A 72,089-nucleotide genomic window follows, 5' to 3' on the forward strand; every position below is an offset into this window, starting at 1 on the left:
CTAACAAGTGGTAACAGAGCAAGGCCGCTCTTCACCGGAATCATCGCCGGAAGGGTCAAGCATAACAAGAAAAGCTAGAGGGCGAAGAAGTAAGAGCAAATTCATCAAAGTCAAAGAAATCAAAAGGCTCAACTTCAAGATGCAATTCCAAGATGGACTTGGATTTGACACAAGGGTGGCTCCACCATACACTTCCACGAGCTTCGATTCTTGGAAATCAAGAATCGAAAACTTTCTTATGATGGAGATAGAGCAATGGTTTGCTCTAATGGAAGGATTTGAAGCTCCAACAAACTCGAAGGGCAAGCTTCTCAAGAAAAGCAAATGGAGCTCGGAGCAAGTCCAAAGGTGCGATGCAAATGACAAAGTGACCAAGCTTTTGGTCAATTTATTGCCAAGCACCATCCTTTGCAAAATTGGAGAATTTGAAGATGCAAAGGAATTATGGAGCAAATTGGCCAAGCTTCATGAAGAGATCCCCTCCACTGTACAAGAGCAAGAAGTATCCAGAGAGGGTGACTCTTTGGAGCAAGACCAAGAGGAGGACTCCGAGGTTGAGAGATGCTCAACCTCCGAAGAAGAGGAAATCCAAGAAGCTTCATCCTCAAGGGAATGCAACGAAGGGAACAAGGAGGGAGCATACTCCTTGTTTCATATTCAAGATGATGAAGCCTCCACCTCTAGGATTGAGGGGGAGCAATCCTTGGTGACGCCGGATCAAGAAGAAGGAGAAGCTTCTATATCCGGGTCAAGAGACAAAGAGGAGGAAGAAGATTCTACCTCCACAAGTCAAGAAAAATCAAATGGAGGAGAATCAAGGTCCGATCAAGAGGAAGCTTCTACCTCCGGATCCAAAGAAAATGCCACCCCTACAAGCAAAGGTATAAATATTTCAATTAAAAATAAAAATCATATTATATGTTTTGAGTGTAGGGAACATGGGCACTACAAAAACAAGTGCCCTAAATTGGCCAAGAAGAAGGGCAAAGTGGCACCTAAGGGCAAGGTGAAGCCCAAGGAGACCACCCCCGGGACAAAGAAGAGCAAGGAGCACATTGTGTGCTTCTTGTGTCAACAAAAAGGGCATTACCTAAGTCAATGCCCTAAGGGGAAGAAGGTGGTCAAGGCTCATGGAGGAAGCTCAAGTCAAGGGGGAGCCTCCAAGGTAAAGAAGAAGGTAACATTTATTGAGCCTACCCCTTTACATTATGGTAAAAAGCATGTTAGTTCAAAATTTTATCATTTTAATGTAATTTACCATAAGAATAGAAAGCATGAGGGCTTTAAGGAAAAGCATGTGGCCCTACATGCTAAAACTACCCAACCTAAGGTTAGGAAGGTAGATGGACACTTGGGCAAGAACACTACGGATAATAGATACATGCCCAAGAACAAAAATGCTCATGGATCAAATGAAAAATCAAATACTAAGGACTTAGTGAGAGAAAATCAAGTCTTGAGATCAAGACTTGATAAAATGGAAAAGACCCTAAAAAGGATGGAAAATATCCTATTAGGGCAAAATGAGCATAGCCTAGGTTTAGGGGTGCAAAAGTCATTCAATGGCCATAGAGGTTTGGGATACAAACCCAAAACTAAAAAGGATGTGCCAAGTTATCATAGGGTTCCGTATAGCTATGGAACAAACCCTAAGTCTAGAGGTCAAGTCAAAGATACAAGGGAAGATATCCCTAGAAGTATTTTTGCAACCAAAGTGACTAAGACTTCTAAGAAGTCTAAGAAAGTCACTAACAAGGTCACAAGGGAGGCTATCCCTAGAGTTGACCTAGAAAATGTGACCAAGGCTTCTAAGAAGCCCAACAAGGTCACTAGGAATGTATTTAGGGAAGTTATCCCTAGTGAGTACCTAGAGCATCCAAGGAGCACCAATAGGTGTTGGGTTCCTAGGAGCATCTTCTCTATCCCATAGATGGGTTGGAGAGTGTCAACTCCGATTAGAAGGGTAGTTAACCCAACTTTAAGGAAATTGACACTCAAGGAGCATTTTCAAGGTTTTTGTTAACCTTTGAAAATGAAATGGAATTATTATTTACTCCTTGAAAGAGTAAAATGTGCCTAATGGTGGAAGAATTGATTTTAATCTTAAATGGCACATATTGGGAAATTCATAAGAACTACCAAGTTGGGTTTTTGGTATGTTCTTAGGAAATTTAAGGCAATCCGGGCCTTAATTTAAAAGTGCTACTCTTGTGAAAAATGAAATATGCCAACATTTGAGGATATGCTTAATTTCAACTGGCATAAATTAATCAAGGGAATTAGAAATGCCAATTTAGGCTTTGGCATTTTCATGAAGCACTTTAGGGCAATCTAGGTTTAAGTTGTAAGTTTAGCTAAGTTTTTAAGGATACTTAGATAGTTGATCTAGGTATATTTTATTTATGTTAAATCTTGCCATGATTGTTTGCCCATCATATGCCATGACATCATGTTTATTTTTGCATTCATGTTTTATTATGCAAAATCCAAAAATACCATGTCATGACTTTCATACATCATGTAGTTATAGGAATCTTTCTTTTGAAAGTTATTTTATTTTGATGTATGCCATAACATTATCATGCATTAGTTTAATTCCTTGTAATTAAGGACAAATGGCATTTAACAACACTTATTAACAAGTGACATCTTATGTAGATGTCTAATATCTTTAAAATGCCTAGATAGATATGCATGATCCCTAGATTAGGGCAAAACCAAAATCTACATCTCACAAAGACTATAAGGTGACTTGTATGTGCTTTAGTGCACATTAGATACAAGAGAGATGTTAGGATGATGAACAAAGCTCAAGATGTTGATTTAGTGCATTCTTTTGAGTTTTTAAGTTCATCAAAACACATAGTTATGTGTTTTCCCATCATTGGGAAAGCTAATGTACAAGTCATGTGCATTAAGCCCAAGGAACATGATGGGATATTGGTTTTGAAAATGTTTTTAAAATGATTTTGGAAAACCCTGGTGAAGGCTATCTTTTGCTAGTAATCACCATTGAATAGTTAGACACAAACTTGAAGGAAACACTAAAGTTTTTGCAAGTTCTCAAGTTTGTGTCAATCTTTGAAAATATGATGTATTTTCATAGAAAACTATTTTTCCATGATAACTTATACCCTCAATAATGTCTACACAAATTTTTACGATTTTTGGAATTTTGTAGAATTTTCTAGGGGTTTCTGAAATTGGCTGAAATTGAATTTCAGCAATTTCATGCCTCCAATCGATCAGTGGATCGATTAGAGTGCCTCAATCGATCAGCCGATCGATTGAGAAGGCATTTCTCGCGAGCAGAAGCTCGCTGGATCGATCAGTGGATCGATCCAAGAAGATTGAATCGATCAGTGGATCGATTCAGCAAGGTTCAATCGATTGGAACCCAACTCCAATCGATCCAAGTTGCTGATTTTGGCTGGGAAGGCCTGATTTTAGCATCTTTGAACCTCTTTGAGTCTAGGTAACCATTCTAAACCCCTAAAATACATTTGTATACATACAAAGGGTGTTTTCATGTGAAAACAAGGATGGATTGGTTAAGAAAGGCTTCATTGAAGTTTAGGTTGAGGTTTGTTTAAAATTTTGAGTATTTGAACCTCAAAACTTCTAAATTTGAGTTTCCTAAAGGTTTAGGGATTCCAAGTCATTGTTGGTGCAATGACAGAAGTTACCACCATGTCTTTAGGGGGAGGGACTCTTTAAAGACATGAAAAATTTATTTTTCATGAACCTTGGAAGGTGGTTAACCTTCTTTAAAGAAAATGCTCATGTATGAGCTTTTGAACTTCAAATGGGGAGTGGATATCCTCATTATATCATGTGGGAACTCACGTGGTTAGAAAATGCTCAAGGTTGAGTATTTGTCTACATTGAGGGAGAAGTTAAGGATAAATGAAGGGTATGGGACCTTCATTATCGTGTTGGTCACAACAAGTGATGTTGTGAACAACGATGAGCAACTCTTCAAGGGGAGAGTCTTCAACAAATGGAGTTGTTGAAGTGTGCCCAAAATTGGAGCACAGTTTGATGTGTGTCCAAAGATGGGTTGATGTGTTTTATTAGAAGGGGGTTGATGTGTGCCAATAGGGGGAGAATGAAAGGACCTGTGAATGGGTGTAAGTTAGGCTTTCATTACCTAGAGGGAGTGTGCCCTCTTAGAGGGAGAATGAAGAGCCTAATTTATGTGTTCATTGCCTAGTGGCATGAAGATTGAGGCTATAGGATTAGCCTAACTTACATGTGGTATTGTAAGTGTTATTGTGGTATTGTCAAACATCAAAAAGGGGGAGATTGTTGGTGCAACATCCCTCAGGTCAAGGTTGACCTGGTTGACCAAGCTGAGTCTTGGTTTGAGTTTAGATGTTTGACAATAAGAAATTGATTGAAGAAGAGTCAAGTAGGTCAAGGTTGACCGGATACTTGATCGGGAAGTCCTAACTGGGATGTTAGGTAGAATGGAAGTCCTGGTGAGTGAAGCAGGTGAAAACCCTAGTGAGTAAAGCTAGGTGAAAGTCCCGGTGAGTGAAGCGGTGAAAGCCCTAGTGAGTGAAGCTAGGCGGATGGAAAACCCTAGTGAGTGAAACTAGGTGAAAGTCCCGTGAGTGAAGCCGGCAAGGAAAATCCAGATGGATCAAGGATGATCGGACATCCGGTGTTGGGAAGTCCAAGTAGGTCAAAGGGTTGATGGATACTTGGCACGAGGAAATCTGATAGGTCAAAGGATTGACCGGACATCGATGGAAGTCCAAGTAGGTTAAAGGGAGTGACCGATACTTGGCATGAATAGAAAAGTCCTAGTGGGTCAAAGGATTGACACTTGGTGGGAAGTCCTAGCAGTCAAAGGAGTGACCGGATGCTAGGCATGGTGTACCAACAGGTCAAGGTTGACCGGTTGTTGGTTTGGTAGGCTTGGGACTTGGTTTGGGCAAAACCAAGCTCTGGATCGATCGATGGATCGATCCAGCCTTCCTCGATCGAAATGGTCGGATCGATCCGTGGATCGATCCGGATGTCAATCGATCGGTGGATCGAGCGATAATGCTGGATCGATCCGCATTTTCCCGAGCAGGCGCTGCGGATCGATCCGTGGATCGATCCAAAGCCTCCCCGATCGATTGGGAACATTCGAATCGATCGGGATCCGACCGTTGGCGTCGATAAAGGCCGCAGGCGCACGATTCCTTCGGTATCGCTTCTCCGATTCACTCCAGATCTCTTGCCAACTCCTCCACAGCGCTCTCAAAGATCAGATCGCCAGTTCTTGAAGGATCTTGGAAGCTTTCCAAGTCAAGAGGCAGATCAAAGGCAAGAAGAGAAGCTAGGGTTAGGGTTTTCTGTACTCATTATAAGCTTTGCGCTTGTATTTTGTTTCCCTTTCCTTTCTTCTTGTACTGAGAGTCTTGTAGGGCTTCTCCGCCCTCGGTAGTTACCGAAAAGGAGTGTTTTCATAGTGGAGAGTGTGCGTGGTGTGGATCCTTGGATTAGTCACCTCCTTTGGAGGTGGATACCAAGTAAAATCCTAGTGTTAGCGTTGAGTGTTTTGTTTCTGTATTTTCCGCTGCATATTCTTGAAGAAACAAACAACGCCAAGCAACGTCGAGCAACGAGCGAACGCGACAAGCTATTCACCCCCCCCCCCCCCCTCTAGCTACTTTTGGTCCTAACAATGAAGAGGTATATAAATACCCCTTTATAGAACAAGAGACAATAATCTCATTAAGAGAATTAAGGACAACCTAATTGAGATTAGATTTCTCTCCTCTTCTCCTCTCCGACCCTCTCTTGTGTCGTCACCACCCAAGGGGTCGCCACCTTGCTTGCCACCGCCACTTCCCAAAGCCTTACTGTCAGTTACCCCTGCTGTCGGATCTCCAACACCAACCCAGACTCTCACCGGCCTTCCAGCCACTAGACAGTAGCTGAATTGTTGTTGTGCAAGCTGAATAGCAACAAGAGGTTGTTATCCTCTTGGTTGTTGCTGGTTCTCTTTGGTCGTCAGCCATCACATTGCAACGTGGGTCTCCTCTCTCCCTCCCTCGATTTGTGCCTTGAGGTTGCCCTCATCGTCGGACACAAAATCGAGCAGAGATCTCTCTCTTGGATCATGTTGTCTCCTCCCTTAGACTAGTACCAAATCAGAGATGAAAACTTGTGGCTTAACGAAGTCGTCTCGAAGGAATCTCAGTGTGGATACAAATAAAGGCAAACTTGGTAAAGTTTGCTAGTTGATGTTGTTTCCTCTAAACATCATCCGGTATGTATAATTTCTTTATGAAATTTTATTCTACGGCTATGTCTACGCATGTGTGTTCCTATGTATTTGTGTGATGTGCGTTGTAATAATTTAGGAAATTATTATGCTTTCGCTGCATGTTTTTTGAAATCAAAATTTAAACCGCGTATAGAAGCACCCAACTGCTCATCCATATGGAATTGAATGAAAAATGATGTATATTTCTTAATCATTGGAAATAATTTTTATGCCTTAAAAACTGACAATAAGTTAATCCTTAACTCTGATATCATTTGAAAGAAATAATAAATACATAGAAATAATCCATATGATGCATCAATCCAAAGTTCTAGTTATCATCCTCAAGGGATGCCCAGTTGGCTAGAGAGTGACAAACTTGTTACAATGAGGCAAGGGATCAATTACTAGCAAGTGCACGCCCTTTGAAAAAAAACTCCTCCCACCTCCTAGCCAACTTGATTGTCGGCGATCAGCTGACCCCGTGATTTACCTTTCTTCACATAACCTAGGAACGAGTTGTGAGCATAATCACCTATGTTGTAAAAGATCTAGTTATCATCTAGCAATAAGCCAATACAAAATTGAAATTGATACAACTGCTATCAATGGGCTAGCCTGAATCCATCACTATTGTCATTGTATTGTTTACTTATCATCGGAGATCCTGCGAGCACAGCGAAAGTCTCTCACAAGATTGAGTAGGTAATCCAAGGTCCTTCGGAGGAGAAGAATGGAGGAGAAGAGAACACAATTCAACATGTCCTAATTGAACCAAATCTCTTCCTTTATATATTGACTCAACCTGTGGAGACTATCCATCATAAAGTTTATATCTCATTAACAGTCCATCAACATTAATGAACTGGGTTATTGAATCGATACATTTAATTCAAACTCTTTTTATATCCAATTAAATATTAGATCACTTAGTTAAGATTTATTTTCTTAATGATAACTAGTCGTGATATATTAATTAAGTGTAAATCTATACTACAGAGATTTAAGCCCACTGGACTTAATCCTTCACTATCTTCGTCAACTTTCTTCACAATCATAGAGAGCTCTTCGTATTATAGCATAAAAACTTTCATCTCTTATTATTTCCTTAGCAACCAATATAATCATCTTAGGAGCATTTTGTTTTTCTATCTTTTAGAGAGTCTCTTTCTCTTATATATGTCAGAACAATGAATGAAAATGGATGAAATTAATTGTAGGGATAATCCCACATTAGAAATTTTACGACAATAGATTTAATTTAAATTGAATCACAATTTAAAGATGTAAAAATTATTATTTAAGTATCCATGAATGTCCCTCTCAACCGCTGCACGGGAACATCCTGTTAATTTTTGTTGGTCTTGCATGTTGTACCTGCAACGTTGACTTCTTGACTTTGACAATTAAATCCTCCCTTTGGTTCTCTTACCAAGTGAAGAACAAATTCCATTCACATTTTATTGAGTTCTTGTTCTCCAAACTCAGAATGGCTGTTGACTGCTCTCGCTCGCATTTGTTTATGGTTTTCCGACTCACAATACACAAACAAATACATAAAAAAATGTCATTCCTTCCGTTGATCTCTTCTCAAAATTGTTTACGTTATCTTTCCATGGATTTGTTCTCATTGCTGAGGGGAAAACCAAAAAAAAAAAACTTCCCCAGACCGGTTCAGTGAGCAAACGCCTCGAAATTAACCTTCACTTTCTACGAAGTCTTCGGGTCATCCTTCTTCTCCCTTGTTTCATCTTTGAGAACGCGCTTTGACCGAGACTTCTTCCTACGTTTACTCGCCAATTTAAACCGCCACACTTCTCACTCTTCCTCCTCTTCGTTCTTCGAGCAAGAAGGGGAGGAATTAATTAACCATTCTTAATCGCTCTGCTTTCGCCATGGAGCAGAACAACAAGTCGGAAATTGAGGTGGGGAGGCAGCTGGTTCCCCAGAGCAGCGGCGGCGAGGAAGACGAGTGTGAAGGATCAGCGACAACACAGAGCAAGAGTGGGGTGGACAGGAGGATGGAGAACGACACCATCGCTGAAGAAACAAAAGAGGAGGAAAGCCAGCAGCCGAGGAAGGGGCAGCGGTTCCGATCGTTGGCGGAGATATATAAGGTGACTGAAGCAATGACGGCCGTCGCCGGTAAAAGGGTCGAGTGTTAGGTCATTAGGGAGAGGATTAAGAAGGTAATCCGTAATTTACAAAATGATTAGTATAGTCTATTTGTTTCTATTCCCAATGTTTGTAATTTTATTATATAAAATAATTAAAGAAATTTTAATAAACCTAGACCCCAGCGTCTTTTCAATTGTTTAGACCTACTACCGTGGAGTTTCAGTTTTGACAAATCAAGGATAATTTGTTCTTGACAATAGTTGATCTAATAATTCATCTAAGAACAAAATTGATGAGTATTAATTTATCACGATGGTTGATAGAAAATTTTTATAAGATCAGATTGATCATCTCAAAATTAACCAGTATAAATTAAATTGAATACCCAATGCCATCTAACAAAAATTTGCCAAAAGGTCAACTGAAATAAGAACTTAATACACCAAATGGCAAAACTTTTAATTCAAATAACACATTCGCAAGTTCTTTTCCAACCTAAGCAACGTCAATTTGAGCCGCAAAAACAAAAGAAATATTTTTGAAAGTAAGATATAACATACAGTGCAGCATGATAGTCGGTAAATTTAGAACAGAATAGGAGCTTTATTCAGCAGAGTTCATCAATAATTTAGGATTCCATTTTCGGTGTCAAAAATATTACAAAATCAAACTGCATGAACGTTATCTGACATCAGGAGTTCAAAATGATATGTCCATACCATCAAGTGTCGATCTTACCGTGCAATCCTTTGGGCAAACTGGTGATTGTCACATAGATTGATAAATCTAGCACAGAAATGTCTCCCTTCCCAACTCCTTTATTTGAAATTTATTCAAAACGCCCTCTGACTGAGCAGAGTCCTAGTGGCATGAAGAAAACAAGCAAAGCTAACGGCTGAAGTTTGTCGACAGAAATATGCAACTCAATGATTGGAACTGATCAAGCTTCTGATGACAAATGGAAGAATTCCTCCATGATTGAAGTATGCTAGCTCCACCTGCAGAGGAATTCAAATACAAGATAAGAACCTTGAAGCATTTCAAGGAAGAGGAAATGCTGGTTTCACTGCTAAGATACGAGCATAGTTCTTATTCAACAATTAACAATAACTTTTGACAGTTATTCTTCAATCTATATGCATCATGATAATTAAGTTATAGTTGAGTGCATTGTACGGCTTCAATTGAAACAGAAAATTGAATGAGGATGCTTACATTCACTAAAGGAAAACTATGAATCAGGATCCACTTACCATCTATTATAACAATTTCCACATACCAGAGTCAAGTATTGGTATAGTGAATTACTTTGGAGGTACACAGAATTGTAGATAGACAAGTGAAAAGGGATGAAATAAAGATTCTACGACACCAGGCTGGTTCAAGCATGTTCGATACAGAAGTTAATTTCTGAACCACTTAAAGGAAGGCATAGAGGCCTATATCATACTTGTCAAACTCAATTGCATTGGATAATGATTGCCTATAGTTGAATTGGGATCAGTAAGAGCCAATCCGATTCTAGCCAATATCTCAGACATACGTCCAAGGGAGACACGAATGGTGAAAAATAGCTAGTAGTCACTGGTATCTTGCTAGAAATTGACAGAAATGTGTGAGAATGAGTAAAAGTAATTTTCTTCAAAAATTAGCAGATCCAATAAGATCAAATGGGAACTTGGTTTGAGAAAATCTGAAGATTGTTGAAGCCTTCGGCTGCAAGAGTCTAATTCAGCACAAAGCAAAGAAGATCCATGGCTTTACATCATTGGAGCAAAAATGTGATATCACTCACCCCAAGCGGGCCAATATCACCGGCCCCAAGACAAGATACAGGCAATAAATCACGAGGAAAATTTTGCCCTAGGCCCTTCCCAACGAGGCATTTTGCACCTGTTGGAAATTGAACCTAAGACCTATTGGAACAAATACCCATGCAGGTACTAACTGCGTCAACCCGTGAGAGCGCCCGTGGCTTTACATCATGAATCATCTGTAGGTGCACCTCAAACTGTGCTTGAAGAACTCAGAGAATATCAACACAACCTTTGTTTATCAAAAGAAGAATGATGCAATTTTCAAGCTTCTAATCATCAACAAGGTTCATATAGCAATAACTCAGGTGAAGCTTTATTCTAAATTCATCAAGGAAGGTTTTAAGAGTCAGTATTACCTCAGTATCAAATCGAAGAATGCATGTGAATGACTTCCCTGCATCTGTTACAACAGTAATGTCTTGTCCTGGTCTTATGTCACTAATGTTACTTGGAAGGTCTATTGTGTAACGCTCATGTCCAGTCAAACCCAGTGAATCAGCATCTTCACCAGGCTTGAAGCAGAGCGGGATTATACCCATTCCCACTAAATTGCTGCGATGGATCCTCTCAAAACTTTTAGCAATCACAGCTTTCACTCCCTAAAGGAAAATAGAAAAATCACATGAAATTGTATACACTCACTAGAGCAAGTACACACATAAATTTAGATATTTTAAGGCCACAAAAAAGCCAAAGATAGATGACGCATATGTCAGTAGAAACATACCAACAACATTGGGCCCTTGGCAGCCCAGTCACGTGAGCTTCCACTTCCATACTCTGCTCCAGCCAAAACAATGGTATCATGACCTTCAGCCTTGTATCTCTGAAAGAGCATTGGATGTACTCAAATCACTTCGCGATTATGAAGAAGTATAAATTGAGCTCAAAATTGGCATAAAAGGCTTCTCTACAAGGCCCTACCAACCTGTTTGTTCTAATGTCCAAACTATTAGAAGGGTTAACTACTTGAATCTTTTCCTGTCGTGGTATCTTGAATTGGAATTTTTGAGTTGAATGCAAAGAAAAGGCCATGAAATTATAACATTATTAATTAAATAAAAGCACGATTACTATCAAAAAAATTTTTAATGCAGCAAATACACAGATGAATACCAATTTTCATTTAACAAGAAAATAATCTGCTAATCATTAAAGTGTAGTACCAAGTTTCACTGTGAAACCTTGAAGACATCTCCAATTCATTTTTTAAACCTTTTGTGACTTGGCAACTTGGATATTAGCTACAATTACAGTTATTAGAATATATTTGAATTCACAAAAAAGTCATAGAAGATAAACAATTTTAGTGGCAATAATATGGGATCAAAATCATAAATGTAACCTGTAACAACAAGAAGCGAAAAAGGAAATGGTTATTCAATATTGAAAGTGCCTTTTCACATTCAACAAACTTCAGAATCTTCATCTTAAACTTAACAAATTTAAAAGGCAACTAGACTAGGTATTCCTGTCCTAGTTGCGCATTAAACTTATTATTTAGATAAAAAAATTGAAATTAAAATCTAAACTATATGAACCAGTGGAATTACCATTGCTGCGTCAAAGACATAGAGTTTATCCCCCGTTGGAATATGAATAGTCTTTGGCCCCACTTCTCCATTCAGGAATTTATTGACAAGACGAATGTTTGCAAATGTTCCCCTTGCCATTATTTCATCATTGCCACGCCGGCTTCCATATGAATTGAAATCCTTGCGGTCTATACCACGTTCAAGAAGGTATTTTGCGGCAGGACTATCCTTGTGAATGCTACCAGCTGGTGAAATGTGATCTGTTGTGATGCTGTCACCAAAGTTCAATAAGCAATATGCATTCTTCACTCCATGAGATCCAGGCGGAGCCATAGTCATGTCCTTAAAATATGGTGGTTCATGAATGTAGGTAGACTTTGGATCCCATGAATAAAGGGTTGTCACTGGGACAGTCAACTGATTCCACGTAGGGTTGCCGTTTGTAATTGCTTCATATGTACTTCTGAACATTTCAGGCAACACACTTGATTGCACAACCTATAAATTTTTTCCCAAAATTAGTTACCAAAATTATTTCAAAAATTATCCACGAAGGAGTACGCTAAGCAACAAAAATTCTAGTCCATGGTGTTTGAGAGAAAGCGTCATAGAAGTGAAAGAAAATTTGCTAAGATGACTAGAGAGGTCAAAAAAAATCATGAATTCATTTCCATGATCACGAGACAATTTTCCAAGATATAAAGTGATAATAGTGTCAATAGATGACCATATGAAAACATACAGCATCAATTAATGTGTGCAACTAATTGGAAGCACATGTATCTTACATCGCAATTAGGTCTATATAATATGATATATTGATAGAGACACTAGTCATTCAAATTATCTTACCAACGAAAGGTCATTCAAATGACTTCAAATTACTTTTCTTTGGTTACATCTCACATGTGACCTCTAATTGATTCAAGTTCAACTATCTTAGTAATCTCCAAATATCCATCTCAACACTCTCATCTATGCAAGAGTTACCTTGTTTCTTTATTGAGCAATATTGCTGCTCTTGTAGCATAACTGCAATTTACAAACAAAATAAATCTGTATGGACCTATAATATTTTCATTCAATTTAAGTTACATAGAAAATCACACAAGACACAAATGATCCTCTACATTTTAACTAACCAAACATTTATCCTTTGAAAATGGCATCCTCCACAATCTTTCTTTGGTGGTAGATCTATAATATCAAAAACTCATGTGAAAAATCAACTTAACCCTATTTACTTTCTAAAAATCTAGTTTTACTTAGCTTAAACCTTCAGCTGCTCTGCTACTCTAATTTGACTTATCCTAGCTAAACTCTTATCGATTAACACGATCATTTACCAACAGCATAAATAAAGAGGTTTTGTCTGGATATAACAAGCTCATTATTACTAATTTAAAAAATAAAGTCATACAAGTGACATTAACTTAGAGTCATAAGAATCAATTGTCCTGGTTATTAATAGTTATCGCACTAGTAACTACATTATCATAAATATTCTTTATTGTATGTGTAATTACTAGATACTGCTTTTCTTTCTAAAATCCCATCACAGTAATTGTACAGGATCCCTTCCGTCAGTTTTTCCCACATCAAATGCAAATTATTGCCAATCATATGAAAGATGAAGGCAATTCAATTATCTACCTTAGCAATCTCTTCAGTAGATGGCCATATATCCTTGAAATATATGTTTTTCCCATCCTTCCCTGTGCCAATTGGTTCTTTCTCAAAATCAATGTCAACCTAAAAAATAACTTGCAAGGTAAGATAAAATATTAAATAAGATAAACTAACATTCTGTATATTCAGATAAAAAAATATCAGACTTTCTTTGTCATCTTGATAAGAAAAAATATCCTGTATATTCAGATAAATAAATTTCAGGCTTCCTTTGTCATCTCGATATAGTTTATGGAAACTTGTTTCAATTATAAGATGTACCATTTTACCAGCACTGTTATGTGTATCCTATGTCAACAAGACTAACTAATCGACAAATAATTTCATTAGTCTAGCTTCATCTCATATCAAATTTTCATATCATTGAAGAATACAAGCATTGACCATTTTTGAGAAGTTCCCTGGACCGTCATTTACTTTCCCAGCAAAGGATAAGGTCTGATGGATCTAGTCTTGATTCACATGTTTGATCCATGAGATAATAGAGAATGTTTCATTTTCTAAGCATTATGTTATAGCTCCAAATCTTTTCCTTTAAGAAACAAAAGTAATAAGACATTCCTGATAGATTATGCTAAAACTTGGTAATAGGGAAGAAAATAATAATAACATAGACATTATATTTAAATGTGCATGTTCCCATATATCATTTGATATGTGAAAAGCTAAACAAGAGTTTTTCTTTACTACTATAAGTATTTTAACAATATTTTTTACTGATTCACATTCTACAACACTGGAATTAGTGTAAGTTGGTGAATACACTAACAAGAAAAGAAACAAGCACCAATAAAAAGAAAGAAAAAAAGTACCGTTCCAGCAAGCGCATATGCTACAACTAGTGGAGGTGAGGCCAAATAGTTAGCTCGTGTAAGTGGGTGAACGCGACCCTCAAAATTTCTATTTCCAGAAAGTACAGCAGCAGCAACAACATCTATTATAAGAAAGGATTGTATTTAGACTTAGACATATAGATAGAAAAAGCATGGGTACCATGTTCTCATCCTGTCAATCATCCAATTAAACTCAACTCACCGTTATCTGAAATTGCAGCAGCAACAGAATCATCAAGGTCCCCAGAATTTCCAATACAAGTTGTGCAACCATACCCGACAATATGGAATCCTTGCTGATTTAAATACTCTTGAAGGCCACTACGTTTATACACAAATTTCATCAATACTCAAGACACACAAAAAAAGGGCCGCTAAGTTTATACACAAATTTCATCAATACTCAAGAAACATAAAAAGCAATTGAGAAAGCCAACTAGTCCGATCAGTAATACCTCTTGAGCAAATACTTGGTAACAACTCCAGAACCTGGAGCAAGGCTTGTTTTCACCCAAGGCTTAACCTGAAAATTAAGGCAGAAAATTCATCAAATGAACATTGCTGCTACCACAAAAACACAGTGCAAGGTATGTGATATAATGAGAGCACTGAAACAGTGCGACACAAAGCAACACCAACAAACTATTGTCTTATCCAAATTCACAATATTGTTACATAATTTAAGTTAGCTATCAAGCCTCCACCTTTTCCTTTCAGAAAAAATATTTGAAGAAAAAGGCATATTTCTCCCATTATAACTAACCTGAAGACCCAATTCACACGCCTTCTTTGCAACAAGACCAGCACCAAGCATGACACTTGGATTTGATGTGTTTGTGCAGCTTGTAATTGCTGCTATGACAACACTACCATGCTTGAGCTCTGCAGGTTGTCCATGAAAGTCAAACTTCACAATTTTTTCTTGTGATTCCTTGGGCACTGCAAATCCCTGAAAAAGCAGCACTTGGTTAGCAACTAATAAAAAAGAATAAGAACTAAACAAGAATCAAGTTAACAGCCAGAAGTAATTAGCAATTGGTCATAATCAGTATGATGACAGTGATTGTGCTGCAAAATAGGGCATTAATGAGACACTTCCAACTCCAAATACTGATAGGTTCCTAATACAAACAATTGAACTTCAAAAAATATAGGCAACAATTTCTTCTTTTCAGTGTTGCAATTTATTCTTTCAAAAAATATATTAGTTGTCATCTACTGCAGCACTTAGCCTAAATTTTTTGCTGGAAATTGATGCCAGAAACTGATAAATTAAATAATGAAAGTGATAAGAACCTAAGGAAAAAAAAAGAAGAAAAACAAAGAACAAACATAAATGCATATTACGCTTCAGCAGTAAACTACTTAACAAAGGTTGTCCATGATCTTGCTAAATGATGGAACTAGCAACTATCCACTATCCAGGAAACAAATCAAATTTGTATTTAATAACCACTGCTTAGCCCAACAAGGCCTCTCACCTTGAATCCAACTTTGTTACACAGACAAGAATGCCAATCTGCTTTCATCTCTTTTATGGGTACACGATCATGAGGTCTATCATGATTGATATAGAAAAAGGTGAGTTTTAATAGCATCAGGCTTCTTGGAGGAAAAAAAAAGAATTGATAGCAAGGAAGGGTTAAAAAAACAATAGAAATCTACCTTTTAGGGCCTGAAATGCAGGGCTCAACATCTGCAAGGTTTAATTCTAGATAAGATGAATAAACTCTTTCCTTCTGAGGCTGCTCAGACAGTCAAACAAAAACAATTTTGCATGCATCAGAAATTGGTGTGATTACACAAAGGAACTATTTAGTCTCTTACCTCATTATAGTCAACAAACATTTTGTTTGCACGCAAATAGGCCTCAATCATAGACACCTGTGTGGAATTAGAGTTTAGTAAGATGCCTTTGATTCAAAGTCAAAGAAAGAGAACAATCTTCTGCATTAATATTAAACTTACTAAAGTGACCCACCATAGCTACCATTGTTCTTAAAATAAATTGTGGCCACATAAGCACCCAAATATGCATATATAGTGCTTCACGACAACATATGAATATGGGATAATGCAACCTATATTGTTTGAATTCCAACTTAGATCACTTGGATCAACTAAGTTGTTTACACTAGAGAGGTTTAAATTCATTTGAGTATCACACAATGCTTTCTGAACTTCAATATCCACTCAAGTATGTATCTTCTTAAACCATCCCCTTTCATGAAATGTGCACTCTCCTATCATTTCATGGTTAGATTAATGTCTAAAAGGGTAATATGCATTTCTATGTTGAAGAAACGAAATAGAAAAACTGACATAAGGGTTTGGGACCATGTCATTTTCAGTACAGACAAGTTACACACTTGTTGTTTAAGTATACTTACAGTTTCATCACTTCTTCCAGTCAACTTAAGATATTGCAGGGTCACATGATCCACAGGGAAGAAGCCCATAGTTGCTCCATATTCAGGTGACATATTAGCAATTGTTGCCCTATCAGCCAATGATAACTCGCCCATACCTTCACCTGTAATATCAAACCAAATAGTTTAAGCGAAAAATTAAGGATATAATTTTTCACATTCCCATGAAAGTCAAGATGTGCTACCATAGAATTCGACGAACTTGCCAACAACTCCATGCTTCCTCAACATTTGGGTGACAGTTAAAACCAAGTCTGTTGCTGTCACACCATTCTGTAGCTTCCCTGTCAACTTAAAACCTACTACACCAGGCAAGACCATACTCATGGGCTGAAAGTACAAGAATACATTAACACAGTATCAAAATGTGGAACAGAAAACATAAAATTGTTTACCGGGGAAAGAAAAGGCTATGCACTATACAGTAGGCAATAAATTTTATTAGAATTTTTTATCAATAAATAAAAGGGCAGCCCGGTGCACAAAGCTCCCGCCATGCGGGGTCCCGGAGAAGGATCCATTGTACGCAGCCTTACCCTGCTTTTTGCAAGAGGCTGTTTCCAGGATTCGAACCCGTGACCTTTTGATCACATGGCAACAACTTTATCGTTGCGCCAAGGCTCCCCTTCAATACTAATAATAAATAAGAATTTTGTACTGATCATGAATCTGCATTCATTTTTCTATACAATATTACAATAGAAAAATTAACTGGAACTTTGGAAGTGCTAAAATTGTTAAAAAAAAATAGCAAGAACTTTACGTGAATGCTTGTAGAAGACAAACTATAATGCCTAAAACTAGATATATCAAAAAAAAAACTAAAGGTGGAATAGTCAATATGTTGGTGCTAGGTATACAACATTTAATGACTAAGTTAAAATTAAGTTAGTTGTGATCTAACCAGTTGTGCCAAGTTTATAGGCGTAGGATACCTGACAAATGTTAAAGTCCTAGTTGTGAACTAAGCAAAGACTAAGTCTTAGTGGATCTAAGGCATCTGAAGTCATGAATGGGAATTAGGCATGATCTAGATGAATTTCTAACTGGAGGGTAGGTGAATCAAGTCCAAATGATTAAGGTTTAACAGACAAATTCCTAGCTAGAGGCTAGGTGAATCAAGTCCAAGTGATTAAGGCTTAGAATATAAATTCCTATATGGGTGTTAGGTGACTCAAGTCCAGGGAGTTGAAAGCTTAGCAAATAAATCCAAATAGAAGCAGCTAGGAGTTGTGGCTTAGCAACTCAGTCTAGATGAATCAGCGGGAAGCTGAGCATCTAGACCCAACATAAGTGCAAGTAACATTTTTATTTATTTTAGTGTTGACTTATTTGTCTTAAACTTTTTAGATTCTTTTTATGTAAAGTGTCTCCACCTAGGAGAAATTTAGAAATAAAAATCATATTTTATAATTGTTGCGTGTCTATACTTTTGTTTTGGTTAATCAACTGCTTGCATACTTAAACTGTTAGCTAAACTTATTGAATGTTTATTGCCTTGTCTTACTTGATTGAATTAGTTTAAGTAAATTTTATTTCCGGTGTGCTAACTCTGATAGATTCAACTGCTTTTATTACTATCAGGGTTGAGCTGATAGTAAGCCAGGAAGGTTAGGTGCATGTTTGGGTTGGGTCAAGTGGAATTAAAGAAGCTCACTCACCTCACAATAAACTAGTTAGACCAAGGTATTGTATTAAAGTTAATTTAGCTCCAATTTCTTAAAAAGCTTTATCTTACGAAGTGGTCGTTATTCTGATACTCAAGGACCTCTGTGTCTCGTCACGACCTGAAAGACAATTTCGGGAACTATTGCTCAATTAGCTCAAAGCAAAACTTGGATCTAGGCGAACTTTGTGCTTTGAGAAAATGAACAAACAAATAAATTAATAATCCAAGCCTAGCCTGAACCTAAATTCAACCCTAATTACAACCATACCAAACTCATAATAGCCTTAAAACTTAATACAACTTGAACAAATTTTCTTTTGAGATATGTCTTTGCAGGAAGGATTCGACACAATCTATCCTCTTTATAATGGCATAAGTTTTGCCAATTGGAGAAAGATGGAAGACATTCTTAGAAAACTCAAAATGTTGGGAAAGCATCCAAAATAGAATTGACTTACCAAAAGACACAAAAGGGTAGTTATGCAGGTTTGAGGCATGGACAAGTAGCATGAAACAAACAGCTCAATCAAATGCAAAGGCAACAAACATAATTCTATGTGGTCTAACTCAAGCTCAACTTGAGAAAGTTGGACCATTTAAAGAAGAAAAAGAACTTTGGGAAAAACTAAGTGCCAAACAAATAAACTGCACCGCTCTTATGGCTGAATCAAATTCCGAGGACTCGACCAATGAAGCTCAACCCGAGTCAATATCAAAGCCCGAATCGAAACTTGAACCCAAGTCAAAATCCGGACAAGGCAAGTTAAAGGTAATAGAGTCAGATAACATCCCTTTAAATTTGAATTTATTTATTGAAAAAATTGTATGTTGAAAATTCCTTGTCTAATTTGCTTAGCATGAATAAGTGGTGCGATACTAGCTATAAAATAAAATGTCTTTCAACTAAGTACATTGAAGAACCAAACTTGACCCATTAGGAACTAAGAAAAATGGCATGTGCACACTTAACCTTGCTTATTACTCACAAGAGTGTCCTACAACACAACAAGAAGACACTTTTGAATAATGTAAGAAATTAAGTCATAACCATTTAGGATATAAACCGTATTGGATCCCCAAATATCATGTTCAACTCATGTCAACTCTCGACTTTTGGACAAAAATAAATAAACCTTCAACTTAGGGGGAGATAACTTTCAATTTTACTTAGACTAGGATTAGGTCTTGTTAGGTTTAGCTAGTTTGACTTGTTTTGACTATGGAATAAATTCTTTAAAGTTAAACTTAACTTCAAATGTTGATACTTAGCTTATTTGTCAAGATACATGATTACATATTTTATTTTGATTTGATGTCATTTGATTTCAAAGCCACGTACCTACTTAACTTTACTTAATTACTTGCATAAGAATTTATTTAAAATATTTAAATACTCACTTAAAAGCTTTCTTAATTATGCACTAGTTCATTCAAAGTCTAAGTAACCCTTACTTTATTTAGGTTAAATACTCACTTGTTTACCTACTAATTTGTAAGCTATACTCATCATTGTTCAAAGATTTCATGCTCATTAAGCCTACTACGCTTGACTTACTTAGTAGATATTTGAGCCTACTTGAGATGATTCTAAGTCTATTGCTTACTTAGAGCTTACTTATCTATACTTACATGACCATTCAAAAGTCTATTAATTATTCAAGTCATCTTTAGTTAATTATCATTTAAAACCTAAGTTATTAAGTCTTGCATTGTTATAAGTCTAATGCTTACGTGTTTGATTAATTCTTAAAGTTGGCTCTCGCATTGACTTTTAGTTGAGTAGTTGACTTGGAGAATGTTTGATCTTATTTTTAATGTTACTTATGTTGACTACTCTATTTGCGAGTCCTACTGATTACTAAATATCTTTAGTCTACTTATTTTCAATTCTACTTGTTTAGACTTCATGTGATTTCAAAGTTGTTAAGCTTACTGTACTTAAATTCAAGCTTATTAATTCATCACCTATCAATGTCATTGAAGCTTATGTGCTTAAAGACTGTTTATCTAACCATTCAGAATGCTTCTACACTTATACAATCTTGCTCATTATTTTAAGCATTTATTAGTTAATATACTTGACTTTATTTTTGACTATGCTTGACTTTTATTTTGACTTACAGACTCTTTAACTATGATTTGACTGTGATTTGACTTAAACTCTATTTATAGTTGACTTATCTAATTGCAAATTAATTATTCTCTATCTGATTCATTTAATTAATTTTTGCAAATTTTATACTTGATCATATGCCTTAAGTCATTATTTGCTCTTTTTAGTGTTTAACTCATTTTGATCTATGAAAAAGGGGGAGAAAAGTAAAGGATTAAATATATAATTGTTCTTGGTTCTTTAAACTTCCCAATTTTATTTCTTAAGGGGAAGTTATATTTTATTATTCATGTATGATTGAACTAACTCTAACTCAATTTTTGTTCCTTTCATACATTGAATATAAATCCAACTTATTTTGATTATTGTTTACTAACTTTAACATAGCTTTCATATTATCAACACGAGAAAATTGTCGATACTGGGTGCATAACATTTAACCCAGAGTCTTGATATATGACTAAAGTTAAAATTAGATTAGTTGTGATCTAACCAGTTGTGTCAAGTTTATAGGTGCAGGATACTTGACAGATATTAAAATCCTAATTTTGAAGTGACCAAGTCTTAGTGGATCTAGGCATCTGAAGTCCTGATTGGAATCAGGCAAGAGCTAAGACTTGGTTACAGACCAAATAGATAAATTTCTAGCTGGAGGATAGGTGAATCAAGTCATTAAGGCTTGGCGGACAAATTTCTAACCAGAGGGTAAGTGAATCAAGTCTAAGTGATTAAGGTTTGGTAGACAAATTCATAGCTGGGTGTTAGGTGACTCATGTCCAGATGGAGTCAACTGGGAGCTGAAGGCTTGACAAACAAGTCCAAGTGGGAGCAATTTGGCAACTCGGTCTAAATGAGTCAGCTGGAGGCTAAACATTTAGACCCACCGTCAGTGAGAGTAACTTTACATTAAGTATCCTACTCATTAGGTGTAACTCCTGCAATAAATTATACCTCCAAACAAAATTATTCTCCACAATATAAATAAAACCATCCAGACATAGGTTGGGCAAACTCGATTTGACTGATAATTATTTTTAAATATTACTTAGTTGTATTTAGTCTGTTAAAAATTCAACTTCACAAGTTCTGTTTGATATACAAATTGTGTTTTTCCTGCACAATAAAGAAATGGTTTCTTATTGAAAAAGGAATTGCAATCTGGACGTTTATCCTCGATCAATAAGATGATTTCTTGACATGCTTCTTGTTGAGATAATGATAGAACCCTGTGTTCTAAGTAAATATAACTCCAAACAATTTAGAATACTAGTGACCAAGAATGATCCTAGAATAAATTAATACTCAGGGAATGCAATAACAGAAGTATGTTTTTATTGCTGGAGGTTTGTAGGCAATACTCCTGCTGTTAGTACGTAATGGAGCATCTATTGCTAACAATAGGTATTTGTCCTTGTTTGATTTCCTTCAGAAAAAGCATAGCATCATTAATAGCTATACATGGAGGTATATTGTTAGTTGTGAAAACATCACTCATTAGATTGCATAGCAATAGCTAACTCACCTGCAGAAATAGGTACAAAACATAGATGAATTTTTTAATATATTTGAAACTATATAGAAGAATTATTGAGAAAAAAAATAAAAATTGTTGAAGCTAGAAGGCTCTGTTCCCATTGATGCCACATGGGCAAATGCAATAGTTCATTATAAAAATAAATATAAATTAGTCTGTTTCCTTCTAGCTCAAGATTTTGAGGCAAGTGGTTAGCTGATCGCCTTTAGCATGGTTGAGGTTTGGGGTGGCCATTGGTCCCACATAGGCAAGTACAGTAGTTCATTATAAAAATAAATATAAATTAGCCTCTTTCCATCTGGCTAATTCATTTGAAATAAGCCGTTAGCCAATCAACTTTAACATGGCTGAGGTTTTGGATTCAAATTCTATCTGCGTCCAAAGAAAAGCTTGTGCTTGCAAGTCATGATGGGAGTGAGGAAACACATTGAAGCCAGGAAGCTCCATGTCCATTAATCCCACATGGATAAGTGCGATAATTCATTTTAAATATAAATATAAATTAATGTTTTTCCTAGTCGTTGAGTTTTTGGATAAGTGGTTAACTAATCAACTTTAACAAAAATAAATTAGAATTCACATTTTTAAAATAACATTCCTATATAAGTGCTATCAAAGTGGGGTTAGAAAGCAACAATGATCAACCACATCTCAAGCACAAGAAATTGCTTGACATGTTGAATGCCCTGACAAATCAAAGGTACAGTAGCGGGTTTGAGAAAACAACAAAAAGTCAGGTATATCTCAAGCTCAAGAAGTTGCTTTGTATGTTAATTAATATTACCTGACCAAGCATAGCAGCCTCTGCCTCAATTCCTCCAACTCCCCAACCAGCTACTCCCAGTCCATCAATCATAGTGGTATGGGAATCAGTTCCTACCACACTATCAGGGTATAGAATATCATTGGTCTTGAAAACGACACGACCAAGATATTCTAGATTAACCTGGAACAGAACATGAAACATATATGTGTGTGCAGTTAAAATAAAGACAACGTTGTTCAATTGTGCCAAATAAGGGGATCTAGGTTATTTACTCAAATCGCCAAGAGGTTTTGCCAAAAAGTTTTAACAAAAAGAATCCAACCTGGTGAACAATGCCAGAACCAGGTGGAACCACTAGCATATTCTGGAAAGCAGTAGATCCCCACTTCAAAAAACCAAATCTTTCCTTGTTCCTTTGGAATTCAAGTTCCATATTCGCTTGCACTGCATTCTCAGATCTTGCTACGTCCACCTGGACTGAATGATCGATTACAAGATCTACGGGAACCTAAAAGCGAAGGCAAATAATATCAATGGACAATAACGCAGGTATGCACAAATGACAAATCATAATGCTTATCATAATCTCTATGGAAAGATTGATTACCATGATCAAGGATATACAAGAAGGACGAGTTGAAAAGGTCAGAAAAAATAAAGTTTGGCTGCATGTGAAAAGGCATCAATATTTCATGATAAAGAAAAATCAGTTATTTGCCAAATGTTGACTCAAAGGATAGAGATTAATACTTTTTGCAATTTCTGGTAGCATAATTTACCCTGAAATCCATAACATTCAGAACCAACTTGCAAGTGGAAATTAATCAACATATACAAGCATGTCCGAATAACTTTGATTTAGATGAGAATTACACGGATAAGCATTGCAAGAGGGTAATCCAAGAGGAAATTCCATAGCCAGAAACTACTGCCAGTTATGAGACGTCAAAACCATCTAAAGTACAATGACCTACCTAACATCGACCAAAGAGTAAAATTATTCTTAGAGAATGAGAAACAATGTAATCCAGCACGCACCAAGGGATTTATCTTGTTAGAATCACTACCCAACTTGTTCATGGCATCACGCATACAAGCAAGGTCAACAACCGCAGGGACACCAGTAAAATCCTGTCAATATAATTTTTAAAAAAAAGTTATAGAAGACAACAAAAATCAGAAAGTAGGGTGCATATAACCTTGGCAAACCTGCAGAAGAACACGAGCAGGCTTAAAAGGAATCTCTACCAACTTTGGGGAAGTGTTCTCCCAATCAATTATCTTCTCTACATCTTTCTTAGTGACCTGAAAATTATCACAATTCCGGATAGCTGACTCCAAAAGGATTCTGATAGAGTAGGGCAGTCTATCTGTTATCCAGAAAAATGATTGGCTTTTAGTCAGACAACAGTAACAAGATTTGACAACAAAGGCCTACAGATCAGCCTACTGATAAATACCAATAATAACTCTATGAAGAGTCAAATCTTTTGAAAAAGGAAAGAACATTAAAAATGAAAATACTTGTGCTAAAAAAACAAAGCAAAGAAAAAGATTAGATGATCAAAAGATAACTTAGAGAGAAGATAAGCTGATATTTGATTTATTTATATATCTTAAGCAGATCTTGCCAACCTTATAAAGTATCTTACTTAGAATACACAATTTTTCTTAATAGACCAAACAAATCAGATAGATTAGTGGCAGTCATGTAAAACTGTATCCTGTAGCCCTAAATCACTAACAATGGTTTAGTTAGGTCTTCATTTCTATGCGTACAAAATACAAATTATAATTATCTACTAAATTAAGAACTATGTAGATTATATAATTGCTACTTGTTATATCCATTTGTTTCTTTAATGATAAGATGAAACCCCAATTAAAGGAGATATTGTTTTTCTAGCTCTCTTTGTTTTATTATTTAGTCATAAACAAAAGTCAATACTTGAAACTTGGAAGCAGCAGTATAAATTAAAATAGCTGCACATAATATCAAGGTATCAATCACTGACATATTTAACCAATAATACCTATTCTTGGATCATCTAGAGCAGGTAAACTGAAGTATTTGCCATATTCGCCACCATTAGGCTTTGGAAGGCCCGTCAGGATACTATTGAAGGCATTTTCAGTAGCTGCATACAGAGATAGAGGTATAAGAACACATTAGTTGAGGCAAAGACAATTTTATCATAAAATAATGATTTATAGTCGGTTGTAATATATTAATTTCTTTGTTGATGTCATCAAAAAGATGTGTGTGCAAAGTGCCAAAAAAATGTGCAAAAACAACCACCAAACAAAACAACAATTGGACAAAGTCATCCTATTCCCTAAGAAGCCATATAAATATTAGTTGAAGAATGCAAGAACCTTTTGCATTGTCACATTTATTGACAAATCCTTCATAGATGTATGCCTAGATAGCACCAATCATGTATCTTTTTACCAAGGAGATGCACTATTGTAGCATATGAAGCATGGATTTCATCATTGAAGCTTCCTCTAATATCAGATGCGTCATCTAAAACCCCATAACTAAATCAAATAGCATTCTGACATAAACAATATGGCTCTGACACTCTGATGGCACGCCCAACAATCTGACACTGACATTCTATCAGAAAAATGCACTCCTATTAAAAGACTTAAAACATGAGATGTCAGAAATAAAGTTAGCAAAAGGAGACTGCGCTTGCCCCCAGCACCTCCGCCGAGGTAAATCACGGGTGACAACTTGAGGTCTAGGATTCGAATCTCAATATAGCCGAGGTAAATGTCTCCCTCATGCGCGAGTCACTAAGATCCATATCCCGATGGTCGTAGCCAAGTCTGAGTAAGATATATGCGTTGTAATAAATATTTGGGAGCATCAACAATAAACAAACAGAAATGCAAATTCAACTATCTAGAGTGGCCTCAAATCAAGAGGAGCAATGAAAAAAAAATAGGTAAGTTCATAGAAAATCCAACATTGAATATTAGGAGAATTACATGTACCAACATATATTCTTCCAAAATTGATTTTGTATTAGGCATTGTAGATTTAAATATAGGGAATCCATCCCTCAAACTTGAATGTATGACATTAAAATTAATATAACTATAACCAAGTTGATTGTTAGCACGAACATTATCCATAATTTTAGTCTTGAAAACAAGTTGAACATAGTCCAATCTTCAAAAAAAAAAAAACAAAAAAGGGAATCTTAGATACAAGTAGTGATTTAAAATTCAAAATTTAATAATCATGGTTAATGATATTGTAACTAGTTTAATGGAGAAACAAAATCCTTGTATCCAATCCCAAATAGGTTAGGCAGACACGGTAAGAAGAAGATTATGATGATGATAATTCTAAGAGAATTTATTGCACAGCTGATCAATGCATTGCATCATAAAGGAATGATGTCTTTAGGGTGAAAAAAAATGTTAGTCCCTTATTACCGATTTAAATCCAATATATCTTAGTTATCCAATTAAACCCGCCAATGTCGGTCCCAAATCTAGATGAAAAAGGATGAGGATTGTGTGTTAAGTTGTCAGTCAATGTTGACTTTTAAGCAAATGTTCAATGAATGGATCCATTAAACTATTATATTAATGCTAGGTTGTTTCCCGGAAGAAACGCATTACAAGGTCCGACTACAACGTATCGATAAGGATCACTACATCTCCATGAGAACTTGAGAGTAATGTTAAATATGTAAAAATTCTCACACAATAAGTTGGGTAAGAACCAATATTATAGGTAAACTAATAGTCTAAGCTTTGGAGTATAGGAACACTTACTGTAAAGTAATGGAAGTAGTAAATATGATGATTAGAAGAAGAATTAGTATTTTGTGTGTACAAAAGACAAAAAGGATAGGAGAGAAGCAAAAATGATAGAGAACTTAGGTTTTAAGTTATGGTACATAGGAATGAGTAAAACAAGAAGGAATAAGTAAAACAAGAAATGGAATAGATATTGTTGTAGATAATTTCATTAAAGAATGAAGTTGTAGGAGTAGTTAGAAAGGAGATAGGATTATAACTCTCAAAATAGTAGTGGAGAAAGAAACTATTACGTAATTAACATATATGCAACTCAAGTAGGATTCAATGACGATACCAAATCTAGATTTTGAGATAACCTAGATGAGGCATTATAAAATATTCTGCCAAAGGAAATGATTTTAATAGAAGGATATATAAATGGAACGTATGAGTGAAAAATGAGGAATATGATAAGGTGCATAAGGGTTATGGGTTTAAATCAAGAAATGAAGAAGGAAAAACTATATTGAATTTTTCAATAACATATGACCTTGTACTAGCTAATACGTTTTTCAAAAAAAAAAAAAGAGAAAAGCACTTGATCACTTTCAAAAGTGAGAATAACAAGTCGCAAATTGACTTTCTTATAATTAGGAATAAGGATAAAAAGTTTTGTAAAGATTGTAAGATCATCCTCAAAGAAAACTTAACAATCCAACATAGGTTTGTAGTGTTGGATAAATGGATATGCGCCTCAAATATAGTATCAATAAAAGAAAAATGTGCATGACTCCTAGAATTAAGTGGTGGAAGCTAAAGGATGAAAAGTAAAACATATTTAAGTAGAGGGAAGAAGTATAAGTATTAGAAACACAACAACTCGAAATAGAGATGAGATAAGATAGCATTAGATTTGAAAATAGTAGCAAGGAGAGTACAAGATGAGTCAAAGGAGCGTGCACCATCAAGTAAAAAATCTTGATGGTGGTGGAATGAGAAAGTAGGGGAGAAGGTGAAGAAAAATAGATAGCTTATAAGATATTATACACTTGTAATATTGAGAAAATTTTTTAAAAGTATACAATATCCATAAAGAAACCAAGAAACTAGTGAATAAAGCCAAGAATGAAATTTTTGAATGCTTATATCAAAAATTGGATAAAAAATAAGGGGAAAGGGACATTATAAAATAGCTAAAGCGAGAGAGAGAAAAAAACGAGATCTTATTCAAATAAGATGTATTAAAGATAAATGCAATATGGTATTATTAAATGATGAGGAAATAAAATAACGATAGCACTTTTTAATTAAGGTAACTTAACTTGGATAATTTAAGTAGATCAAATAAGCATGAAATTTAAATTTTTATTATAGATTTCAAACTTCAGGTAGAACAATCTTTAAATAGGATGCACAATGGAAAGTAATTGGACCAGATGATATTCCAATAGAGGTATGGAAATGTATAGGGAAATAAGGTATTAAATGGCTTACAAAGTTTTTCAACCTAATATTGAAAACAAAAAAAAAAAGGTTTGATAGGGTAAGTATTCTAGTGTCCTTATATAAAAATAAATGATACATACAAAATTATGCAAATTATAGAAGTATTAAATTAATAAGTCATGCTATGAAATTTTTAAAAGAATAATAGAAAAAAAAAATTAAGAAAGGAAATCACGGTGATTGAAAATCAATTTGGATTTATGCTTCGAAAATCGACAATATAAATTATATATCTTCTCAAACAACTAATTGAAAAATATCGGGAATAAAAGCAAGACTTACACATAGTATTCATCGATCTAGAAAAAACTTATGATAAAATCACAAAGGAAATTATATGAAAAATTCTAGAAAAGAGAGATATTAGCATGAGAGATCTTGGCAAGCAACATTACAAATGAAAGTTTTAGGCTCAGTAGAGTAAAGACGGAATAAAAAAAAAAAAAAAAAAAAAAGCCCGGTGCACGAAGCTCCCGCCATGCGGGGTCCCGGGGAAGGATCCATTATACGCAGCCTTACCCTACTTTTTGCAAGAGGATGTTTCCAGGATTCGAGCCCGTAACCTTTTAGTCACATGGTAACAACTTTACCGTTGCACCAAGGCTCCCCTTCTTGATTAAAGACGGAATATGAAATCTAAATTTAGTAATATTAGACGTAATAAGAGAATTGTTAAGATAGGAAATAGACAAGTTATATGTAACTGAGAACTTTAACTATTTAGAATTATTTTTGCAAAAGAATGGAGGAATTGAATTAGAGGTCTTACATAGAATACAAGCAAGATGGTTGAAATGGAAGAGAGCGTCAGCTGTTATTTATGATCATAAAGTATCTCTAAGACTAGCTAAATATTAGATTATGACTTGAGCATACGAGCAGAATATGAGAGTTGCATAAATGAGGATGTTAAAGTGGATATGCAGATATACAAGGACAGACATGATAATAAATAAAAATATTAAAGAGAAAGTCGGGATTGCATCTATTGAGGAAAAACTCTGAGAGATACGTTTAAGATGGTACGAATATAGACATACACTTAGATGATCAATAAATACTCCAATTAGGCTATGTAAAACTATGACAAATGTACACATCAAACGAGGAAGATCAAAAAAGATTTGATTATTAACAATAAAAAAAGATAAAATTTATTTAAATATAAATGATGATATAATTGGGGATAGAGTCTAGCATAGAAGGATCCATAGAACTAACCCCACTACTCTAACCTAGTAGTCTAAAGTTTGATTGTTGATGTTGTTGATATGCATTTGGAATTTCAACACTGTTATGGTGATATATGTAAACAATTGCATTGAAACATAAGCAACTTGAAAAAAATAAATAAATTGTTACGTGCCTAAATAGACGAAAAACTAGACCTTCCTAAGATAATAATAAAATATTCCTTTCACAATCATATCACAAATCTAAAAGTTCAATTATTTTGACTCGCATAAGTCGCATGTCATTTCATGAGTCCATTACGACCCAATTTCTAGTAGATATGATGATTAAAAGAAGAATTAGTATTTTATGTGTACAAGAGACAAAATGGATAGGAGAGAAGGCAAAGATGATAGAGAACTTAGGTTTTAGGTTATGGTATACATACAGGAATGAGTAAGACAAGAAGTAAAACAAGAAATGGAATAGATATTGTTGTAGATAATTCGTTAAAAGATGAAATTGTAGGAGTAGTTAGAAGGAGATAGGATTATAACTGTCAAAATAATAGTGGAGAAAGAAACTATTACGTAATTAATATATATGCAACTCAAGTAAAATTAGATGAAGATAGCAAATCTAGATTTTGAGATGACCTAGATGAGAAATTACAAAATGTTCTAACAGAGGAAATGATTTTAATAGAAGATATAAATGGAATGTAGGAGTAAAAAATGAGGAATATAATAAGGTGCATGAGGGTTATGTGTTTAAATCAAGAAATAAAGAATGAAAAATTATATTCGATTTTGCAATAACATATGACCTTGTACTAGCTAATACGTTTTTCAAAAAAGAAAAAAAACACTTGATCACTTTCAAAAGTGAGAATAACAAGTCGTAAATTAACTTTCTTATGATTAAGAATAAGCATAAAAAGATTTATAAAGATTGTAAGGTCATCCCTGAATAAAACTTAACTATCTAACATAGGTTAGTAATGTTGGATATGCACCTCAAGTATAGTATCAATAAAAGGAAAATGTGCATGACTCCTGGAATTAAGTGGTGGAAGCTAAAGGATGAAAAGCAAAGCTTATTTAAGTAGAGGGTAGAAGTATAAGTATTAGAAACACAGCAACTCGAATCAGAGATGAGATAAGATAGCATTAGATTTAAAAATAATAGCAAGGAGGGTACAAGATGAGTCCAAGGGACTTGCACCATCAAATAAAGAATCTTGGTGGTGGTGGTGGTGGAATGAGAAAGTAGGGGAGAAAGTGAAGAAAAATGAATAACTTATAAGATATTATACACTTGTAAGATTCAAAAAAAAATTTTAAAGTATATAGTATCCAAGAAAGAAACCAAAAAACTAGTGAATAAAGCCAAGAATGAAACTTTTAAATGTTTATATCGAAAATTGGATAAAAAAGAAGAGGAAAGGGATATTTAAAAAATAGTTAAAGCGAAAGAGAGGAAGACAAAATCTTATCAAATAAGATGTATTAAAGATAAATGCAATATAATATTATTAAATGATGAGGAAATAAAATTACGATAACACTTTTTAATTAAGGCAACTTAACTTAGATAATTTAAGTAGATTAAATAAGTATGAAATTTAAATTTTTATTGTAGATTTCAAACTTCAAAGGTAAAATAAGTTTTAAATGGGATGCACAATGGAAAGTAGTTGGACCAGATGATATTCTAATAGAGGTATAAAAGTGTTTAGAGAAATAAGGTATTGAATGGCTTACAAAGTTATTCAACATAATATTGAAAACGAAAAAAAGGTTAGAAGGGTAAGTATTCTAGTGCCCTTATATAAAAACAAAGGATACGTACAAAATTATGCAAATTATAGGAGTATTAAATTAATAAGTCATACTATAAAATTTTTGGAAAAATAATAGAAAAAATATTAAGAAAGGAAATCACAGTGATTGCAAATCAATTTGGATTTATACTTCGAAAGTCGACAATAGAAGTTTTAAATCTTCTCAAACAACTAATTGAAAAGTATCATAAATAAAAGCAAGACTTACACATGGTATTCATCGATCTAGAAAAAATTTATGATAAAATCACAGAGAAAATTATATGAAAAATTCTAAAAAAGAGAGATATTAGCATAACATATATTAAAGGGCAGCCCGGTGCACGAAGCTCCCGCCATGCGGGGTCCCGGGAAAGGATTCATTATTGTACGCAGCCTTACCTGCTTTTTGCAAGAGGCTATTTCTAGGATTCGAACCCGTGACCTTTTGGTCATATGACAACAACTTTACCGTTGCGCCAAGGCTCCCCTTCTAGCATAACATATATTGAATTAATTAAAAATATGTATAAGGATGTAATGATCTAAGTCTCTATCTTTTTATACTAATCATAGACGAACTCACTGGAGACATCCAAGATATGATACTGGTGCTTGTTGTTTGTAGATGATATTGTTTTGGTCAGTGTTCTAAATGTCAGTCGAGGCAACCGCCTAAGCAGGAGGTGGGCATCAACCACAAGGCCTTTGCCTGAGGCAGTGTTTTAGGCGGTAACTCACCTTCTTCCACCGTCGTCACCGCTTTTTCGCCACCGTGACAAGCACAAAGGCGTCGTCAGGCCCAGCGACGAGTCCAGACATGTCACACCATCCCGAAACGCGTTGTGCCCAGCAACCAAGTTCAACGATAGCCCGGACGCAACGCCCCACCCTGCGACACCTTTGAACGCACCCTGCAATCCTATCCATCTGGACGCATTGTGTGATCCTAGCGACGTGTTCACACGCGTCGCTCGGCCAGGGACGCATCCAGAGGCATTGCGCAGTCCCGACGATGAGTCTGGACTCATCACACGGTCCCAACGAGGCGTTAGACTCATCGCCCGGTCGAAATAAGATATGTTAGTAAGTTGTAAGTTAAGGTTTAATTAAATAACTTTAGGTTAATAATTTTAATCAACTCCTAGCTATGATTGAAATAATTTAAATAGACTTAATTAAAGACTAATAAAATTATGTCAGTAATTATATATATAATATATTTTATTAAAAATAAATATTATAAAGAATAATGATTATTTAAAATATTATATATAAAAAATATAAAAAAAAATCAACCTCCTAGGCAACTAACATGGTAGGCGGTCATTGACCGCCCTGCCACCTCCTTCCGCCATTTACAACACTGGTTTTGGTAGATAAGACTCGTAAAAGAGTAAATGTTAAACTCAAATCTTAACAACGCTATAAATGAAAGTTTTAGACTTAGTAGAGTAAAGATGGAATATGAAATTTAAATTTAGTAACATTAGACGTAATAAGATATTTGTTAAGATAGGAGATAGACAAGTTATATGTAACTGAGAATTTAACTATTTAGGATCATTTTTGCAAAAGGATGAAGGGATTGAAAGAGAAGTCTTACATAGAATACAAGCAAAGTGGTTGAAATAGAGGAGAATGTGAGGTATTATTTGTGATTGTAAAGTATCTCTAAAAGTAGCTAAATGTTGGATTATGACTCGAGCATACGAGTAGAATATAAGAGTTGTAGAAACGAAAATGTTAAAGTGAATGTGCAGATATAAGGATAGACATGATAAGAAATAAAAATATTAAAGAGAAAGTCGAGGTTATACTTATTGAGGAAAAACTCTGAGTGATACGTTTAAGATGATAGGGATATGGACATATACTTAGACGATCAATAAATGTTTTAATTAGACGTGAAATTATGGCAAATGTACACATCAAACGAGGAAGATAAAAAAAAATTAATTATCAACAATAAAATAAGATAAAATTTATTTAAATATAAATGATGTTATAGTAGGGGATAAAATCTAGTAGAAGTATCCATATAACTAGCCCCACTACTCCAACCTAGTAGTATAAAGCTTGATTGTTGATGTTGTTGGTGTGCATTTAGAATTTCAGATACATGTAAACAACTGCATTGGAACATAAGCTACTTGAAAAATAATAATAAACTGTTACGTGCCTAAACGGATGAAAAACTAGACCTCCCTAGGATAATAATAAAATATTCCTTTCCCAATCATATCACAAATCTAAAAGTTCAATTATTTTGACTCGCATAAGTTGCATGTCATTTCATGAGTCCGTTACAACCCAATTTCCAGTCGAAGTTTAATAGGATCCGGTGGCGGACCATTAGTTTTACTATTAAAATAAAATAACATAAAATGACATGGTTAGTAATCACTTTTCCAACTGAAAATAAAAAATAAAAAAATCCGACCACTTCGAAACTGCAAACAACCACCAATTGTATCAAACTTCCCATTATGTGTAAGATTCCTTCGGGACACAGATTAACCAAGTCAAAAGTTTCTTGCGGGTAAAAGTAGATCCGAGGGTTCTGCATACCGACAGTCGCCATCTTCCTATCGAACCGGTCGATCACGGCAGCAGAATTCCTGATCTGAGCACTGGAAACGAACGGGGTACTCCCGCGGGAACGCCAACCTGCGGTCAAGCTGACCCGCGATCTGGGGAAGAAAGAGCTGCAGGATCTCGAAAAGGCGACGGATCTCGCCGCGGAGGGCGACGACCGAAGCTTCCGTGGAGAAGCGAGGGATCTGAACAGGGACGGGGAAACAGACGACGAAAAGTGAAGGGCAGAAGACGCAGGAGAAGGATGATGAGCACGGAAGAGTCCGAGGGACGCAGCTTTATACATGGTTCGGTTGGCAGTAGCACATCAAGGACCGGTGGTTGGAATTAGAGCATGGAAGGAAGACGATAAAGTACCCTAATAAATTCCATTTTTGCTAATTGTTTTTTATTACGGCTAACGTCATTTTACTTGCTGTTTTTAGCAGAACGGTACCAAGGATAATTTATTTTAAAAAATAAATAAATTGTTAGGCAACTAATGACATCCTAGTTAAATTTACTCTTAAAATATAATAAAGAGTTCTAAACTATTAAATTTTCTGCCCATTCTAAAAATATATTTTAGAAAATTATTAAATATATTAACTAAGAAAGTGACTATGACAATTGCAAAACGCCATAACCTAATTAACATGCATGATACATCATATGCTCTAGGACATAATCGAGTTATTACTTTGTAATAGATTTATAAAAATGAATAAAGATCAATTCTTAATTTGATTCAACTGGTAAAAATATCTTCTACCATGATAGCTTGTTCGAAGTGGGGTTAATTACAGAAGATGTCCAATAGAGATGGTAATAAGGTGAGTTAAAATTTAGCTCTGTAATAAATCTATCTTGGTGTGACGAGTTTAGACTTGTCTAAATAAGTCTTAAGGTGGATCCGAGGTGGATCACGGGTTTAACCTGATCCGCCCAAGACCCGCGTCATATAATATTTTTTTATTTTTTTTATTAATTATTAATTGAATAAAATTAATAATTAATTTTAAATTGAATAAAATTAATAGATTTTAATTTATGATAATATTTTTTATTATAAAATATTATTAATATAAATGTTGAAAATAAATTTAATGTTTAATTAATTTTTAAAATTTTTTATTTTATATTCTAAAAAAATAAAATATGACGAGTCTAATCCGGATCCGTCCCACCAGGTTCACAAGACAAGATAAGACCAGTCCAAAGAGAGACGGGACGGATTCTGAGTTTACCCAAACTTATCCCAAGTCAAACTCATTCTCATCCCTAACGTCCAATGATGCATCATATTCATCAGTACTGCCATTAAATGTAGATGCAACCTTGAATTCGGGTGCTTGTGCACATTGGAACTTAGCATCAAATCAAATGGATTAAAACTAGACTTTTAATAACTTGTCCTTAAGTAGAGATTGCTCATCTCACATCAAAGTCATCCTCGACAAGGAACTAAAATTATGCCATCATATTGTTTGTGGGATCGGGGCCATCTACGTCCAAACTAGTTTGATTAAAAATCCATACACCTGGATTATCAAAAAAAAAAAAGTGAAAGGGAAAAAAAGATTGTGCTATAGCAAGAACCATTGTGTTATGTGTTAATGCTAGTCACTTATACCTTAACTCTTTTTTCATTCCTCATGATATACTTCAAAGTATATTCGTCCGAGAACATGGTCTGCTCGAGAAGTTCCATCCAGGAACATAACTTGATCGAAAACATCCCGTTAATAAATTACACGAGATTCTAATCATGCACTTATGAATGGCAATAGATCAAGTTAGGGTCAGATTGCATTCCTTTGTCCTCATAATCAGCCCCGGTCCTAACATTCAGGAGGCCCTAATTTTTTTAATAAAGTAAAATTTATTTACAATGACTTCTTCTAACTTTCCTAGAAGCAAAATCATCTATAATATTATTAATTTCAAGATTTTCTAAAATCTCTTTTTCAATAGATAAAATTGTTAATCCATTCAATCTCTCTTGCGACATCGTTGATCTCATGTATGTTTTCAGTAATTTTAATTTTGAGAAACTTCTTTCAGCTGATCCTACGGTAACAGGCATAGTTAACAATATTCTATAAGCAATTGCAACATTTGGATAACAATCTATATTTTTTACAAAATTAAGAATATCAACTGCCGACATTATCTCATTTGGTAAAGTTAGTTGTAGTATTTTTAATTCTGTAAACAAATCATCTAACTCAACATCTAATGAATTATCATGCGTAAAAGTGGATGTCAGATTAACACAACATTTTCTCAACTCATCATTATCTAATGATTTTAATGTTTTCGAATCAAACAAAAAACCAAATATATTTTCAAATGTTTTCATTTCATCAAATCTACTTTTCAAAGAAGAAATTGCCATGTCTACAATAATCACAAAATAATCAATTCTAAAAGATTCTTCAGGTGATAGTGAAATTTCATCATCTTTTTTCTCATCAAATTGTTTTTTTCTAAAAATACGACGTTTCGTTGAAAATACTGGCTCTATATTCATATCAGATGCAAGACTTTTAGCAATAGTCAAACTTGTTGCAAAACCATCATTCCTATATTTTTCAAAATATGATATTATACCATCTAATTGTTTCATAGCAGAATCAATGCACATAGATTTTGATTGTAACTTCTTATTTATCATGCTTATAGCAAATAAAATATCATACCAAATAACCATACCAAGTAAAAATTCAAAACTTTCAATTGAGTTAACTATACTTTCAGCTTCACTCTTAGACTTTGCATCATCACAAATGTCATATAACTCTAATAAAGCACTTCGCACTTCAAGAGCTTGAAACCTAATAGCTTGAACACTTTTAATACGACTTTCCCAACGCGTGTTTGAAAAAGATTTGACAATTAATCCTTTCATATTATCAAATAAAACTTTCCATCTTTTAGGAGAACTTGAAAAACAATATATATATGCGTTGAACTACTCCAAAAAAAGAAACGGCTTTAACACAAGAATGTGTCATATCACTAAGAGTCAAATTAAGACTATGACAAGCACATGGCATGTATAATGCTCTTGGGTTTATTTCAAGCAATTTCTTTTGAACTCCTTGGTGTTTTCCTTTCATATTAGAACCATTATCGTAACCTTAACCTCTAATATTTTCAATACTAAGATCAAGTGATTTCAAAACATTTTTTAATTCATTAAAAAGTCCAAGACCAGACGTATCATTAACTTTTAGAAACTCTAAAAAATAACTTCTATTTTCACATTGCTATATGACATATTAACACATCGTACTATGAAAGTCATTTGTTCTTGATGACTAATATCCGAAGTACAATCAAGAATTATTGAAAAATATTTTGTCTCCTTAATTTTCTTAATGATAATATTTCTAACATTATTGGCTAAAAGAGAAATCAACTCATTCTGAATTTTATGACCAAGATAATGATGATGAATTTCATTATTTTGAATGCGTCTAATATGATCTTGCATTACAACATCAAATTCAGCAATCATTTCAATCAACCCTAAAAAATTTCCATTACTTTCTTGATATAATTTCTCATTAGATCCCCGAAAAGCCAAACAACGTTTAGAAAGACATTTTACAATTGCTAATATTCTTGTAAGAACTTGTCTCCAACGCTCTCTTTCTTTAGAAATTTCTCGTTGTAGATCTTTATCAATTGTTTCATTTTTATCTAATCTCATTTTTAATTCCTTCCAAGAGTTCATATTAGTTATATGTTCAATAGAATTTTCATGTTCTTTAAGTCGTTCACTGATATGTTTCCAATCTCTAAACCCATCATTCGCTAAAGAACTTCTATTGTTTTCAGATTTAAATAACTTGCAACAAAAACAATAAACTTTATCTACATGTTTACTATATACCAACCACTTTCGATCTCTTTCCTCTCCATTACTTAACTTTTTAAAATAATAAGTACTTGAAAAATGTCTAGAGTAGTGATCAAAAGGAAATGTGAGATTTATTTCTCTTATAGACCCCTTTTCAACTAAAATATCACGTGCATTGTTATCAAGATTATCCCAATTTCTTGGGTCATATATATCAAGTGGAGGAATAAATTGTTTATCAATATTATTATTCTCATTATCTATTACATTAGTACATTTTCATGCTCTCTTAAATTATCTTTATCTTCATTAACATCATGAATTTCATTAGATTCATCATTAACATCATGAATTTCATTAGACTCCTCGCTAACATCATGTATTTCTTTAGACTCATTTACATTATCCCTATTTAAAATTTCTATATTTTCATTAGAACTTGTACTTTTAACAAAGAATTTATTAAGAGCACCTCTTTGTGATTCAGTTAATTGTTCTAATCTTTTTCTTTTTTTTTTCTTTTTTCACATCCAGAAATATGTTTTTTAGGTAACATATTATAATTCACAAAATCACAATTAAAAAGTTATAATTTAAATCAACTTAATCTGAGTATAAAAGGAATAATAGCACCTGGATTGAAATTATTTGTAGGCTTAGCACTTAGCAGCTTAAACACCTCGCCTCGGACACGGTCGACTGTAGTAAAACACATGTTATTAATTTAATAATTAAGTCAACATTAAATTCCAAATTTACAATTAATTAATTAACAAAAAATTCCTATTCTATGAACAATTAGCTAATTAACAAAAAAAATTCCTAATACAGCACCGTGTAGAGTTTGTAGACTTGCAATCGTCGGCTCGCAAGTCGCAACAGAGCGGAGCAGCCGTGTAGAGCAGAGGCGGAGCGATTCGCTAGAGGAGAGGACTCAAAGCCAGAGGAGCAGGAGAGAAGCTGAACAGAACAGCCGAACAGGCCCTGGCAGCGGTAGGGAAGCGGCGTTTTCTTCTTCAGCAGTTCAGCTCCTCCGTCCTCCAATGCCGCTCAGTGCACCGAGTAGTACGCCTCGTGCAGTCGTGCGTCGGGGGCAGTGTGTTTCTGGCAGTGGCGCGGCCGCGCGGGGGAGAGCGGAGTACCGGCGGAGAGGGTCCCTGCTGTCCCTCTCTGTCGCACGGCCCTCCGATGCGCTCGGAGCAGCAGCCGCCGACCGACGGAGGTGAAGGAGAGTACGCAGTCTCACAGCCGAACGGGGCGATTTCGCCAAAGGAGCAGCGCCGACGATGGATTTCGTGGAGCAGTAGCCGGCGGATGCAAAAAGCAAAAGGAAGGATGTGAAAAAGTAAAAGGAAAGTAAGCACTAAGAAACAGCCGGCGGATGCAAAAGCCAAAAAGCAAAAGGAACGTTGGCAGCAGTCGGCAGATGCAAAAGTCAAAAAGCAAACTGCACATGGAAAATAAACAGCAGCTGGCGGATGCAAAAAAAAAACAAAAGAAAAATAACACTTAACCTAATTATTAAATACATACTTATCTAAAATTTGGGCCCCCCAAAATATTGGGCCCTGGGCAGATGCCCAGGACCGCCCGGCCTCTGGGCCGGGCCTGCTCATAATCATTGGGTATTGGATATCCATCCTCATACTCATATCCATTAAAGGATCGGATATCTTCTATACTAATAATTTTTTTTCTTTTCATCCAACTATCATCAATTATTATATATATATAATTAATTTAAAAAATAAACATCCATATAATATATTCCTAACATCAACAAAAATAATTAATGGATTTTGAGAAAAAAAATTCCTATATATAAAGAGAGAGATGATACCCTACACACTCTTATCTTGCACACTGATGGGTGATCCTCACATGTTCGAGCACTCAGACGCACTCCTGGTTGCCCCGATTCAGGATAAGGGTATGCATACTAAAATTTTTCTATATATATATAGAGAGAGAAAAAAAAAATTTGATATGTTGTCTAACTCCTCCTACGCGACTATGAGAGACGCGCTTACATGACATTGTCAGCTCAATTTCTTTATTATTAAATTCCTTTTATTCTCTCTCCCCTTTCGCCCTATTCAAAACCCAGCCCTTGACTTTTAATCTCTTGACTTTCCCAAATCTAAATTTTCCTCACTCTTGTTCATTCCTTCATCGTCATCTTCCACTCCATCTTACTCCTGCTAGCAAGCAAAGCAAAGGCGCTACAAGCTAAGTAACCTCATGCTTATTCTCGAGCTGGCTGGAAACTCCCCAAACTGCCACCCAAACATAGCCTACACTGCTTTGCTTATCATCCCTATCCATTCTCGATCGTAAACGTTTCCACTCCACTATCTGTTTTTCAACTTTATACAATATTTTTTTATTAAAATTTATCCTACAACGTATAAGCCCTAGTTGCTACAACCTGTAGTGGCTACTTGATAGTCCAAATAATATTTTTTTACTATTTTTTTATTATATAATTTGTAGGGAACTTGTCAAACATTATTTTCCACATTTCATAATCAATGGTAAGTCGTTTCATTTTAAGTTGTAACTCCCTTTAATCCTAATATATTATTAGGATTTATGCTACAACGTACAAGCTCGATTTCTACTACAACGTGTAGTAGCTACTTGGACATTTAGTTGTTATAACGTGTAGCAGCTACTTGGACAGTTAACTGCTGTTACACATTGTAGCAACTACTTGGACATTTAATTGCTACAATGTGTAGTAGCTACTTGGGCAGTTAGCTGCAGCACGTTGTTGCAGTTACTTAGACATTTAGTTGCAACAACATGTAGCAGCTACTTAGACAGTTAGCTATTATACGTTGTAGCAACTACTTGGACATTTATCTGCTACACGTTTTAGCAGCTACTTGGACATTTAGCTGCTACAACGTGTAGTAGTTACTTGGTAAGTCGTTTCATTTTAAATTATAATTCCCTCTAATTATAATATATTGTTTATACATGATTTGAAATGATTTATTTAATTTATATAGGGGAAACGTATGTTTGTCTTTATTGGGCGTTAACCGGGTGTTTATGACACCTGGATAGAAACATCTACACAAGTTAATCGATTTAAGGGCGCTATGCACCAGTCATTCAAGAGTAAAGAGGATGCAATAAGAGCTTTTGAAGCTTATAATGTATAATCTTACAATGTTAATAATCTTTTTTTTGATAAAATTTTATTTTTTGGGGTTATATAATTGACAAGAAACTTACCAATTTAAGTCATTTTAATTTTTCACAATTGATTCGATGGTAAGTCATTTCAATTTAAGTTGAAAACTAATCCTAATATTGTATTAGGATTTATGCTACAACGCAAAATCCTTAGCTGTTACAATGTGTAGCAACTACTTAGACAGTTAGCTGTTACACGTTGTACCAGCTACTTCGACAACTAGCTGTTATACATTATAGCAACTACTTCAACAGTCCAAACAACCTTTTCTTACCATTTTTTTATTATATAATTTACAAGAAACGTGTCAAACATTAGTTTCCACAAGTCATTTGATGGTAAGTTGTTTCAATTTAAGTTATAATTTCCTCAAATCCTAATATATTATTAGAATTTATGCTACAATGTATAAGTCCTAGCTACCATAACGTGTAGCAGCTACTTAGATAGTTAGCTGTTACAATGTGTAGTAGCTACTTGAACAGTTAGCTACTTAGCTGCTAACAATCAGGTAAATATAGAAGATAGTTGTTTTAAGACACTGACAAAATAAAAAAAAAAAAGAAAAAAAAGAACAACAACACAACAAAAGGAAGAGCTAAAAAATGACTCTTCTCTAACCTACGGACTTCTAAAGCAAGCCACTAGCATTCCATACTTTCCAACAGATTGATGGTTGCTTTCACAGCTGCCTCAGTCTCCACCAATGTTTGAAGGGCTCCCTTTAACTGGCTCACCACTTGATCTCGCTTTTGCTGAAAGGTTGTCAGTGGTTTAGAAGGGAGGGAGGTCAAAGAGCCTTCCCAATGTTGGTGTGGTTAGCACTAACAGTCTAACTCAGGTTTTGATGAATAACAAAGTAAGTTAAGTTAGTTTCGTTGTAATATAACACTTTGGCTGAGTGTACAGGAGATGTCCAGATAGGTCGGTGGACTGACCGGATATCTGGCACGAAGTCCAGCTAGGTCGACGGGCTGACTTGATAGCTGGCACAAAGTTCAACTAAGTCGACGGGCTGACTTGATAGTTGGTACGAAGTCTAGACAGGTTGATAGGTTGATAGGCTGACTTGATAGCTGGCACAAAGTCCAGACAGGTTGACGGGCTGACCGAATGTCTGGCACGAAGTCTAGCTAGGTCGACGGGCTGACCTGATAACTGGCATGAAGTCCAAAAGGTCTACGGGCTGACCGAATGTTTGGCAGGTAAGTAACTGGAGGGGAGTGACTTGGTGAGGATGCGTTCCCAGTTAGGGAACTTAGGCATCGATCCAACTTAAAACCATTTCAAGAATCTAAGTTGAGATCACGACTAGATTCTAGTCTCGGTGAGTCGAAATCTAATTACTACTCTATAATTGTGCTAACATTTTATTTTGCATGGTAGTATAATTTGCATTTCCCTCGGACTAACATTTTTCTTGCAGGAAATTGAGTTGCTTGAAAATGGTGGTCCGGGCACCCAGAAGGGATCCGGGCACCAGGAATGCAAAATTCTATCCTAACGCAACGTGGGGCGTGCTGATTGGCTAGGTCGACGTCACGCTCCAAGCGCCCGGAGCTTCCTATATAAGGAGGCCACCACCTAGAGCAAAGCACAACAACTTCTTCTACGACTACTCTATTGCGCACTGCTCCTGCGACACTACGAGGCTTCTCCGACAACCTGCGACTCGAGTTTATTTTCCTGTTGTCTGTATTTTTTTAAAGAGTTCTTGTACTTACATTTGTAATCATTCTTCGAACTGCCAGTGAACTGTCCAACGAAAGCACTCGACGAGTGCGGGCTTTGGAGTAGGAGTCGACGAAGGTTCTGAACCAAGTAAAACTGGTTTGTGTTAGTGTTGTGCCTTTTATTTTTCCGTTGCGTACTCGACTTGAATTTGCTATGAATTTTCGATCGCTATTCACCCCCCCTCTAGTGTTTTCATGATCCAACAAGTAGTATCAGAGTAGGTACCGCTCTGAATTTGTGCAACCACCAATCGAGCAAAAGGGGTTCTTTTTAAAAGAAGAATAGATATCGTTTGTGTTTAAAAAATATCTTTACGCCTTTCATTTTTTCCCTCCAAAAGTATTTTTCAAAAATTTATTGTCATCTTTTCACAGTTGTTTAGTATTAGTAAAATATCGCATTTACCAAAATTTGAAATAATATTTTTTTATTAATATTTTTTTTTTTTGAAATTAGTGAAATACTATATTTTTTCTCCAACACTGCTAATCCAAGACCAAGTCTTGGTGCCTCTTTTTAGTTTTATATCTTCAGTGCTTAATGGCTCAAGTCGAATGACGAAACATTCACGAACCACCTCCATATGAGATGTACAAGAGACATGAATTCAATCCGTGGAGGATGCAGATGGAAACTTTTATCCTCATAAACAACTTCGATGGTGGCATGACATTGAGAGGATCAACACAAAACTCAGAAGCAAACCAAAAGATAATAAAGTTAGTTTTCATATTTATTACCCAATAAAGTTACTTGTAGGATAGAAAAGGTCAAGGATGCCCACGAGTTTTGGACTTGTTTGACCAACCTTCATGAGGAGCCATTGGAGTTAGACGATCAAGTCAAAATCGAATCTAGACTCGAGTCAAATCAAAAGGAAGAGCCTAACAAATAATTAAAATTTGATTAACTTAACATTCTAAACTGAATTAAATAATTAATAAGTAAATAATTGAAGTAAAAACTTCAAACATTAGCTATACTCTAATGCACTTTAAATTAGACTTGACCTTACATTAAAAGGTTAATGAAAACTTAACCTTAATTTAACTCAATCAATCTTAATTTCAACGTTAATCAAAATCTTAACTTTAATGTAATTAAATCATAATTAAAGATTGACTCAAATTGAACCTTAACATTATTTAACTTTGTTTAATAACTTAATAAATTAATATTAATTCTAAATTTAGCTAATCCTAATTCAATGTAACTTAAATTAAACTTAATCAAAACTTAAAGATTAAGTAAATGAAAAAGTAAATTATAACTAATATTTTCAGTCAATTAACATGAAATCAATTAATATAAAATCTAATCAAATAAGTCAAGTAAAATAAATGTTAATCAATAAACCATTGATAATGATTAACTATTATTGAGTTAGTAACAAATTACTTAGTATTACATAAACAAATTATTTATTATTGATTAATTTCAATAATCTTATTTTAATCAAACAATTATACCAAGTATATAGAAATACTTATTTAAATAATATACTTGATAAACATAAGTGTTACTAACACTAAATCCCCTAAAACACTTAGATAGAAAAATGTGCTAAGGTTTTGAAATTTAATATACCCAAACTCAGTGTTAACTTAAGGGGGAGTGTTAACTTAAGGGGAGTGTTAAATTAAGGAGGAGTGTTAAATTAAGGGGGAGTGTTAACTTCAGGGGGAGTAATAAATTCTGGGGGAGTAATAAATTCAGGGGGAGAATTAATAAGTTTAATTTTTTTTAAAACTGCTTTATTTTTTAACTACTAGCATTTTTAAAGCTGTAAAGTTTTTTGCGGCCTTAAAAATTTCAAAAAGTGTTTTAAAATATATCTTTTAAAAATCAGGTTGACAACTTTTTGAAATATTGATTTAAAAGATATTTTTGAAAACAACTTAGCATAGTTTTCAAAATCTTCATTCAGTTTTATCATTCCTTATGTCTTTTTTAAATCTCTATTTCTTGAAAAAGTTTTCAAGAGTTATCTTAAAAATTGAGTTATTTTCGAATCATTTTTTATTTTCTAATCTTCAAGTTAGTTTTGCAAAGACTTTTTTCTTTTGCAAGCCTTATGAAAAACTAGTAATTTTTTAAAACAACTTCAAATCTTTTTAAGTTATTCTTGCCTTTTGAAAATCTTATATTTTTGAAAACTAAGTACATGTTGAAAACAATTTCAAAATCACTTTATTAACTTAGTCTCTTCAAGTCCATTAACTTATTTTCTAAGTTAAACTCCCCAAGTAATCCTGACAAATTTTTGTTAAATTTCTATCTTTCCTTTACTTAGCCACTTTTCTTAAACCTGTTTATGCTTGTTATTTTTTGATGAATGCCAAAGGGAGAGGGTTAGGTGGCTTAAGTTAGCAAAAACTAGACTAAACAAACACTAAACTAATTAAAAAGTAAATCAAAATCATTTCTTTAGTAATAGTTATTTTTACATATTTTTACTAACTTAACTCAGGTTGTCATTACATCAAAAATGGGTAGATTGTTGGTGCAGTTAGCACTAATGATCTAACTCAGGTTTTGATGAATGATAAAGTAGGTTAAGTTAGTTTCATTGTGATCTAACACTTTGATTGAGTGTACAGGAGAAGTCTAGATAGGTCGACAGGGTTGACTGAATATCTAGCACGAAGTCCAGTTAGGTCGATGGCTGACCAGATAACTGACACGAATCCAGCTAAGTTGACGAGCTGACTTGATAGTTGGCACGAAGTCTAAACAGGTTGACGGGGCTGATCAGATGTCTGGCACGAAGTCCAGCTAGGTCGAAGGGCCAACCTGATAGCTGGCACGAAGTCCAGATAGGTCGACAGGCTAACCGGATGTCTGGCAGGTAAGTCACTGGAGGGGAGTGACTTGGCGAAGACACGTTCCCAGTTAGGGAACTTAGGCGTCAATCCAACTTAGAACCATTTTGGGAATCTAAGTTGAGATCATGACTAGATTCCAGTCTCGGTGAGACCGAATCTAATTACTACTTTATAATTGTGCTAACACTTTATTTTGCAGGGTAGTATAATTTACATTTACCTCGGACTAACATTTTCTTGCAGGAAATTGAGTTGCTGGAAAATGGTGGTTCGGGCACTCGGAAGGGATCCGGGCGCCAGGAATGCAAATTCTATCCCGACGTAATATGGAGCGCGCTAATTGGCTGGGCTGGCATCATGCTCCAGGCGCCCAGAAGGGATCTGGGCACCCGAAGCTTCCTATATAAGGATGTCACCACCTGGAGCAAAGCACAACAACTTCTTCTATGACTGCTCTATTATGCATTGCTCCTACGACGCTGCGAGACTTCTTCGACAACTTGAGACTCGAGTTTATTTTCCTATTGTTAGTATTTTTTAAAGAGTTCTTGTACTTACATTTGTAATCATTCTTCGAACTGCTAGCGAATTGTCCAACGAAAGCACTCGACCAGTGCGGGCCTTGGAGTAAGAGTCGACGAAGACTCTAAACCAAGTAAAATTAGTTTGTGTTAGTGTTGTGCCTTTCATTTTTCCACTACATACTCGACTTGAATTTGCTACGAATTTTCGATCGTTATTCACCCCCCTCTAGCGTTTTCACGATCCAACACCCAAGACCCCAAAGAAGAGGAAGATGTCGATTCATCAACCAATATCACGTGACCATGAGAAGGTGTTGTTTTCTTGGCTCCCAATGGAGAAGTCATTTTCTAAAATTAAATGGTTTAGGATAATAAAGGATAAAGGGTTTAGGATATCATCTTTATAATGGTGTGATGCCATCAATTCTAGAGGTAAAGTGCGAGGAGTGATGAAATTTATTTCAGAGAGTAGAAACATCATTTCTATATAGCACATTAAATGGAATAAGAGGAGTTGATGAAATTTAATAATTATAATCAAGATGATATTGTAGCAATTATAGGTCCATAACTGCTATAACATAGACTTCATGTTGTAATTGTTAGACATTCTAACAGTAACTGTGCAACTGCTGCTACAATGTGTAGTAGAATAAAATTTATCAAAATAAAAGATTATTCACCCCATTGTAAGAATAAATTGTTACATACTTTTTATTAGTGTTTAGGGCTTGTAATCTTTTCTTTTGATAAATTTTAAGTTGTGACACGTTGAAACAGCTTCTGCACTATAGGTGCACGATAGGATTTAAGACTCGACGTTTGGTTATCCTTGTCTTTATTTTCTTTCTTATCTTTTTATAGGTTTTGAGGAGTTGTAGCGAGTCTTTTAATGCCCCTTTTTATAGTCTCGAAAAAATGCTTCAGTTTGAGTTGTCTTTATCAAGAGTTAATGTTGTTAGAATCATTTTTCCTATAAATCATCTGAAGAACACTCAACATCTTAGATAAGCTTCTTCTCTCTTCTTCTCTTTATATTGGGGTTTGATGTTTACAAGTTCATTATCTTTGGATTTTTTTTCCTCCTTGTTATGGAGTAAATCTTATTATTCTAGGATTAAGAGAGTAATTATGACGTGAGATAGATGTATACTCTTGGATTTGCCAATTTCCTTTCCATATGACTTGCTTATATCTTGTATTCATTCGATCTTATATGTGTGTGATGTATTTGTGCTTAAATCTCATGTATGATTGAATGATTATATTTTTTTCTATAGAGGGAATGCCCTAGATTGTATGACTGGGGGCCCTAGTGACAAGGGTACCCTTTAACCGGACATCTAAAGTATCGCCTTGAAAGGAGGGAGCAATTCTCTATAAGGAAGTGTAGAATTAAACTTATAAGATTATTTCTATGTTCATGTTATCTAGTGTTTTATGTATTCTTGTGGATGTATGACCGGGGGCCCCATTGACAAGGGTAACCCTTGAACCAGACTTCATAGAAATCACTTGCATTAGGTAGTATTGGTTGTTAATAAAGATGACACTCTGACATGACCACCGCAGAAAAGTGTTGGTAATGAATCAATCTTCCTACATGTAGATAAGGATAGAGGATGGGTAATTGACGATTCTTAGTTCATTGATTAGCATCACAATGAAATCAAACCCCTAGAACATTCCTGCAAGCCAAGTTCCTCAACTATCTCTCTCTCTCTCTCTCTCTCTCTCTTAATCTTACTTCTCTTCACTTGAGTGCATGATTCTCAACTATTAATCGTTTAGCTAATTCACCGTGACTAATCTCTAGTGCTTATATCAAATCCTTATGGGATCGATATCTTTTATTACTTGATGATAATCGTGCACTTACAGATTGTGCATATCAATAACCAAGTAGGAATGTAGAATGGTTTGAAATGTTCCTCTTAATATGGGTTACAATGGTCGTGGAAGCTATGTGGGGCATAAGGGTAATTACTCTGTCACTTTCACATTGTAACAACTACTCAGGAGTAGTTGCTACATGGTGTAGCAGCAACTGTTGACTAGTTGCTATAACATATAGTAGTAGCTACTACATGTTGTAGTTACTCCTGATTAGCTGCTACACTGTGTAGCAGCAACTATCGACTAGCTGCAACAGCGTGCAGCAGTAGCTGCTAAATGTTGTAGCAGCTACTCTTGAGTAGTTGGTGTTGGTGCGGTTAGCACTAACGGTCTAACCCAGGTTTTGATGAATGACAAAATAGGTTAAGTTAGTCTTGTTGTTGATCTAATACTCTGACTGAGTGTGCAGGAGAAGCCCAGACAGGTCGACGGGCTGGCCTGATGTCTGGCACGAAGCCCAGCTAGGTCGACGGGCTACCGGATAGCTGGCACGAAGTCCAAACGGGTCGACGGGCTGACCGGACGTTTGGCATGAAGTCCAACTAGGTCGACGGACTGACCGGATAGCTGGCAGGTAAGTCACTAGAAGGGAGTGACTGTGAGGACGCATTCCCAGGAAGGAACTTAGGTGCCGATCCGACTTAGAGTCATTTTGGAACTCTAAGTCGAGATCTTGACTAGATTCCGATCTCGAAGAGACGGAATCTAATTAATATTTTATTTAATGATAAATTGTGCTAACACTCTATTTTGTAGGATATATATTTGTCTCGGACTAACGTTTTCTTGCAGGTAGGGAACCGCTGGAAAACAAGGTCCGGGCGCCCGGGAGGTACCAGGGCACCCGGAGGTCCGAGCGCCCGGAGGCAAATTCTATCCCCAACGTCGCTGTGCCACATGGAGTTCGCTGGTTGGCTCGGCTACGTCACAACCAGGGCGTCCTGAAGGTTCCAGGCGCCCCGAACCTCATATATAAGGAGGGTCAAGGCTGGAGTCAGAACATCAACTCTTAATTGGATCTATGGTGCTCCTGTGACGCTACGAAAGCTCTCTGACAAAGTTCTACTTTATTTTTTTTCCTTTTCTAATTGTCGGTTTTTATTTTACTAATTAATTCTTGTACCTCAATTCTATAATTACTATTCGAATTATTAGTAATTGCCCACCGAAAGCACCCTTGTGTGCAGGCCTTGGAGTAGGAGTCGCCAAAGGCTCCGAACCAAGTAAATCTCTGTGTCGTCTTTGGCTCGTTTCTTTTTTCGCTGTGCTTAACTCTTTTCGATAAAATTTTAAAATCGATATTCACCCCCCCTCTATCGAACGATCACGATCCAACAAGTGGTATCAGAGTACGTACCGCTCTGATTTGGTACAACCGCCAATCAGACAAGGGGTGAAACTTTCCTTTTATTCGTTTTCGGCTTTCAATTTTTCGCATAATTTCAAACTGGTATTATTACCTTTTTGGAAATTTTTTCCGCTGCAATTAAATCTAATTTGGTGCAACACCAATTTAGCTCTTTTTATTATTTTTAATTTCTTCCTGCACTACTAATCCAAGACCAAGTCTTGAGACCTTATTTGTCGTTTCTTTATTGTGTGCAGGGCCAGCATGTCTCATATTGAAGGCTTCAGCATGGTACGTCCTCCCCTATTCAACGGGGACGATTTTCTGTACTGGAAGAAAAGGATGGAAGTATACTTGAAGACAGACTTCGACCAATGACTCAATGTCACAAAAGCCTACAGAGCACCAGTTGACAACTCTGGAAATCTACTTGATCCGGAACAGTGGACTACGGACATAAAAAAGAAAGCATCGACGGAGAACAAGGCAATCAACACGCTACAATGCAGACTGACAAGGGAAGAGCTGAACCGGGTAAGACCACACCAGAACACGAAAGAACTTTGGGACAAGTTGATCGAGCTGCACGAAGGAACCAGCGATGCTAAGGTAACGAAACGCAATTTGTTATTAAATAGAATATTTAATATAAAAATGCAGGAAGGAGAAACAGCGAGTCAGCTTCACGTAAGGATCAAGGACATCCTCAACGGGCTCCACGCGATAGGCCACCAAATGGAAAATAGAGATATGATAAGGTACGTGTTAAACACATTTCCATGCAATAATTTGTGGGCATCTATCGTGGATGCCTACAAAATTTTAAAAAATCTATCTAAATTAAAATTAGACGAACTGTTTTGTGAATTAGAATTACACGAGCAAACTAACGCCAGGACCGAGAAAGGTATTGCTTTGTTTGCAAATTCCTCCAAAGAAAAGAAGAACAAGTCTGAATCTGAAGAAGATTCTGACCAGGATTCTGAAGACGAAGAGTACCTGGTGAACCTGGTAAGGAAAATATTCACTAGGAGGAAGAAGAGCTTCAGCAAGAAGGACCTGCAGAAGATCAACTCTCCAACCGAACCAAGAAATGTGGCGTGCTTCGGGTGCAACAAGAAGGGCCACTATAAGAACGAATGTTCGAGATTAAAGATCGACAAACCAAAGACGACTAAAAAGAAGGCCCTCAAAGCAACGTGAGATGACTCTTCCTTGGACGAATCGGAGGTCGAAGATCAGAAGCACTAGAGTCACCTCGCGTTAATGGCCCGTGAAGTAGAGTCGGAAGACGAATTAGAAGACGGGTCCGAACCCAAATCGAGCCACGAGTTCGTACTCGTTTCCGAAGGTCCCGAAGAGGTATACCCAAATTTAAATAGAAAGTTCTTTAAAATTATTTCTTGTTTAAATAGGAAATTAGTTAAATTAGAAGATGAAAACAAATTACTCCTTGAGGAAAACCAAAACCTCAAGGAACAAATTACAAAAAATAATCCAACTCGAGATTTAACACTTGAGGAGGAGAATTTATCACTAAAAATAGAAATTAATAAATTAAAAGAAATGTTAGAAAAATTTACAACAAGATCTAAAAATTTAGATTTAATCTTAAATAATCAAAAAGCAACTTACAACAAAACCGGACTTGGCTATAAGTCAAGTTCAAGTAAAACATTTAAATCATTAATAACCCAACATAAACCAACAAGTAAAGCTTGGGTTCTGAAAGTGTGTTTAACCACACAAATAGGACTTAACCAATACTATATACCCAACGAAAAAATACATTACATAAAACCAAATCAAAAATTAAAATTCAAACCTAGACCAACAAATTCAAAATCTAAATATTTTAAGTCACACCAAGACTTAGAATATCATCAAGTAAATTACAACTACAAAAAGAACAGACATAAACCAAGAACCAGAAATTAAAGGCCAATGATTCAAGGGGAGGCTCCGGAATAGCTGGCACCTCCAAAACTAACCTACCCGATAGGGTAACCCAACCAACCTACCCCGCAGGGTAATAAGGACTAACTAGAAAGGGACCAAGTTTAACTCGACCCATGGTACTGGTGAAATTTTGGATGATAGTACATTAGGGAAGCTCAATCTATGCATGTCTAGGAAGATATGACTTCGACCTGATGCATTTGACTAAGTGGAACTGACCGAAGCTACCCTCTATGGATCCTAACCAGTTAGACCAAGGTTTTGTATTAAGTTCAGTGGATAGGACTATTTGGAAAACCTCAAAGGCATGGTTACTTTAATGATACCCAAGTGACTCACCATAGCCCAGAAGTTTATCCAAAGAATGTCTATTTGTTGAGCCCAAAGCTAAACCTAAATCTAACACAAAGTTAAACCAAACCCTAAAATTGAACCTAATTCATCTTACAAAATTATAGGATTCCCTGATTGAAAACGTAGATCGGGTGAGATGACTAAAGACTCAATTAAAATTATAATTAAATTAATTCTTTTAAAAAAATTATTTTAAAAACTCTTTTAAAAATCTTTTAAAAAATTATTTTAAAAACTCTTTTAAAAATTATTTAAAAAACTCGTTTAAAAAATTATTTAAAAAAAACTCCTTTAAAAAAAATCTTTTAAAAATTATTTTAAAAACTCCTTTACAAACCTTTTAAAAAATTTTTTATTTAAAAAATAATATTTTTTTTTAACTTAAGGATTATGTTAAAACTAACCTCAAGATTTTCTCAACCTGAACTTAGACTAATTCTAGTTCCTACCTATTGTAGGAAACCAAGTGGATCTTGGATAGTGGTTGCTCCAAACATATGACTGGAGATAACACCAAATTCACCCAACTTACTTACAAAAACTTAGGGACAGTTGCCTTTGGAAATAATGGTAAACTCAAGGTAATTGGTATAGGTAACATTGAGGTAAAATCTGACTTCATTATTACAAATGTTTTACTTGTCGAAAATTTCAAGTATAATCTTCTAAGTATCAGTCAATTATGTGACACTAGGTATAAGGTTAGGTTCCTATCTTCAGAATGTCTAATCAAGTACCTAGATAACCCTAAAATAAGTCTAAAAGGGTTTAGAAAAGACAACATCTATGCAATTAACCTAACCACTTCTTCACTTAAGTGTTATTTAACACAAAAAGAAGAAACATGGTTATGACATAGAAGAATGTCACACACCAATTTCAGAAATATAAGTAAATTAAATGGATTAGTTAGAGGCTTACCAAAATTACCTAACTTAGACTCAACCATATGTAATGATTGTCAACAAGGCAAACAAACAAAATCTACCCACAAACCAATTAACCAATCTCAGACTAATTCAATACTTGAACTTCTACATCTAGACCTGTTTGACTCCCATGGAGTCAAGTCTATAAACGATAGTTTATATTGTCTAGTAATAATAGATGACTACTCTAGGCTCACTTGGGTGAAATTCTTAAAAAATAAGGATGAAACATTTGAAATTTTTACAAACTTTTGTAAACAAGTTGAAAACGAAAAAGATCTTAAAATTAAAAGAATTAGAAGTGATAATGGGGGAGAATTTAAAAATCATAACTTCAATAAATTATATCTTGAAAATGATTATCATCACGAATTTTCATGCCCTAAAACCCCTCAACAAAATGAGATTGTAGAAAGAAAAAATAGAACTTCACTTGAAGCCTCTAGAACTATGTTAAATGAATATAATCTTCCCAAATATTTTTGGGCAGAAGCTGTGAGCACAGCCTGCTATGTACAAAATAGAACAACATTAAATAAAACACATAATAAAACCTGTTTCGAACTTTATTATAATAAACAACCCAATATAAAATACTTTAAAGTATTTGGGTGCCTAGTCTTCATCTTAAATACAAGAGAACACTTAGGAAAATTCACATCTAAAGTAGAGAATGGAATTTTTGTAGAATACTCCCTAAATAGTAGAGGTTACAGAGTTTATAATAAGGTTACCTTAAGAATTGAAGAAACCACTAACGTAAAATTTGAAGAATCCAAACTAAACCAAGAACAAACTCAACTTCAACCAATTGAATTTGTTCAAAAAATAATAATTCTGAAAGAACCAATCAATTCCTAAATCACGAAGAGGAAGAAGAACCTCAAGAAAGTCAACCTCCTAGAACTATTAGAGTCAACCCAAATCACCCAACTGACCAGATAATTGGTGATCCAGATCTAAGAGTTCAGACTAGGTCATCCTTTAGGAACCTAAGTCAAATTTCTTTAATTTAAAAAATCGAACCTAAAACCATAGCTGAATCCTTACTTGATCCAGACTGGGTCATAGCCATGCAGGAGGAACTAGCTCAATTTAAGCGGAATGAAGTCTGGGACTTAGAAATAAAAAGGTATTAGAGATAAAATGGGTATTTAGAAATAAACTAAGTGAAACTGGGGAAATCACTAGAAATAAGGCTAGGCTAGTCGCCAAGGGGTTTAGTCAAGTTGAAGGACTTGACTATGATGAAACATATGCCCCAGTAGCTAGACTAGAGTCTATCAGAATGTTACTCAGCTATGCAGCCCATAAAGGGTTTAGACTATACCAAATGGACGTCAAGTCAGCATTTCTAAATGGATTAATAAAAGAAGAAGTCTATGTAGGACAACCACCTGGGTTTGAAAGTCTAGAACACCCTGAGTATGTGTTTAAATTAAAGAAAGTCTTATATGGACTTAAACAAGCACATAGGGCATGATATGAAAGGTTAACCTCTTACCTCATATCCAAAGGGTTTAACCAGGGTCAAATTGACCTGACCCTATTCATTAAATTAATAAAAGAGGACATATTTATAGCCCAAATTTATGTAGATGATATAATCTTTGGATCAACTAATTCAGAATTTTTAGAAGAATTCACAAACTTAATGGAACAAGAATTTGAAATGAGTCTAGTTGGCAAATTAACTTACTTTTTAGGATTACAAATCAAATAAACAAATGAAGGTAATTATACTTATCAACAAAAATACACTAAAGAATTACTTAAAAAATTTGGAATGGAAAACACTAAAGAAATAAAAACACCTATGGCAGTAAACACAATCCTAGATGAAAATGCAAATGGAAAACCAGCTGACTTAAAACACTATAGAAGTGCCATAGGTAGCCTACTGTACTTAACTGCAAGTCGACCTGATATCTTATTTGCAGTTAGTATGTGTGCTAGATACCAAACCTGTGCTAAAAAATCACATTTGACTCAAGTCAAAAGAATCTTTAGATACCTTAAAGGAACAACAAATGTAGGTATTTGGTATCCTAGAACTAATAATTTTGAATTAATAGGGTATTCTGACTCAGACTATGTTGGATGCAAATTAGACCATAAAAGCACAAGTGGTGGTTGTCAACTACTAGGTCCATCACTTGTGAGCTAGTTCAGTAGAAAGTAACACTGTGTTGCTCTATCTACAATTGAGTCAGAATATATAGCCATAGGAGAACGTGTTGCACAACTATTATGGATGATGCACACTTTAAAAGATTTCAACTTAAACCTTACAAATGTAAAAGTATTAATTGACAATATTAGTTCAATTAATTTAACAAAAAATCCAGTGCATCATTCCAGAACCAAACACATTGAAATTAAGCATCATTTTATCAGGGATCATGTCACTAAAGGAGACATTGAACTCAAGTACATTGAGTCAAAGTCTAATTTAGCTGACATATTTACTAAACCCCTCCTTGAAAATGAATTTAGTAATCTACGTAGAAAATTAGGGATGTGCCTAATAGATTAGGAATTTTAAAATTGTGTTCAAAAATAGGTATTTTCAAATTCTAAGTAAGATGCTTTCAAAATTTCCTATTTTTAGAATTTCAAAACAGTTTTAGCCTTAGACTAGAATAATTCCTTAGAAATCATGTTCCCCTAGGGCTAGTACTTGAGCATCTCACCAACACCCTAGGATTCCCTTGGTTGTGATTGTCAAACATAGAAAGGGGTGAGATGCATAGGCAAATTGCCTGGACTTAAGATGCTTATGTCAGTGCATCAATATAAGCCTGGGCATTAAATACCAAATAAATAGTAATCAAGCTAAGTCATTCGGTTTAGTCAAACACTAACTGATGCTTAGACTTAACTTGACTAACCAAGTGAAAGCTGTTATCCTCTGAATAGTCAATAAGTAGCTAACTGGTTAGACAGATTTTGTAATGTCAGGTTCAGGGGGAGCAACAATCACTTTCACATATATTTTTTATTAAAAATATTTTTGAAATAAGGTTTTGGAAAATATTCTTCTAAAAATGTTTTAGAAATATGTTTATAAGACCTAACCTTTGTAAAACTAAGTTTTATGTCAAATTCTCTTTGGTTTTGAAAATTATATGAAACCGATTTTGAGAATCGAATGTTACAAACTTAGTTTCGCAAATTAGATTTCACAAACTTAACTTTGAAAAATTAGATGTTGAACATTGAATTTTACCTGGTTTTTGAAAATTTACTTTTGTAAAATTATCTTTTATGTTTGAAAAATGTTTCAAGTTCAAGTTTATTATGGAACATATAAACTTATGTTTGGAAGTTTTGGATTTGTTTTGGTTAAACTTTAAACTTATACTTGAAAAATTAGCTTGTATAAATTTATTATTACAATAATTGTTGGATATTTCGGGCCGCGAAAATCGCTTTTCGCGTCACGGAAACCCCGAAACCCCCGCCACCGGAGCCGTGCGAAGATAAAATTAAAATAAAACTTACGAGTACGAGTTTCTAAACCTCGATCTACAATAGATCTACAAAGGAGAAGGAATATACCCTTGATGTGAAGCTCTTCGCAATCCCGCTCGTCCTCGGTTCGCCGGATCTCGAAAGTGTCAAAGTAGACACTTCTCTATGTGTATCCACACAAGCAAGAGATGGAGAAAAATCTGTAAGGATGTGCTAGCAATCTTAGAGATCAATAATGGAGGAGAGGGAGAGCAAGAAGAAAGCTAGAGAGGAGGAAGATGGGAGTTACCACAAAAATTGAAACTCTCCACATGAAATCAAAGTGGCCGGCCACTTTAGTGGAGGTTGTAACCTCCATGGGATACCAAGAGTCACAACTCTTGGTAACTCCCATGAGGTGGCATCTCACTTAAGTAACCATGATGATGTGGAGCATCATCATTGGCCCACTAAATGTCAACTCACCAATGAGGTGACATAAAGTCAAGTCAAACTTGACTCTTCATCTTCCTCTCAAGTCAAGTCAAACTTGACCACTTCTCTTCCATGGTTGATCAAATCTAACCATTGGTTCAAGTCAATTTTAATTTAATTAATCTCTAGTCATTGAATTAAATTGATTCAATGAGTCTAAGTCCAAATTAGACTCACTTAACATATGAACCAAATTGAGTCCAACTCAATTAGCATAATTTGGATTACTCTTAATCCAATTTGGTTCATCACATGAACCTAATCCTTTAGGTTCATCAAATGAACCTAATCTCCATCTAATTGCCCTAAGTGTGAGACCCTATAGGTTCTTGTAACGTTGGCAATGCTCCTAAACCTATTTAGAAGCATAAGTAATGAGCGGTATCTAGCAACACATCATTACTACCCAAGTTACAAGAATGTTGAGATCCAACATCACCTTGTGACTACTAATTGTGACTCTTCACAATTTATGACAAGTGTCCTTCTATCCTAGACATCTAGATTGATCAATGTGAGACATAGACCGTGTCATCCCCTGACCAATCTAAATCTTGAACTCCAAGTAGACTCACTAAATCAAATGAGCTCAATATCTCATATTAACTCATTTGGGCATGGTCATGCACTTCGTGGTCTCACTCTATCAAGAATATCGATGGCTCTCCCGTCATATAGGAGGGATAGATCCCATCTACATCACTCACATCCCTCTGCATAATTCGTTACATACCCAGTAATCGCCTTTATATTCCACCCAGTTATGGGTGACATTTGACGAAACCAAAATACATAACTCCTTATGTAGGGAACCATGGTGACTTCAGGTCTAAGGACTAGTAGTCATACTAATAGCCACATGAGAAAGTATATGACACTCATATAATGATCCATGATACTTTCTCATGGCAGGTCATTCAGTATACATTCTCCAATGCATACCCATGTGTCAACTTGATATCTCTATATCCATGACTTGTGAGATCAAGTCATCGAGTTGACCTACATGCTAGTCTTATTACATTAACATTGTCTCTGAATGTTAATACTCGACTAGGAATGATTAAGAGTAGTGTTCTCTATATCATCTCACTATCGGTTCAACTAACCGATTGATATAGGTGAGAACCTTCTACTCAAGGACGCTATTATACTTAGTTTATTTGGCACCAATACAAGTAAGTATAATAACCAAAATAATAAATGCCTTTATTTATATATAAGAATATGATACAACAAGTCCATAATACAATCATCAAATGATTGGCTCTAGGGCTCTAACTAACAATCTCCCACTAGTACTAGTGACAATCAGTGTAGGCTCTAAGCCCCAATGACCTAGTGTGACCATCATGCTTCCTCTGTGCCAAAGCCTTGGTCAAGGGATCTGCGATGTTAGCCTCTGTAGGTACTCTGCATATCTTCACATCTCCTCTCTCGATAATCTCTCGAATGAGATGGAAGCGCCGTAGTATGTGTTTGGTCCGCTGGTGTGAGCGAGATTCCTTCGCCTGTGCTATAGCACTATTGTTGTCACAATAGAGCTCAATAGGGTCAGCGATACTGGGAACCACCCCAAGTTCAGTGATGAACTTGAAGATCAACCTCCTTTGCGCCTCGATGCGGAATGTACTCGACCTCCGTAGAATCGACCATCGTGTCTGCGAACTCTTCCGACTCACAGCACCACCATTAATGCAAAATACGAACCACGATTGCAATCGATAATCCTGATCGATCTGGAAGTCGCATCACTGTAACCCTTTACGGCTAGCTCTTCATTGCCTCCATATATCAAGAAATATTCTTTAGTCCTTCTTAAGTACTTAAGAATATTCTTGATTATCGTTCACTTTATCATGACCGGTATCTGCTCGTCATGCTCAAAGCATACGAGACATCGGTCGAGTACATAGCATGGCGTACATGATAGATCCTATGGCCGAGGCATAAGGGATCGATCCATGCGGTCTCTCCTCTAGAAGAGGGACCTTGAGTCTTGAAGACTCACGCCATGTGACATCGGCAGAAATCCCTTCTTGGAGTTCTGCATGGCAAACCGTAGGAGTACCTTGTCAATATATGTACTCTGACTTAGGCCAAGCAATCTCTTAGATCTATCTCTATAGATCTGTATCCCTAGAATGCGGGATGCCTCACCTAAGTCCTTCATTGAGAAGCAACTCCCTAGCCAGGTCTTGACAGACTGAAGTATAGGGATGTCCTTCCCAATGAGTAGTATGTCATCCACATACAATATGAGGAAGACAACTATATCCCCTACAACCTTCTTGTAGACACAAGGCTCATCTTCGTTCTTGATGAAACCAAACTGTTTGATTGCATCATCGAATCGAAGATTCCAGCTCCGAGAAGCTTGCTTTAGTCCATAAATGGACCTATGCAGCTTGCATACTCTGCTAGTATGCTGTGGATCTACAAAACCCTCAGGTTGTGTCATGTACACATCCTGAGCAGGTTTCCATTCAGAAATGCGATTTTGACATCCATCTGTCATATCTCATAGTCATGGTATGCTGCAATAGCAAGCATGATCCGAATGGACTTAAACATCACTACTGGAGAAAAGGTTTCATCATAGTTAATACCATGAATCTGCTTGAAACCTTTAGCTACCAAGCGACCCTTATAGATAAGTCCATCCATGTCAGTCTTTCTCTTAAAGACCCACTTACACCCAATGGGTTTTACCCCTTCAGGTGGATCAACCAAAGTCCATACTTGGTTGGTGTACATGGATTCCATCTCGGATCTCATGGTCTCTAGCCATTTCTCGAAATCTGGTCTCATCACAGCTTCCTGATAGGTGGTAGGCTCATCCTCTATGAGCACAACGTCATCATGGTCAGACAAGAGAAATGAGTATCTCTCAGGCTGATGACGTACTCTATCAGTCCTGCGAAGAGGTATGTCTACTTGAACTGGTTGTTGTTCCTCAACTCTTTGTGGAACAACATCATCCACAACACTTTGTGGTTCCAGTTCAACTTCCATCGAGGCTTCAGTGCTATGGTCCGCATCTTGAACTTCTTCAAGATCGACGTACTCCCTAGTCTGTCTAGAAACAAAGTCCCTTTCTAGAAAGACCCCAGTCTTTGCCACAACTACCTTGTGCTGACTGGGAATGTAGAAGTAATATCCCTTAGTTTCCTTGGGATATCCAATAAAGTAGCACTTGTCGGATTTGGGTCCTAACTTGTCTGAGACTTGACGTCGAACGTAAGCCTCACAACCCCAAATCCTCATGAAAGACACCTGGGCATCTCTCCCAGTCCATATCCTATATGGTGTCTTTATCACAGCCTTGGATGGAACTCAGTTGAGTATAAAAGTTGCCATGTCTAGAGCATAGCCCCAAAAGTATGTCAGAAGATCTGTGTGACTCATCATAGATCATACCATATCTAATAGGGTACGATTCCTCCTTTCGGATACACCATTCCACTATGGTGTTCCAAGAGGAGTGAGTTGGGATAGAATCCCACACTCAGCTAGATAGTCACGAAACCCATGACTAAGGTATTCTCCACCTTGATCTGATCGAAGTATCTTAATACTCTTACCAAGTTGGTTCTGTACTTCATTCTTGAATTCTTTGAACTTTTTAAAGGATTCAGACTTATGTGTCATCAAGTACACATAACCATATCTACAGAAGTCATCAGTGAATGTGATGAAGTACCTATAACCGCCTCTAGCAGCGACATTGAAAGGGTCACATACATCACTATGTATAAGACCTAACAAATCAGTTGCTCTTTCGCTGTGCCCACTAAAGGGAGTCTTGGTCATCTTGCCTAGTAGGCATGACTCGCACGTCTCATAAGATTCAAAATCAAATGAGTTCAGCAAACCATCCTTATGGAGCTGGGATAAGCGCTTGTCATTTATATGACCTAAGCGACAGTGCCAGAGATAGGTTTGGTTCATGTCATTTGACTTGAACCTCTTGGTATTTATGTTATAGATAGGGCTTTCAAGGTCTAGAATGTAGGGTTCGTTCATCAAAGGTGCACTATAATAGAACATATCTTTTAAATAAATAGAACAACATTTGTCCTTTATTATAAAAGAGAAACCTTTCTTGTCCAAACAAGAAACTGAAATTATGATCTTAGTTAATGCAGGCACATAACAACAATCATCTAATTCTAGTACCAGTTCAGAGGGTAGAGATAGATAGTAAGTTCCTACAGCAACAGCAGCAACCCGTGCTCCATTGCCTACTCGTAGGTCTATCTCGCCCTTCGTCAATACTCTGCTATTTCTCAGCGCTTGTACATTAGTACAAATGTGAGAAGCACATCCGGTGTCAAATACCCACGATGAAAAAATACAGAGGTTGACTTCTATAACATTTATACCTGAAGTAGAAATTTTATTTCTGTTCTTCTTAAGATCTTCCAGGTATCCTATGCAGTTCCTCTTCCAGTGCCCTGCTTGTCCTCTATACAGTTGACAAAGATGTTCAATCATATCATAAGCGCCCATTAACTCGTGTTGCTTCTAAAGCTCAGAGTTCATGGTCTCGAGCATAAGACAGGACACATCTAATGCGTCATCTTGATGCTTCTTGTAAGCATCTCGGTCAGCTCGCATGGCAGTGGCAGGAGGAGCCTCCAGAATGGGCTGCTCCAGAACGTACAGTTTACGTTCTTGGGTGAGAACTATTCTCAAGTTCCTGTACCAGTCCAGGAAATTTGCTCCGTTAAGCTTGTCCTTCTCAAGGACAGAACGCAGGGAGAAATATTTCGTATTCAACGTTATGGTTATCTACAACAGAAAAAATGCAGAAAATAAATATCATATTCTTTTAAATCATTTAATTAGGTCTTTAACTAAATGATGCTCCTACTGAATTCTATAATTCATGTGGGACAAGATCCATATCATACTAACCCTTGAGTTAGCTTTGGCTAATACGCCCAAGATTTAGTATGATCGGTAGGTAATGATTTACCAATTACATCTCTATGCAACTCTTGTTTATAGGATCATTACCCGCAGTTATATTAAAACTTGAGTTAGCTTTGACTAATACGCCTAAGAATTAATATAAATGTGATTTATGTCCTATCTTTCCAACCGTTGGAAGAATGCCTATAGTTGTACTTTATCCAACCGAGTTAACTAGGAATACTTAATCTAATTGAGTTTGTACTCGCCCATGCGTTGATAAGCGGGACCAAGATTGTCCCTCCGTACCCTACCAAGATAATATGTGTTGCTCTGCTTTGGCAGATTCAACAACACATGTGATCGAGGTAGTGATAGGTATCACGACACGATAGGCATTAGAGTTGACGTGATTTAGATCTAATCTAAACGATGATGCGTATCATATACTCGATAGATCTAATCTAATCGAAGGGTGCATCATGTGCATGACTTAGATCTAATCTAATTGTTAGACACTAATTAATTACTTAATCATGCATCACATATACACAAGCAATTAATTAAATTAATTCATGATTAGTCATGGCCCTACTACTATCTTCTCAAGTCAATGAGAAGATCGGATGGTCAACCTAGGGTCAACAGCTTCTCAAGCTCCTCCCTTTGACCACCTTGTGTTGCTCGCACCCTCCTCGTAACTCCGTCTCGAGTGGACCTTCCACCGCTCCAATTTTGTACATTACAATTTTGAAACTCGAGTTACATTCGAGTCTAAACTAATTTACAACAAGAATATAAAATAGAGAAAGGCACGATGCGCAGGTCGCAAATAAAAATACAACACGCACATCACATCACGGCACGCAGGTTGTATTATGAATTACAGCACATTTATTCCAATCCAATTGGGTCTTTTGGGCCATGACTATCATAAATTATACATAATTCTAAATTATATAATTTCTATAATTTTCTATAATTTTAATACTAATTTTTACAATTTTTACGAGTAAAATTTCCTGGCGGTCCCGTTTAGCGGTTTTCGGGCGCAATCGCGGAACGAATCCCCTTGCGGAGCCAGGGGCAGCGCCCCTATCCGCGATCTAACCATCACGAGGGTTCCTTAGCGATCCTACAGCGCCTTAGCCCGCTGTCCCAAAAGGATTTGGGGGTGAAACCAAGCCGTTTTGGAAAAATCTTCCCGGTAGCCGAAGCCTACAAGTGCCGAAACACTTGTGCTTCGCTTCTACGAGAAAATTACCCATAAAAACCATAAAAAACCTAAATTTACAGAAAATCACAAAAGTTATATTTTTCATAAAAATCAAAAATAAACTCATACAAGTCTTTGCACGTGGCTCTGATACCACTGTTGGGTATTTCGGGCCGCGAAAACCGCTTTTCGCGTCGCGGAAACCCCGAAACTCCCGCCACCGGATCCGTGCGAAGATAAAATTAAAATAAAACTTACGAGTACGAGTTTCTAAACCTCGATCTACAATAGATCTACAAAGGAGAAGGAATATACCCTTGATGCAAAGCCCTTCGCAATCCCGCTCGTCCTCGGTTCGCCGGATCTCGAAAGTGTCAAAGTAGGCACTTCTCTATGTGTATCCACACATGTAAGAGATGGAGAAAAATCTCGAAGGATGTGCTAGCAACCTTAGAGATCAGTAATGGAGGAGAGGGGAGCAAGAAGAAAGCTAGAGAGGAATAAGATGGGAGTTACCACAAAAATTGAAACTCTCCACATGAAATCAAAGTGGCCGACCACTTTAGTGGAGGTTGTAACCTCCATGGGATACCAAGAGTCACAACTCTTGGTAACTCTCATGAGGTGGCATCTCACTTAAGTAACCATGATGATGTAGAGCATCATCATTGGCTCACTAAATGCCAACTCACCAATGAGGTGGCATAAAGTCAAGTCAAACTTGACTCTTCATCTTCCTCTCAAGTCAAGTCAAACTTGACCACTTCTCTTCCATGGTTGATCAAATCTAACCATTGGTTCAAGTCAATTTTAATTTAATGAATCTCTATTCATTGAATTAAATTGATTCAATGAGTCTAAGTCCAAATTAGACTCACTTAACACATGAACCAAATTGAGTCCAACTCAATTAGCATAATTTGGATTACTCTTAATCCAATTAGGTTCATCACATGAACCTAATCCTTTAGGTTCATCACATGAACCTAATCCTTTAGGTTCATCAAATGAACCTAATCTCCATCTAATTGCCCTAAGTGTATGACCCTATAGGTTCTTGTAACGTTGGCAATGCTCCTAAACCTATTTAGAAGCATAAGTAATGAGCGGTATCTAGCAACACATCATTACTACCCAAGTTACAAGAATGTTGAGATCCAACATCACCTTGTGACTACTAATTGTGACTCTTCACAATATATGACAAGTGTCCTTCTATCCTAGACATTTAGATTGATCAATGTGAGGCATAGACCGTATCATCCTCTGACCAATCTAAATCTTGAACTCCAAGTAGACTCACTAAATCAAATGAGCTCAATATCTCATATTAACTCATTTGGGCATGACCATGCACTTCGTGGTCTCACTCTACCAAGAATATCGATGTCTCTCTCATCATATAGGAGGGATAGATCCCATCTACATCACTCACATCCCTCTGCATAATTCGTTACATACCCAGTAATCGCCTTTATAGTCCACCCAGTTACGGGTGACGTTTGACGAAACCAAAATACATAACTCCTTATGTAGGGAACCATGGTGACTTCAGGTCTAAGGACTAGTAGTCATACTAATAGCCACATGAGAAAGTATATGACACTCATATAACGATCCATGATACTTTCTCATGGCGGGTCATTCAGTATACATTCTCCAATGCATACCCATGTGTCAACTTGATATCTCTATATCCATGACTTGTGAGATCAAGTCATCGAGTTGACCTACTTGCTAGTCTTATTGCATTAACATTATCCCTGAATGTTAATACTCGACTAGGAATGATTAAGAGTAGTGTTCTCTATATCATCTCACTATCGGTTCAACTAACCAATTGATATAGGTGAGAATCTTCTACTCAAGGACGCTATTATACTTAGTTTATTTGGCACTAATATAAGTAAGTATAATAACCAAAACAATAAATACCTTTATTTATATATAAGAATATTATACAACAAGTCCATAATACAATCATCATGTGATTAGCTCTAGGGCTCTAACTAACAATAATTATCTTTTGAAAATTAATCGGTAAACCTACTACTTGTTGGTGCGGGAAACATTCGACGATCGAACCCAAGTTTTGATAATGGCAAAGGGTTCAAAGTTAAGTCTTGTTGTTATCTAACATGTTGAATGAGTGTTTCAGGAAAGTCCTAACTACGGTTAGGCAGGTGAAAATCCTAGGGGGTGGTAACCCTAGGTCCTAGGGGGTGGTAACCCTAGGTCCTAGGGGGTGGTAACCCTAGGTCCTAGGGGGTGGTAACCCTAGGTGGAGAAAAGTCCTAGCTGTGGTTAGGCAAAGGGAAAATCCTAGGGGATGGTAACCCTAAGTCATAGTGGGTGGTAACCCTATGCGGAAAGTCTTGGCAGGTCGATGGCTTCAGGCAAAAGTCCTAGGGGGTGGTAACCCTAGGTGGAAAGTCCTGGTGTCGCGAACCAGGTGAAAAACTGGACTAGCCGGGAAGCGGATGTCCAGCAGAAAGTCTGGAAGCGTCGAGTGTTGAGCAAAAGTCCAGTCAATCTGGAGGATCGCACTGGCAGCAGGTAAATCTCCTGAGTGGAGTAGGTGAGGACGTGTTCCCCGTAGAGGGAATAGTAGGCGTCGGATTGACCTAGGATTTTCGGACGGAAATCCGAAGTCAGACTCGGACAGTCCGGAGATTGTCATTACTCGATTATCATATTTTCTGTTGTATTGTGCTAACTTTGGTGTTGCAGGATATTGTTTGGGACTAACATGTCTTGCAGGTACAAAATAATGAAGTTTTCCCTCGGATGAACAGTGTCCGAGGCGCCTCCATGGAGCTTGGAGGCGCCTCGAGTGCAAAGCTGGAGCTGGCTGCGAAGCACCCATGGAGGCTCCTTGAAGGAGGTATAAGGCGCCTTAGAAGGCGCCTTGTATAGGGCATAAGGCGCCTTGAAGAGATGAACTTCGACCAGTTCAAGTTTGATCCACGCGGGAGACTCGGCAGCACGAAGGCGCCTTCGAAGGCCTCCAAGGCGCCTTGAACACCCTTTATAAGGGGGTTTCGAGCAGCACCTTCAATCATCAATTTCCAAGTGATTCCCTTGCTACGTGCTGCTCCAAACGACGTTTAGAAGTGCTGCTACTCGTGCTCGACGACCCAGAGCTCCAAGATTTCACTTTTTGTCGTTGGTATAGATTTTTTTTATCACACTTCTTGTAATACTTAGTTTATAATAATTGTGCTTATAGTTGTTGCCCATCGAAAGCGATCAAGGATCGTGGGCCTTCGAGTAGGAGTCGTCACAGGCTCCGAACGAAGTAAATCCTTTGTGTCTGTGTTTCTCTATTTCATTTCTGCTGCATTATTTTCTGAACGAGGTTTTAACTCCGATAGTTTTGCGATTCGAAAAACGAATTAGCCGCGAGCGCTATTCACCCCCCCCCCCCTCTAGCGCGTCTCGATCCAACACTACTAAGATATATTGCTAAATTAGTTGTCTTTCTAACTTAGTCATTTTTCAAAACTTAGCTATTTTGGAAAAGATACTAAAAATTACTCTTTCTAAGTTATCTTTCTTAGCTATTTTTGAAAAGGATAAGAGATACTTTTTAAAGTAAAATTTCTAATTATTTAACTCCCTGAGTCGATCTGATTTGTGTTTGCACTCTTCTTGCAACATTTTTTGTATTTATGATTATTTGATCCATGTTTATATTTGATGAATGCCAAAGGAGGAGGGTTAGGTGGTTAAGTTAGCTAAAATAAATTGAAAATAAAAAACTAACTTAAAAAACTTGTTAATACTTGTTTTACTTGTATTTTATACTAACTTAACCAAGTTGTCATTCCATCAAAAAGGGGGAGATTGTTGGTGCGGTTAGCACTAACGGTTTAACACAGGTTTTGATGAATGAAAAAATAGGTTAAGTTAGTCTTATTGTTGATCTAACACTCTGACTGAGTATGCAGGAGAAGCCCAGACAGGTCAACGGGCTGACCTGATGTATGGCACGAAGCCCAGCTAGGTCGACAGGTTGACAGAATAGCTGGCACGAAGTCCAAACGGGTCGACGGGCTGACCGGACGTTTGGCACGAAGTCCAGCTAGGTTGACGGACTGACCGAATAGCTGGCAGGTAAGTCACTAGAAGGGAGTGACTGTGAGGACGCATTCCCGAGAAGGGAACTTAGGTGCCGATCCGACTTAGAACTATTTCGGAACTCTAAGTCGAGATCTTGACTAGATTCCGGTCTCGGAGAGATGGAATCTAATTAATATTTTATTTAATGTTAAACTGTGCTAACACTCTATTTTGTAGGATATATATTTGTCTCAGACTAATGTTTTCTTGCAGGTAGGGAACCACTGGAAAACAGGTCCGGGTGCTCGGGAGGTACCAGGGCGCTCGGAGGTCCGAGCGCCCGGAGACAAATTCTATCCCCAACGTCGTTGTGCCACGTGGAGTTTACTGGTTGGCTCGGTTACGTCACAACCAGGGCACCCTGAAGGTTCCAGGTGCCCCGAACCTCATATATAAGGAGGGTCAAGGTTGGAGTCAGAACATCAACTCTCAATTCAATCTCTGGTGCTCCTGCTGTTAGTTAGAGCCCTAGAGCCAATCATTTGATGATTGTATTATGGACTTGTTGTATCATATTCTTATATATAAATAAAGGCATTTATTGTTGTGGTTATTATACTTACTTGTATTGGTGCCAAATAAACTAAGTATAATAGCATCCTTGAGTAGAAGATTCTCACCTATATCAATCGGTTAGTTGAACCGATAGTGAGATGATATAGGGAACACTACTCTTAATCATTCCTAGTCGAGTATTAACATTCAGGGACAATGTTAATGCAATAAGACTAGCATATAGGTCAACTCGATGACTTGATCTCACAAGTCATGGATATAGAGATATCAAGTTGACACATGGGTATGCATTGGAGAATGTATACTGAATGACCCGCCATGAGAAAGTATCATGGATCGTTTTATGAGTGTCATATACTTTCTCATGTGGCTATTAGTATGAGTTGTACACATGCTAGGGAAGATAATCTATGCCTCTCGGATGACCTGCTAGCTGTAATCAGGCATTTCAATCGACCCATGGATCGATTGGGCTGTCGGATCGACCCAGTGATTGATCCAGCTTGATACTGGCACGGAAGAAGACTGACCGATCCATAAGCTATTTCGCTTCTGTATGCGGCTGGATCGGTCTACCGACCGATCCAGGAGCACACATCGCTTCTGTATGCGGCTGGATCGGTCTACCGACCGATCCAGGAGCACACTGATCGGTCGGTAGACCGATCCAGTGGCTCACTGATCGGTCGGCTGACCGATCAGTGAGCTTCTGTGCTCTCTGTTCGCATCTGGATCGGTCGGCTGACCGATCCATAACAGACGCCAACTCTCTGTTCGCGACTGGATCGGTCAGCTGACCGATCCAGTGATCGATCTGTAGATCGATCTGGGTTTCTGATTTCGCACTGAAACTCTGATTTCAGCACTAGTTCGTGCCAAAATCTCATATAAGAGTTCTAAAATCAATTGAAATAAGTTCTAACATCTATTAACTAGCATTCCAACATAATTACTAACAACTTAAACAAATCTTCCATGGTTTAAACATTCTAAGGTCTAAAAGTGCATAAAGGTACTCGAGAAAAGAAACTAAGTTCTTAATTTGCTAAACTCCCTAAGGATCTTCATTCCAGGTTCCTGCCGCACACACCATCTCTGCATTGACCTTCAGCTTCCTCTGCTAATCCATTTTCCCTTTACCTTTATCTGCAGTATAAGGAAAAAGTATCTGTAAGCTTTAAGCTTAGTAAGAAACCATCTACCTCACAAAAACATGCAACGATGCAATCATGTTTTTAAAGAATGCTATTTACAAACATGCACTGAATTTGTTAAAGCATGGCATACTGAAGTTACATGGCATAAACACTGAAACATGGTATGCATAATAAAATCTAAGCATGGAGCTATCTCATGGTATCAACTAGGAGAAACTAAACTGAAACTGAAACTAAAACTGAGCTAAAACTATATTCACATAACTAGATTACGAATTTGAAAGCTATTATCATAATAAGTGAAAATAGTAATCATGCTGCTGTTTGGGCCCGACAACTGTACTTGCTGTGCACGTATCCCTAACTAGACCCGGGTTTGCAAGTCCAGCATTTAGTAGGGTTTACTAGGTTATCTGAACCTAGGGACGACTGTGGGAGCCCAACCCAATGGACATCTGGTCCAGTACAGTGCCACTGAAAATAAAATACTGAATATAGCTACTAATTGCTTATTTTGCTGTTTCTAGGTTATCTGAACCTAGAGCTAGGTTATCTAAACCTAGAGGCGACTGTGGGAGCCCACCCATTGGACCGTAGTCCCATGTAAGCTGAAACTAGACTAATATACTGATTTAAATGCTACTAATGCATTTAACTGAGATGTTAAAAAAATATCTGAGGTGGTATTTAGCTACACTAATCATTTTGTCGAACACCTGGTGTGCTCCAACTCTCCCCTCTAATAGGGAGACCACCTCTAGGCACCCGACAACGTCTAGAGCCTCCAACTGAAGGAGAACAACGTGTCTGGCCCATCTAGAGGTGCTCAACTAGATCCCTAATCTGTGAGGAGGGTTTAAACACACCCTGGGTGCCGAAAAATCTGCATATAGCTAAACTAAAGGCATGCAATCAAACGGAAGCTACTTATACTGCAAGTGAGGGGTTTCTTACCTCGTACGCTAGTTTCCTTACGGTTCTAGTCGCTAGGTTTCCGGAGAAGACGATCCTTTCGATAGTCTTCTTGCGCCAACACGTTCCTCTCGCGGAGGGGAGCGTCCTTGTATCGGAGCCGCTGCCGGAAGATGTCCCTGGGGCCCTAGGTTTGGTGCACCGAGAGAGAAAGAGGAGGGAGAAGGGGCGTCGGTGGTGAGGGTTGGAGGGGAGGAGAAGTTGCCGAACCAAACAAAAATAAACCAAACCCCACTTAAACTTTCTATTTATATTAAGTGGGTAAGTCGGCCCAACTTAAATATAAATATAATTAATTCCCCTTTCTTTCAGCACGACCCTGCTGGGTTCAACTGGTTACTTAAGCGGTCTAAAGGTTTAGCGGACCCGAGAGGTCCCGGGTTCGATTCCCGCTTAAGATATTTTACTTTTCTAATTATTTTTGTTACTTCCGCTTCTCTAAAAATTCCGGAAAAATATCTAAAAATTCCAGAATAATTATAGAATATTTCTAATATAGTTTTGAGAATTTTTCGGGCGTTACATGCCCGGAACCCCTCCGAGCGCCGGGACTAGCATGATTGACCAGAACGCGTCTAATGCGTTCTGAACGTTGGGGGATAAAGTTTTATTCCCCCCAGGGCGCCCGGAACCCTTCTAGGCACCCCGACTAAGGCTATTAATATAGCCTTGGTCCAGAAACTTTTAAACGAACTCTGAATTGTAATTCCAATGCTTGTAAGTTTTAGTCTAGAGTTGAGCTTCTGTTTTCTGCGCTTCAACGCTGTACGAGGCTTCTCCACCTGAAGGAGTTTTTAGTGATCTTAATCTTCCTTGGATTAACAACCACATCGGTTGTAACCAAGTAAACACTCGTGCCTCGCTTTTTCTTTATGCTTTTAATTTATCGGCTTACTTTATATATACAAGTGTTAACTTAAAGAGTTCGAGGAAGGGTTATTTTGCTTTTGATTTTACAGGACTATCCAACAACCCCCTTCTAGCCGGTTGCAACGGTCCTACAAGTGGTATCAGAGCCGAGACGCCTCAGAAGGACTAACCATCGTTTGAAGCAACAAAACGATGGTCGAAGCTAGCGACTACCCACCAGCATTCGAGGGGGAGTTTGCTATTTGGAAATAAAAAATGGAGGTATATCTTAATTCTGATTTTGGTATTTCTTTAATATTAAAATTTGGCTATGAAGCACCAAAGACAACGAATGGAGAAGAACTCGATCTACGCCTCTGGAACAAGAAGCAACGTGACGAGTCAATGGCAAACGGTCGGGCAGAATTTCACATTCTAACCGTAACACCAAATGAAGATCTCAATAGAGTTGGCGAGTACAAAAGCGCAAAAGAACTTTGGGAAAAGTTCTTGAAGATTCATGAAGAATCAGAAGAAGTCAAATCCGAGACTAAAGAAATTGCCGAAACAGCAATCATAGCAGAAGACCCACCTAAAGATGAAGAAAGCTCAACCGAGATGAGCATCAAGAAAGGGGGAGAGTCTTCAGAAGAAAGTAATTCAAAAGTGGGAGAACCAACGGCCGATGAGGTAAGTAAGGTATGACCTCTACTCTCAGAACAACTGGTTAATTCAATAGAAAAGTTGCCTGGAGATTATTGTGATTTAAAAATTGAATTATCGAATAATTCAATAGAAAAGTTGCCTGAAGATTTTTGTGATTTAAAAATTGAATTATCGAAAGAGTGTTTCGGTTTACCAATTATCTTGAAAGATTCTTACGAATTACAAAATATTTTGATAAAAGAATTTTGCAAGTTAGAAAATATTTTGACAAAAGAATTTTGCAAGTTAGAAATTTTCCCGAAAGACTTTTGTGAATTACAAAATATTTTGTCGACAGATTTTTACAAATTAGAATTTATGACAAAATACTTCTGCGAATTACAAAATATTCTTCTGAAAGAATTTTACAAAGTAAAGACATTGCCGAAAGAATTTTTACAAATTATATTGTCAAAAAATTCTATTAGATTAGAATTTATACTATCAAAATATCTTTGCAAATTAGGAATTCAAAATACAATAGAAAATGACATGTTACAATTTATACAAATTTCTACATGTTCAAATTTTCTTGCTTCAAAGTTAAGAAATTATGATAAATTAAAATGGAAATTTAAAATTTTCTGATAAAAGCATTAGAATAAAATAAATAAATACATAGGAAATTCTTTTTTAAATGTTATCAAATTTCTTAAAGTTTTTCTTGCATAAAGTTTTGGGCTAAAGATTTTTTTTGATAGCGAAAACTAAGAAATATTTTCACAAGTTATTTTTGACTTAGAAATTTTTTCTTTGACTTGGAAATATTTTTTCTGAAAATCATTGAGATAGATTTTTATAAGTCTCTAAGTGTTAACCTTTAGACTTTTCTTTCAGCCCCAATTTTTTATGTGATCAAAGGGGGAGAAGAAAAAGTATAAGTCTAGGGGGAGATAGAAAAATTGAAAATTAGAAAAATTAAAAATTAGAATTTTTAAAATTTAATGTTTCTATCTTGTTGCACGTTATTGAAAAATTGAAAATTGTTTAATTTTCATATCTATTTTTTACCCTAGCTTAACTTGGACTGATCGCATCAAAAAGGAGGAGATTGTTGGAGCCCCAAGGTTGTTTTGGTGTGATCAACAAGTTAAGTTAGGTCCTGTGTTGTTTTAACCTTGTCTAAGTGTGCAGGAGCTTAGGAGCACAGGTACTCGAGCGAAAGAAGCAGCTAGCGAGAAGGACGACATGCGGTGCATCCGAGGGACGAGGTGCTGCGGAAGAGTACCCCGGTGGACGAGAAGGAAGCGTGCGGTGGTTCTGAGGGACGAAAGCCAGAGCGGAAGATTGCTCGGGGAGCAAGAGATGTAGCTAGCGAGAAGGTTGGCACGGGGTGAGACCGAGGGACGAAGACTGCGGATGAGTACGTTGGTGGACCAGAAGGAAACACACGGTGATTCTGAGGGACGAGAAGCCGGAGCGGAAGGCTGCTCGAGA

The 72,089-nt window shown here is 36.4% G+C and overlaps 1 protein-coding gene across 1 annotated transcript; it reads right to left on the bottom strand.

The window, feature by feature from the left end:
* Positions 1-8,962: 8,962 nt before the first annotated feature.
* Positions 8,963-33,963, bottom strand: LOC121984460 (putative aconitate hydratase, cytoplasmic). The gene is made up of 20 exons (XM_042537392.1): positions 33,603-33,963; positions 24,802-24,906; positions 23,978-24,138; positions 23,807-23,899; positions 23,091-23,276; positions 22,787-22,948; positions 16,872-17,016; positions 16,648-16,790; positions 16,085-16,141; positions 15,923-16,002; positions 15,739-15,814; positions 15,021-15,206; positions 14,713-14,780; positions 14,460-14,578; positions 14,237-14,358; positions 13,389-13,487; positions 11,754-12,233; positions 10,928-11,026; positions 10,557-10,799; positions 8,963-9,381 (listed from the first exon to the last, which is right to left on the bottom strand). Exons 1-20 carry the CDS (start codon positions 33,913-33,915, stop codon positions 9,307-9,309), a joined length of 3,012 nt encoding a protein of 1,003 aa, XP_042393326.1. The 5' UTR covers positions 33,916-33,963; the 3' UTR covers positions 8,963-9,306.
* Positions 33,964-72,089: the final 38,126 nt, after the last annotated feature.

This window comes from Zingiber officinale, chromosome 5B, assembly GCF_018446385.1.
Source record: "Zingiber officinale cultivar Zhangliang chromosome 5B, Zo_v1.1, whole genome shotgun sequence".
Classification (NCBI taxonomy): domain Eukaryota; kingdom Viridiplantae; phylum Streptophyta; class Magnoliopsida; order Zingiberales; family Zingiberaceae; genus Zingiber; species Zingiber officinale.

Bases quoted from the DNA above. Each gene is read 5' to 3' on its own strand.
- LOC121984460 (XM_042537392.1), bottom strand. From the start codon at position 33,915: ATGTATAAAGCTGCGTCCCTCGGACTCTTCCGTGCTCATCATCCTTCT. The intron at 14,781-15,020 runs GTTAGTTATAAT...CTTAATTTTCAG, and splicing joins CGTGTGAATTGGGTCTTCAG to GTTAAGCCTTGGGTGAAAAC. The intron at 13,488-14,236 runs GTACTTTTTTTC...GTTATTTTTTAG, and splicing joins CATATGCGCTTGCTGGAACG to GTTGACATTGATTTTGAGAA.